Here is a 72,089-nt window from a genome sequence, read left to right on the forward strand (position 1 = left end):
TCCAACAGGTCACTTCTCATCATGGTCAGATCTATCCAGGTCAAAAAAGTGTCTATCCCCGGAAATCATGACACAAATAAACCCAAACGGAGGCCAACTGTCTATCCCCTTGGAGGTGCTGCATCTAGAGCACTAGGACGAGCCACACGTGAAGGTCGTGATGTGAGCAACTGTATGGCACAGCTACCCTCGACGCGTTCGTCTACACCGAGACGGTTCCGCTGCATCTACGCGTCTAGTGGTAATCCCGTGATCTATAACAGTAGTAGTTCCTAGTTTATGGGGTAGAAAAATTTTGTTTTGCGCTAGTGTAGCCACCTCATATCCCTTTAGTGGTAGTAGCATCATAGCTGCTTCATTTTAGATTCAGGATGTGAGCATATGGAGATATGCGGATGTAGATCGAAATTTGTGATCGGTTTCGTATTCTTGTCGTGATGGCCATGTAACGAATTACTCCTACCAGTCGGTTTTTCCGGCATCGGAGTTAAGTGATACATGTAAACCCAGTCATGACGAGGCGGAGATAAATTGCATTAGTCAAATCGAAGCTAGGTCAAGAGCCAAGTGCATGGGATGCGCGGCGGCAGCAGATTGGATCTGCTACTGGCCCCGGGAAAACTAGGAAACATGATGTTCGGGAAAACAGCCGTAACTTTTCGTGGTTAACTCGGATGGAGACGTTTTCTACACGTAAATTGATGTACAGAAAATTTTATACATGCGATCAACCGACATTGTCGGTCTTGGCGAAATTAGATTTCCCAAAATCATCCTGGAAGATGGAGTTTTCGGCGCTTCAAGTTTGGAGGTCGGAATAGCGATAATCTGTTTTGCAGGTTTTGCGAATGGTATGGCCCCAATGTTTATGTGATGCATGTGTGTAACTCATTAGTGACCTGCGTTGTCACGTGTACGGCAATACGGCTGGAGCCATATGTGTTGTCAAAATTAATGTAAAGGTCTGCGTACCAACTAGTGATAATCTAATGTGCGATTATGTTACATACTACATTACTAGCAAGCGTTAGATAGTTCTTGGAGGACTCATCACATGAAGGATGGCGCACACATATCATGGAGATGGAGATCAGCATGATGCATAGGTCGATGGAGATGGACATCACCATGTGATAATGGGCCATACCCTGAGTTGTAAATGTGTGAATGTCGTTCTTACCGTTCTACTTAATTCACATGCGATAATAGTCTTTTTCTTGCGTGTGATGTTACGAGTAGAATGATCCCTTGGAAATTTTAAGTTGCACTGATTGATACCATAAAATATCCCCTATTGAGCTTCCAACAGGTCACTTTTTGTCACGGTCAGATCTATCTAGGTCAAAAAAGTGTCTATCCCCGGAAATCCTGACACAAGTCATCCCAAATGGATGCCAATATGTCCTCTTAAGTCTCTTCAATGGCCCGTCGGGATTCCCGTAAGAGTTGTACTGATTGATACCATAAAATATCCCCTGTTGAGCTTCCAACAGGTCACTTTTCATCACGATTAGATCTATCCAGGTCAAAAAAGTGTCTATCACCGAAAATCGTGACACAAATCAGCCCGGACGGAGGCCAAAATGGCCTCTTTCGTCTCTTCAACGGCCCGTCGCGATACCCGTAAGAGTTGTACTTTTATTGATACCGTAAAATATCCCATGTTGAGCTTCCAACTGGTCACTTTTCATCACAGTCAGATCTATTCAGGTCAAAAAAGAGTCTATCCCCGGAAATCGTGACACAAATAAACCCAAACGGAGGCCAATTGTCTATCCCCTTGGAGGTGCTGCATCTGGAGCACTAGGACGAGCTGCACGTGAAGGACGTGATGTGAGCAACTGTACGTCACTGCTACCCTCGACGCATTCGTCTACACCGAGATGGTTCCGCTGCATCTGCTTGACTAGTGGTAATCCCGAGATCTATAACAATAGTAGTTCCTGGTTTATGGGGTAGAAAATTTTTGTTTTGCGCTAGCGTAGCCACCTCATATCCCTTCAGTGGTATTAGAATCGTAGCAACTTCGTTTTAGATTCAGGATGTGAGCATATGGAGATATGCAGATGTAGATCCAAATTTGTGATCGGTTTCGTATTCTTGTCGTGATGGTCGTGTAACGAATTACTCCTACCGGTTGGTTTTTCCGCCATCGGAGTTAAGTGATACATGTAAACCAAGTCACAATGAGGAGGAGATCAATTGCATTGGTCGAATCGAAGCTAGGTCAGGAGCCAAGTGCATGGGATGCGTGGCGGCAGCAGATTGGATCAGCTACTGGCCCCGGGAAAACTAGGAAACGTGATGTTCGGTAAAACAGCCGTAACTTTTCGTGGTTAACTCGGATGGAGACGTTTTCTACACGAAAATTGATCTATAGAAAATTGTATACATGTGATCAACCGATGTTGTGGGTCTTGGCGAAATTAGATTTCCCAAAATCGTCTTGGAAGACGGAGTTTTCGGCGCTTCAAGTTTGGAGGTCGGAATAGCAATAATCTGTTTTGCATGTTTTGCGATTGGTATGCTCCCAATGTGTATGTGATGCATGTGTGTAACTCATTAGTGACCTGCGTGTCACGTGTACGGCAATACGGCTGGAGCCATATGTGTTGTCAAAATTAATGTAAAGGTCTGCGTACCAACTTGTGATGATCTAATGTGCGATTATGTAACTTACTACATTACTAGCTTGCGTTAGATAGTTCTTTGAGGACTCATCACATTAAGGATGGCGCACACATATCATGGAGATGGAGATCAGCATGATGCATAGGTCGATCGAGATGGAGATCACCATGTGATAATGGGCCATACCCTGAGTTGTAAATGTGTGAATGTCGTTGTTACTCGTTCTACATAATTCACATGCGATAATAGACTTTTTCTTACGTGTGATGTTACGAGTAGAATGATCCCTTGGAAAGTTTAAGCTGTACTGATTGATACCATAAAATATGAGCTTCCAACAGGTCACTTTTCGTCACGGTCAGATCTATCCAGATCAAGAAAGTGTCTATCCCCGGAAATCCTGACACAAATCAGCCCAAACGGAGGCCAATATGGCCTCTTAAGTCTCTTCAACGGCGTGTCGCGATACCCGTAAGAGTTGGATTGATACCGTAAAATATCCCCTGTTGAGCTTCCAGCATGTCACTTTTCGTCACGATTAGATCTATCCAGGTCAAAAAAGTGTATATCCCCAAAAATCGTGACACAAATCAGCCCGGACGGAGGCCAAAATGGCCTCTTTCGTCTCTTCAACGGCCCGTCGCAATACCCGTAAGAGTTGTACTGATTGATACCGTAAAATATCAGCTGTTGAGCTTCCAACAGGTCACTTCTCATCACGGTCAGATCTATCCAGGTCAAAAAAGTGTCAATCCCCGGAAATCATGACACAAATAAACCCAAACGGAGGCCAACTGTCTATCCCCTTGGAGGTGCTGCATCTAGAGCACTAGGACGAGCCACACGTGAAGGTCGTGATGTGAGCAACTGTATGGCACAGCTACCCTCGACGCGTTCGTCTACACCGAGACGGTTCCGCTGCATCTGCGCGTCTAGTGGTAATCCCGTGATCTATAACAGTAGTAGTTCCTAGTTTATGGGGTAGAAAAATTTTGTTTTGCGCTAGTGTAGCCACCTCATATCCCTTCAGTGGTAGTAGCATCATAGCTGCTTCATTTTAGATTCAGGATGTGAGCATATGGAGATATGCGGATGTAGATCGAAATTTGTGATCGGTTTCGTATTCTTGTCGTGATGGTCGTGTAACGAATTACTCCTACCAGTCGGTTTTTCCGGCATCGGAGTTAAGTGATACATGTAAACCCAGTCATGACGAGGAGGAGATAAATTGCATTGGTCAAATCGAAGCTAGGTCAAGAGCCAAGTGCATGGGATGCGCGGCGGCAGCAGATTGGATCTGCTACTGGCCCCGGGAAAACTAGGAAACGTGATGTTCGGGAAAACAGCCGTAACTTTTCGTGGTTAACTCGGATGGAGACGTTTTCTACACGTCAATTGATGTACAGAAAATTTTATACACGCGATCAACCGACATTGTCGGTCTTGGCGAAATTAGATTTCCCAAAATCATCCTGGAAGATGGAGTTTTCGGCGCTTCAAGTTTGGAGGTCGGAATAGCGATAATCTGTTTTGCAGGTTTTGCGAATGGTATGGCCCCAATGTTTATGTGATGCATGTGTGTAACTCATTAGTGACCTGTGTTGTCACGTGTACGGCAATACGGCTGGAGCCATATGTGTTGTCAAAATTAATGTAAAGGTCTGCGTACCAACTAGTGATAATCTAATGTGCGATTATGTTACATACTACATTACTAGCATGCGTTAGATAGTTCTTGGAGGACTCATCACATGAAGGATGGCGCACACATATCATGGAGATGGAGATCAGCATGATGCATAGGTCGATGGAGATGGAGATCACCATGTGATAATGGGCCATACCCTGAGTTGTAAATGTGTGAATGTCGTTCTTACCGTTCTACTTAATTCACATGCGATAATAGTCTTTTTCTTGCGTGTGATGTTACGAGTAGAATGATCCCTTGGGAATTTTAAGTTGCACTGATTGATACCATAAAATATCCCCTATTGAGCTTCCAACAGGTCACTTTTTGTCACGGTCAGATCTATCTAGGTCAAAAAAGTGTCTATCCCCGGAAATCCTGACACAAATCAGCCCAAATGGATGCCAATATGTCCTTTTAAGTCTCTTCAATGGCCCGTCGCGATTCCCATAAGAGTTGTACTGATTGATACCATAAAATATCCCCTGTTGAGCTTCCAACAGGTCACTTTTCATCACGATTAGATCTATCCAGGTCAAAAAAGTGTCTATCCCCGAAAATCATGACACAAATCAGCCCGGACGGAGGCCAAAATGGCCTCTTTCGTCTCTTCAACGGCCTGTCGCGATACCCGTAAGAGTTGTACTTTTATTGATACCGTAAAATATCCCATGTTGAGCTTCCAACTGGTCACTTTTCATCACAGTCAGATCTATTCAGGTCAAAAAAGAGTCTATCCCCGGAAATCGTGACACAAATAAACCCAAACGGAGGCAAATTGTCTATCCCCTTGGAGGTGCTGCATCTAGAGCACTAGGACGAGCTGCACGTGAAGGACGTGATGTGAGCAACTGTACGGCACTGCTACCCTCGACGCATTCGTCTACACCGAGATGGTTCCGCTGCATCTGCTTGACTAGTGGTAATCCCGTGATCTATAACAATAGTTGTTCCTGGTTTATGGGGTAGAAAATTTTTGTTTTGCGCTAGCGTAGCCACCTCATATCCCTTCAGTGGTATTAGAATCGTAGCAACTTCGTTTTAGATTCAGGATGTGAGCATATGGAGATATGCAGATGTAGATCCAAATTTGTGATCGGTTTCGTATTCTTGTCGTGATGGTCGTGTAACGAATTACTCCTACCGGTTGGTTTTTCCGCCATCGGAGTTAAGTGATACATGTAAACCAAGTCACAATGAGGAGGAGATCAATTGCATTGGTCGAATCGAAGCTAGGTCAGGAGCCAAGTGCATGGGATGCGTGGCGGCAGCAGATTGGATCAGCTACTGGCCCCGGGAAAACTAGGAAACGTGATGTTCGGTAAAACAGCCGTAACTTTTCGTGGTTAACTCGGATGGAGACGTTTTCTACATGAAAATTGATCTATAGAAAATTGTATACATGCGATCAACCGATGTTGTGGGTCTTGGAGAAATTAGATTTCCCAAAATCGTCATGGAAGATGCAGTTTTCGGCGCTTCAAATTTGGAGGTCGGAATAGCAATAATCTGTTTTGCATGTTTTGCGATTGGTATGCTCCCAATGTGTATGTGATGCATGTGTGTAACTCATTAGTGACCTGCGTGTCACGTGTACGGCAATACGGCTGGAGCCATATGTGTTGTCAAAATTAATGTAAAGGTCTGCGTACCAACTTGTGATGATCTAATGTGCGATTATGTAACTTACTACATTACTAGCTTGCGTTAGATAGTTCTTGGAGGACTCATCACATTAAGGATGGCGCACACATATCATGGAGACGGAGATCAGCATGATGCATAGGTCGATCGAGATGGAGATCACCATGTGATAATGGGCCATACCCTGAGTTGTAGATGTGTGAATGTCGTTCTTACTCGTTCTACATAATTCGCATGCGATAATAGTCTTTTTCTTACGTGTGATGTTACGAGTAGAATGATCCCTTGGAAATTTTAAGCTGTACTGATTGATACCATAAAATATGAGCTTCCAACAGGTCACTTTTCGTCACAGTCAGATCTATCCAGATCAAGAAAGTGTCTATCCCCGGAAATCCTGACACAAATCAGCCCAAACGGAGGCCAATATGGCCTCTTAAGTCTCTTCAACGGCGTGTCGCGATACCCGTAAGAGTTGGATTGATATCGTAAAATATCCCCTGTTGAGCTTCCAACATGTCACTTTTCGTCACGATTAGATCTATCCAGGTCAAAAAAGTGTATATCCCCAAAAATTGTGACACAAATCAGCCCGGACGGAGGCCAAAATGGCCTCTTTCGTCTCTTCAACGGCCCGTCGCGATACCCGTAAGAGTTGTACTGATTGATACCGTAAAATATCGGCTGTTGAGCTTCCAACAGGTCACTTCTCATCATGGTCAGATCTATCCAGGTCAAAAAAGTGTCTATCCCCGGAAATCATGACACAAATAAACCCAAACGGAGGCCAACTGTCTATCCCCTTGGAGGTGCTGCATCTAGAGCACTAGGACGAGCCACACGTGAAGGTCGTGATGTGAGCAACTGTATGGCATAGCTACCCTCGACGCGTTCGTCTACACCGAGACGGTTCCGCTGCATCTGCGCGTCTAGTGGTAATCCCGTGATCTATAACAGTAGTAGTTCCTAGTTTATGGGGTAGAAAAATTTTGTTTTGCGCTAGTGTAGCCACCTCATATCCCTTCAGTGGTAGTAGCATCATAGCTGCTTCATTTTAGATTCAGGATGTGAGCATATGGAGATATGCGGATGTAGATCGAAATTTGTGATCGGTTTCGTATTCTTGTCGTGATGGTCGTGTAACGAATTACTCCTACCAGTCGGTTTTTCCGGCATCGGAGTTAAGTGATACATGTAAACCCAGTCATGACGAGGAGGAGATAAATTGCATTGGTCAAATCGAAGCTAGGTCAAGAGCCAAGTGCATGGGATGCGCGGCGGCAGCAGATTGGATCTGCTACTGGCCCCGGGAAAACTAGGAAACGTGATGTTCGGGAAAACAGCCGTAACTTTTCGTGGTTAACTCGGATGGAGACGTTTTCTACACGTAAATTGATGTACAGAAAATTTTATACATGCGATCAACCGACATTGTCGGTCTTGGCGAAATTAGGTTTCCCAAAATCATCCTGGAAGATGGAGTTTTCGGCGCTTCAAGTTTGGAGGTCGGAATAGCGATAATCTGTTTTGCAGGTTTTGCGAATGGTATGGCCCCAATGTTTATGTGATGCATGTGTGTAACTCATTAGTGACCTGCGTTGTCACGTGTACGGCAATACGGCTGGAGCCATATGTGTTGTCAAAATTAATGTAAAGGTCTGCGTACCAACTAGTGATAATCTAATGTGCGATTATGTTACATACTACATTACTAGCATGCGTTAGATAGTTCTTGGAGGACTCATCACATGAAGGATGGCGCACACATATCATGGAGATGGAGATCAGCATGATGCATAGGTCGATGGAGATGGAGATCACCATGTGATAATGGGCCATACCCTGAGTTGTAAATGTGTGAATGTCGTTCTTACCGTTCTACTTAATTCACATGCGATAATAGTCGTTTTCTTGCGTGTGATGTTACGAGTAGAATGATCCCTTGGAAATTTTAAGTTGCACTAATTGATACCATAAAATATCCCCTATTGAGCTTCCAACAGGTCACTTTTTGTCACGGTCAGATCTATCTAGGTCAAAAAAGTGTCTATCCCCGGAAATCCTGACACAAATCAGCCCAAATGGATGGCAATATGTCCTCTTAAGTCTCTTCAATGGCCCGTCGCGATTCCCATAAGAGTTGTACTGATTGATACCATAAAATATCCCCTGTTGAGCTTCCAACAGGTCACTTTTCATCACGATTAGATCTATCCAGGTCAAAAAAGTGTCTATCCCCGAAAATCATGACACAAATCAGCCCGGACGGAGGCCAAAATGGCCTCTTTCGTCTCTTCAACGGCCCGTCGCGATACCCGTAAGAGTTGTACTTTTATTGATACCATAAAATATCCCATGTTGAGCTTCCAACTGTTCACTTTTCATCACAGTCAGATCTATTCAGGTCAAAAAAGAGTCTATCCCCGGAAATCGTGACACAAATAAACCCAAACGGAGGCCAATTGTCTATCCCCTTGGAGGTGCTGCATCTAGAGCACTAGGACGAGCTGCACGTGAAGGACGTGATGTGAGCAACTGTACGGCTCTGCTACCCTCGACGCATTCGTCTACACCGAGATGGTTCCGCTGCATCTGCTTGACTAGTGGTAATCCCGTGATCTATAACAATAGTTGTTCCTGGTTTATGGGGTAGAAAATTTTTGTTTTGCGCTAGCGTAGCCACCTCATATGCCTTCAGTGGTATTAGAATCGTAGCAACTTCGTTTTAGATTCAGGATGTGAGCATATGGAGATATGCAGATGTAGATCCAAATTTGTGATCGGTTTCGTATTCTTGTCGTGATGGTCGTGTAACGAATTACTCCTACCGGTTGGTTTTTCCGCCATCGGAGTTAAGTGATACATGTAAACCAAGTCACAATGAGGAGGAGATCAATTGCATTGGTCGAATCGAAGCTAGGTCAGGAGCCAAGTGCATGGGATGCGTGGCGGCAGCAGATTGGATCAGCTACTGGCCCCGGGAAAACTAGGAAACGTGATGTTCGGTAAAACAGCCGTAACTTTTCGTGGTTAACTCGGTTGGAGACGTTTTCTACACGAAAATTGATCTATAGAAAATTGTATACATGCGATCAACCGATGTTGTGGGTCTTGGCGAAATTAGATTTCCCAAAATCGTCTTGGAAGATGCAGTTTTCGGCGCTTCAAATTTGGAGGTCGGAATAGCAATAATCTGTTTTGCATGTTTTGCAATTGGTATGGCCCCAATGTGTATGTGATGCATGTGTGTAACTCATTAGTGACCTGCGTGTCACGTGTACGGCAATACGGCTGGAGCCATATGTGTTGTCAAAATTAATGTAAAGGTCTGCGTACCAACTTGTGATGATCTAATGTGCGATTATGTAACTTACTACATTACTAGCTTGCGTTAGATAGTTCTTGGAGGACTCATCACATTAAGGATGGCGCACACATATCATGGAGACGGAGATCAGCATGATGCATAGGTCGATCGAGATGGAGATCACCATGTGATAATGGGCCATACCCTGAGTTGTAGATGTGTGAATGTCGTTCTTACTCGTTCTACATAATTCGCATGCGATAATAGTCTTTTTCTTACGTGTGATGTTACGAGTAGAATGATCCCTTGGAAATTTTAAGCTGTACTGATTGATACCATAAAATATGAGCTTCCAACAGGTCACTTTTCGTCACAGTCAGATCTATCCAGATCAAGAAAGTGTCTATCCCCGGAAATCCTGACACAAATCAGCCCAAACGGAGGCCAATATGGCCTCTTAAGTCTCTTCAACGGCGTGTCGCGATACCCGTAAGAGTTGGATTGATACCGTAAAATATCCCCTGTTGAGCTTCCAACAGGTCACTTTTCATCACGATTAGATCTATCCAGGTCAAAAAAGTGTATATCCCCAAAAATTGTGACACAAATCAGCCCGGACGGAGGCCAAAATGGCCTCTTTCGTCTCTTCAACGGCCCGTCGCGATACCCGTAAGAGTTGTACTGATTGATACCGTAAAATATCGGCTGTTGAGCTTCCAACAGGTCACTTCTCATCACGGTCAGATCTATCCAGGTAAAAAAAAAGTGTCTATCCCCGGAAATCATGACACAAATAAGCCCAAACGGAGGCCAACAGTCTATCCCCTTGGAGGTGCTGCATCTAGAGCACTAGGATGAGCCAGACGTGAAGGTCGTGATGTGAGCAACTGTATGGCACAGCTACCCTCGACACGTTCGTCTACACCGAGATGGTTCCGCTGCATCTGCGCGTCTAGTGGTAATCCCGTGATCTATAACAGTAGTAGTTCCTAGTTTATGGGGTAGAAAAATTTTGTTTTGCGCTAGTGTAGCCATCTCATATCCCTTCAGTGGTAGTAGCGTCATAGCTGCTTCATTTTAGATTCAGGATGTGAGCATATGGAGATATGCGGATGTAGATCGAAATTTGTGATCGGTTTCGTATTCTTGTCGTGATGGTCGTGTAACGAATTACTCCTACCAGTCGGTTTTTCCGCCATCGGAGTTAAGTGATACATGTAAACCCAGTCATGACGAGGAGGAGATCAATTGCATTGGTCGAATCGAAGCTAGGTCAAGAGCCAAGTGCATGGGATGCGCGGCGGCAGCAGATTGGACCTGCTACTGGCCCCGGGAAAACTAGAAGACGTGATGTTTGGGAAAACAGCCGTAACTTTTCGTGGTTAACTCGGATGGAGACGTTTTCTACACGTAAATTGATGTACAGAAAATTGTATACATGCGATCAACCGACATTGTCCGTCTTGGCAAAATTAGATTTCCCAAAATCATCCTGGAAGATGGAGTTTTCGGCGCTTCAAGTTTGGAGGTCGGAATAGCAATAATCTGTTTTGCTGGTTTTGCGAATGGTATGGCCCCAATGTTTATGTGATGCATGTGTGTAACTCATTAGTGACCTGCGTTGTCACGTGTACGGCAATACGGCTGGACCCATATGTGTTGTCAAAATTAATGTAAAGGTCTGCGTACCAACTTGTGATAATCTAATGTGCGATTATGTTACATACTACATTACTAGCATGCGTTAGATAGTTCTTGGAGGACTCATCACATGAAGGATGGCGCACACATATCATGGAGATGGAGATCAGCATGATGCATAGGTCGATGGAGATGGAGATCACCAGGTGATAATGGGCCATACCCTGAGTTGTAAATGTGTGAATGTCGTTCTTACCGTTCTACTTAATTCACATGCTATAATAGTCTTTTTCTTGCGTGTGATGTTACGAGTAGAATGATCCCTTGGAAATTTTAATTTGTACTGATTGATACCATAAAATATCCCCTATTGAGCTTCCAACAGGTCACAATTTTGTCACGGTCAGATCTATCTAGGTCAAAAAAGTGTCGATCCCCGGAAATCCTGACACAAATCAGCCCAAATGGATGCCAATATGTCCTCTTAAGTCTCTTCAATGGCCCGTCGCGATTCCCGTAAGAGTTGTACTGATTGATACCATAAAATATCCCCTGTTGAGCTTCCAACAGGTCACTTTTCATCACGATTAGATCTATCTAGGTCAAAAAAGTGTCTATCCCCGAAAATCGTGACACAAATCAGCCCGGACGGAGGCCAAAATGGCATCTTTCATCTCTTCAATGGCCCGTCGCGATACCCGTAAGAGTTGTACTTTTATTGATACCGTAAAATATCCCATGTTGAGCTTCCAACTGGTCACTTTTCATCACAGTCAGATCTATTCAGGTCAAAAAAGAGTCTATCCCCAGAAATCGTGACACAAATAAACCCAAACGGAGGCCAATTGTCTATCCCCTTGGAGGTGCTGCATCTGGAGCACTAGGACGAGCCGCACGCGAAGGACGTGATGTGAGCAACTATACGGCACTGCTACCCTCGACACATTCATCTACACCAAGATGGTTCCGATGCATCTGCTTGACTAGTGGTAATCCCGTGATCTATAACAATAGTAGTTCCTGGTTTATGGGGTCGAAAATTTTTGGTTTGCGCTAGCGTAGCCACCTCATATCCCTTCAGTGGTATTAGAATCGTAGCAACTTCGTTTTAGATTCAGGATGTGAGCATATGGAGATATGCGGATGTAGATCCAAATTTGTGATCGGTTTCGTATTCTTGTTGTGATGGTCGTGTAACGAATTACTCCTACCGGTTGGTTTTTCCGCCATCGGAGTTAAGTGATACATGTAAACCAAGTCACAACGAGGAGGAGATCAATTGCATTGGTCGAATCGAAGCTAGGTCAAGAGCCAAATGCATGGGATGCGCGGCGGCGGCAGATTGGATCTGCTACTTGCCCCGGGAAAACTAGGAAATGTGTTGTTCGGTAAAACAACATTAACTTTTCATGGTTAACTCGGATGGAGACGTTTTCTACACGAAAATGATCTATAGAAAATTGTATACATGCGATCAACGGACTGGTGGAATGAAGAAAAGAACCAGAGAAACCTCCATTGACTGAATACGACCGACAAGCACTCAAGACTCACAGCCGGAAGAAGATGGCGAAGAAGAAAGCTGGATCTACTGTTGCACAACTAGGGACCCAGTGAAAATAATCTATCCCTCCCCTCAAGGTGCTTTCAACGGTTGACTAGAAATTGCTTGAATTTGGTAAAGAAACAGGTCTGACTCCTGCTCAACTTCGAGGGGAGGATGAAACCCAACTGCATGAAGGGGCAGGTACCATATTCTACTATAAGCTGAAAATCAATGCTCTAGCCATTGTACCATATCTAAACTTCTATTTTGTATCATACAGCTTCGAGATGCAACTGTGCAGGAAGAGAGGAATCATGGACGTCGGCTACATGGATCCTCTTCAAATAAATCAAATCAGGTCAATGTCAAAGACAGTAAGGAGGAAATATTGGAGAATATATTTTTATTTCTAGACAAACAACATACCAAGAGTACCATACTTCTGCCATACAAGTTCGGGTGAGCAACGTGTATCTCATCTCTTTATCTTTTTCAAATTACATTGCATATTTCAAGAAACTAATACTTTTGCATCTATGGACAGCTTCCACTTGATTCTCTTTTCTTTCTGTATGGGTTTAAACAAGGTCGTCATCTTTGGTTCTTTGAGGAAAACTACAGATAAAACCAAATACCAACCTTTCGTAGAAATGATAAAACAAGCATGGACTCGTCTCTCTCAAAAGCACAGGGGAAAAATTTAAAGAGAACCTTTATTTCCACTATGATTTCCCAGTATGTGTCTTATTCGCAAATCTCATGTCACTTCTTACAATACAATAAAAAATATTTCATAACTTTGTTTTCGCATATGTGCAGTGCTTGACACAGCCTTCCGGTACCAATCTATGCGGATACTATGTATACGAGTTGATGCATCTCTTTTCAAGGCTCGCTAAGGGTAGCAACTTCGAAGGTAAGGTGCGTACACAAAACTGCAACCACATGTAGTTCTTATCGTTCATTTTCTCTTTGTTGTACCAATTGTTATTTTTGTTCATATTCTTTTGTAGATTGACAAGATCAAGGAAGGATTCCTCGAGACAGAAAAAATCCGATTAATTCAAGAACAATTATGCGGATTTCTTCTAGACGAGGTTATTAGACCAAGGGGAGAGCATCATGCAGCTTTAACATCTGTTATTGTAACGGGGGAGTCAGCGGAAGGGACCAGTCATGGAAACAAAGAACAAGCCGAAGGGACAAGTCATGGAAACAAAGAACAAGGAACTGGAAGCGGACAGAGCCAGGAAAAAAAATTAAAGTCTGCTAACATTTGATCCAATGTATATAATTTTCGTATTTCAGTATGCACAATATGCTCATGTATAATATTATCTCCAATGTTCTTCAATTACAGGATTTGAGATAATATTGTACAGACATACGTATATGTATGTATAATATTAGAGATAATATTATACAAATAAATATATATGTATGCATGTATAATATTATCTCAAATATAATATTTTATATGCCACACGACTTTATATTACAGCGTATTAGGATTAGTATACGTAAATCAAGCAAATACGATAGAATAAAGAAATAGAAACAAATACAGAAAAACAAAAAAAACACAACAAATAACTTTTGTACCGGAGGATGTTATCACCTGGTATAAAAGCCTGCCCTGCCACGTCGCAGGGGTGGGGCATTTTAGTACCGGGGCGTAACACCACCCGGTACTAATGGACACATTAGTACCAGGTGAGCCACCCGGTACAAATGCACCCCCCATTAGTACCGGACGAACAATACCGGTTCAATACCCGGTACTAATGGGGGTTTCCCACCCGGTACAGAAAGTCGATTATATAGTAGTGACTTTTGGCCTTCCCATATGGCTGGCAGGCAGCAAGATTCCTGCTTGTAATATAGAACATTGCCGACATGGCATTGACCTTTTGCTCGCAGCTGATCGCAGTCCATTTTATTATATACTCCTACCTTTTACTATATGGATCTGGGGTTCGGATGGGCTATAAATAAAAAAGAAGCAGCGAGCGAGGGAGAGAGCCATCCAAAGCAAGGCAAAGTGGGGATAATTGACTAAAGATCTCGCTGGTGCTCCGAGGGAGGGGCTGAGGGCATATACATAATGGCGACGAGTAGCAAAGTGGCGGTGGTGATCATGGTGGTGCAGTTGGTTGTGCTAGCAGTTGCAGCAGCAGCAACGCCGCCGCTAGATAAGGTGGCGATGTCCCCCGTTGACAGCCGCGACCTGCCATCCAGGCTCGGGGTAAGAAGGCTTCTGCAGGGCTGCGTAGGTGAGTGCGGGTTCTGCGGGGTCGGTGGTAACATCGTATGTAGCTACTGCGATCTAGGTCATTCCTGTCAAATGGATCTAATTGTAATTCCTCCTGGTCTGATGCTATGCTATCCTGATGATGATCTGGTTTGTGCATGCCATCCTTGTTAATTCTCAAATGATTATTTGAGTAATAATCTGGAGCTACCGTCGAATAAGTTGTACCACGCGTACGGTTTTTACTTTTACCACTATCTTCGTCTTCCCTCTGCAGATCGGAATTTGGAATCATCAATGTATACATACCGGTTTGTTTGAATACAAGGCATGGTCTTAAATAGCTCTCTGTAGCGTTTTTAGAGGGCATCCCGCTGCGCTTTTGCTAAATTTTCCGCTATAGCAGCTAATGCTGCTTTAGGTCCCCTAGATACTGAACTTGTTTTATAATTGCAGTAAGATAAGTGTGTTCATGAACGGGACCTGGATACGTGACCTGGAGATCGCACGGGGTTTCCTGGTTCTACACCTTCAAGAGCTCACCGCCTTATGGTGCCAAATTCAGGAGGTGCAACGCCTTCCCGATCAGCAGGACCAAATTATCTGGAAGCTCACTCCGCATGGGGAGTACACTGCGGCTTCTGCGTACAAAGCACATCATATTTCCTGCACTAGGCAAGCACCCCTTGCCAGCTTATGGAAGACCTGGACCCCTCCCAAATGCAAATTCTTCGCGTGGTTAATCCTACAAAATAGAGTCTGGACTTCTGACAGACCGGAGCAACGAGGTTGGCCAAATGGTGGTGTGTGCCCTCTCTGCAGACAAACAGCAGAAACAGCCTTCCATCTTCTGGTGCAGTGCAGATACACCAAGAGAGTTTGGAATTTCATGGCTGATTGGGCTGCAGAAGCAAGCTTATGATCCGAGAACTGGCAGGCCGGCTATAGTACCTTGGGATGGTGGACAACCTTCACTGCGACGCCCGACATCCCACTGAAAGCGCTGCGCTGCTTGGCGTTACTTGTCATCTGGGAAATTTGGTTGGAGCCCAATGCTAGAGTTTTCAACAGGAGAGAATCTTCGTGCCTGTCTCTTGTTTATAAAATTAAAGCTGAGGGGGGATTGTGGATATCTGCTGGGGCTAAAAGCTTAGCTAGTTTAGTTTGTCGGGAGTAATCGCCCTTTGACTTTCGCTGGTTCGCCAGCTTGTAATCCTGCTTCTCTATCAATGAAATAGGCACACTCTCGTGCCCGTTCATTAAAAAAAGTCATGAACCATATATATGGTCCTATAGACCAGGGTTCTCAAGATCTCTACTGGATATATGCAAAGTCAGATACTACTATATCTCTAATGTCAGCAAAACAAAACCGGTAGGGTTAAGAATGCCCCACGTTTTCATTAAGAGAAGGGAACCGAATCCCGACTTAGAAAATCTTCGAACCCCAGCTTCACCGGTGAGGGGATTTTTTTAAATTAGTTCCGTAAATTCGCTCCAATGAGGAATCGAACCCAGGTCTCCTAGTTGCGACCATACCTCAGCCCCCTCTAACCAACTAGGCTAGAGGACCTTTGGTATCTCTAATATTTTGGTGCTGAGTTGCTGGATTCTATCCCATTGCTAGTGATGTTTCAGTATCAAACACAAGTGCTAGCATTGAGATAGCAGTAGAAGTTGATGTATGCACAATTGAATCACCAATGCACTGCTATTCTAAATGCAAACTAGACATCAAGGTATTTTTAATAGGCATGAGCTCATTGCAAAATTAATTATGCAACACATGTGCTCTCTGCAAATTTATAGTCTTGCCCTTGGAAAGATACAGAATCGGATCCGGGTCCTGCAAGCTATACGAAGAAGGCAACCGAATTTGAGATAATTTCGGAGCAAAAGATATTTACTCCGAAATTGGGGGGCATGTGTTGACACAGTTTTTTGGCATGTGTCAAAAGATAAGGTGAAGAGGCACATTAGGATCGGCGGAAGATTCTGCATGCTGAAGATAGGGTGGCCAGCTGATTTTTGGTTCAGCCGATCAGGGCTCGGCCGATTGCATGGTGGAGCGGATCCAGCCGGTTGAAACCCAGCCGATTGCATGATAAGGCGAATTGGCCGATCGAGGAAGAAAGCGGCAGAGATAAAATATGCCAAGGAAGGGATACATGGCTGAGGCGGGTCAACATTTCTAGGTTGACGTCGGGTGCAAGTTTAGGAGTCTGACTCTTGCATGAGTCATGCTTAGTTATGGTAGTTTTTATTGCTTTAGATGCAAGAAAGCATTGTCGTAATCGACTAGGAGTCTAGTGATTCAGGGTATAAATAGCGACCCTGCATGGTCAAAAAAAGGGTGCACACAACAATATCAAACAAACCCTTTACAATTTCCTAGCACTTACTTTCTCACACTTACTTTTCTCGCAATCTACTTTTCAAGTCAGCGCTTTAGCCATCCTCAACGTCGTTCTTCGAGTTTGTCGGGCTGCATCGGTCGACCTCCATCAATCTCGTAAGTACCATTTTATCGAATAAATCCTAGGCTTTAACTACCGGGCGCAATGTTGTGGTTTCGTCTAGTTCTTGTATTCACAATTTATCGATAATTGTTAGATCTACAGGTTTTCATACCAATTCTTGTAGGTTTAGCTTTTATCACCAAACTATCCGATCCGAGACTAGACTTCGCCGGCTTTTACTGTTCTTATCTCTAAATCTATCTGAACAGCCGATCTAGATCAGTTCTCGGATGCTGCCACGTAGCATCGTGTAGTTCGCTCTTTTGTGGATTATGCTCTGCTTACATCATCAAATCGGCTGACATAGTCGATTTACACATACTTGCACTTCGGCTGCCTTGCATTGGCCGATTTGCTCTGCTTCGTATCGGCCGATCCGGTTGGTATTGTTCCCTGTTGAAGATCCATTGATTCTCTAACCGATCTACGAGTATTTAATGTTTTCCTTTTGTTTCCATTGTCAATCAACATGTCAGATTGGCTGGCACGCCCTGCATCCACCGCAGGATTGTTAGTGTGTTAGTGCATGAAGATCGTCTCTCGATTTTTTGCATCAACACACTTTTGGCACGCTCGGTAGGACCCGAAGAAAGAATCAAGATGTGTGGAGACCAATCTGTTTCTCAGGACAACATTCGCCCCATCACAGTAGACTTGCTCAGACCAGAAGATAAGGCCGAGTTTAAGAGAAACATGGAGTACCAGAAGCCGTACTTAGCATCCTTTGGAGTTACTCAAGACGGGGTCGTCAAGCAAGCACCTCTTCCAACTCTCCGGCGATTACAATACATCAGGACCTAGGAAAGTTGCAAGAGATGGTTGATGGAGCTGTGCATCTTGCTTTTGTGAATCAATCTAAAGTCATGGGCAATACCATCTACAACAGCATGATGGAGGCTCTCCAGAGGGATCTAGCTCAAGGATACCGGGGACCAGCTTATTTTCAACCCGGAAACCTCAGATCCATTGTGAACCTTCAAGAGATTCCATCGGCTATTGGGCCGATTCAGAATTCTGGAGTCAATGCTATGTTTTACTGCACCACAAGTTACAAATATCACTACTACTGAAGTGGGGTAGTCAAGCAATCAAGCTTCTGGGCCATACACACAGCAGAAGTCAGGTGGGAGCTATTCTCGGTATGGGATGCCACCAGAATCCTTTGGCTGGTCAGCCGATTGCGCCATCACACATGTCGTATGTCCCAGTGTTTGAGCAACTGAACCTGCAGCCTCAACAAAACTCATCGGCTGATCAACTGATTCTACAAAGTCAGATTGAGCAAGCTAACCTGTAGCCTCAACAGAATGTGTCGGCTAATGTAGAGCCGATAGAGCAATTGGCTGCACAAATTTTTGCTCGTCAGAAGGAGGACTTGTCTGGTCAGATAATACAGATGTTGCAGAACGAGTTTGGGTTGAAGCCAAAGCTACAAAACAGCATGTATCGGACACCATATCCATCTGATTATGATAAGATACCCTTTCCCCCAAGATTCAAGGTGCCCAACTTCACCAAGTTCTCTGGATAGGATGATACCTCTACATTCGAGCATGTGAATTGATTCATCATCTAGTGTGGAGAAGAAGGAGCAACAGACACACTGAGGGTGCGGCTGTTTTCATCATCCTTGTCAGGAGCAGCCTTCTCATGGTTTGCCTCACTTCTGACCAATTCCATTGTCAAGTAGGCCGATTTGGAGAAGCAATTCCATAATTACTTCTTTGCTGGTATTCATGAGATGAAGATCACAGATCTGACCAATTTGAAGCAAAGGACTGACAAATCAGTTGCCAGTTTCATCTAGAGGTTCAGGGAGGTTAGAAACAGGTGTTATAGTTTGACCCTGGGCGATAAATAGCTGGCTGAGTTGGCATTCCAAGGACTCTTGCCAAGTCTCAAAGAGAAGTATGCATCGCAAGAGTTCGAGAGCTTAAGCTAGTTGGTGCAACGGATGAGTCAAGAAGTCACAGACCTTATGACCCAAAGAGAAATTTCCAAAGAAAGGTTAATTACCTAGATTATTCGGACTCAGAAGATGAAGCTGAAATTGGACTAGCAGAGTGGGTGAAGAAAAAAAAAGCCAATATCCTGACCCTTCGGCAAAAAAGAGCCTGAGAAGTTCGGCTTTGATGTTACAAAGGCCGATAAAATATTTAATTTATTGCCTGGTTTAGACCGATCAATTGTTGAACATTGGTTGCCTATAAAACCTGGGTTTTGTCCTTTTCAGCAGCATCCCAGGCAATGTAATCCAAAAATATTTCCTGATATTAAGGCCAAGATAACAAAGTTACTCGAAGCCGGTTTCATTTGGCAATGTCGATATGCCGAGTGGATTTCTAACATAGTCCCTGTATACAAGAAAAATGGCAAGCTTCATGTTTGTATTGATTTTAGGGACTTAAACAAAGCTACACCGATGGACGGGTATCCGATGCCGGTGGCTGACGCATTGGTTAACGCTACTGCAGGACACAAAGTCATCAGCTTCATGGACGGTAACGCTGGTTATAATCAAGTATATATGGTTCTTGAAGATATTGCAAAAACAACTTTCAGGTGTCCTGGTCACATCAGCCTTTATGAGTGGATTGTCATGACCTTTGGGTTGAAAAATGCGGGAGCTACATATCAGAGGGCCTTGAATTATATCTTTCACGAGCTCATTGGCAAGATAGTTGAAATATACATTGACGACATGGTGGCGAAGTCAAAAGGATACAAGGAACATCTGGCCGATTTGCGCAGAACACTAGAGTGCACAAGGAAGCATGGTTTGAAGATGAATCTGAACAAGTGTGCTTTCGGCGTATCAGCTGGACAATTTCTAGGCTTTATGATATATGAAAGAGGGATCGAAATTGGCCAGAAATCAATCAGTGCAATTGACAACATAACACCACCAACCAACAAGAAAGAGCTACAGTCATTGATCGGCAAGATAAATTTCATCCGGAGGTTCATATCCAACCTATCTAGGAGAATTCAGCCGTTCGTTCACACCACTGTTGAAGCTCATGGCCGATCAAGAGTTTGTGTGGGGAGAAGACCAACAGAAAGCGTTGGATAATATCAAGCAGTATTTAAAGTCTCCACCTGTGTTAGTGCCGCCTCAGGACAAAAAGTTGTTTAAGTTGTACCTATCGGCTGATGAGCGTGCCATCGGATCGACCCTCGTTCAAGAGTTTGAAGGCAAAGAGCGAGTAGTTTACTTCGTAAGCAGAAGGCTCTTGGACGCAGAAACAAGATACTCGGCAGTAGAGAGATTATGATTGTGCTTGTACTTCTCGTGTATGAAGCTAAGGCCTTATTTATTGTCAGCTGAGTGCATTGTTGTTTGCAAAGACGACGTGGTCAAGTATATGTTGTCGCTGCCGATTCTGAATGGAAGGATTGGAAAGTGGATCTTGGCCTTATCAGAATTTGACTTGACATACGAATCAGCTAAAGCAGTAAAAGGACAAGTACTAGCCAATTTCGTTACACAGCATTGCGGGCCAGAGGTCTCAATGGCCAAGCCGGTTCCCTGGACTTTGTTCTTCGATGGATCATCGTGTGGAGTAGGAGCTGGCATTGGTGTCATTCTCATATTGCCTCGGGGGGCAGTTTATGAGTTCTCGATTCCAATTGAGAAGACCTCCACTAACAATCAAGCTGAGTATCAGGCTGTGTTAAAGGGAATCAAGCTACTCAGAGAAGTCAAGGCAGATGGAGTTGAGGTATTTGGGGATTCTATGCTTATCATCAATCAGTTGGCTGGGGAATACGAGTGCAAAGACGATATCTTGAGAGTTTATCACGGGGAGTGTCTCCAGTTGCTCAGAGAATTTAAAATTGTAAAACTCGAACATATTCCCAAACACCAAAATGAAGAGGCTATTAAGCTGGCTCGGAGCGCTTCGGGCTATCGGCCGATTCTGGCTTCGGAGTTGTCTGCCGATGATTGGAGAAAGGAAATAGTCGATTATCTGAGAGACCTGTCAAAGAAGGTCGATCGACAACTAAGGTACAAGGCTCTCAAATATGTACACAGGATGATGAGCTGTACTATCGGACTATCGATGGGGTTTTACTCAAATGTCTTGGTGAGGAAGAAGCAAAAACTTTGATGGGAGAAATCCATGAAGGTGTTTGTGGAGCTCACCAGTCGGCTTTCAAGATGAAGTGGATGATTAAAAATAACAATTATTATTGGTCGACGATTCTGGGGATTGCTTCAAGTATTACAAGGGTTGTCAAGGATGCCAAAAGTTAGGAAATGTACAGAGAGTGCCAGCATCGGCGTTGAACCCAATAATCAAGCCATGGCCGTTCAGAGGGTGGGCGATTGATTTGATTGGACAAATATTCCCATCGTCAAGCAAAGACCATAAGTTTGTGTTAGTGGCCACTAATTATTTCACAAAGTGGGTTGAAGCAATTCCAATCAAGAATGTGATGTCAGGCAATATGATTGACTTCGTGAAAGAACATATTGTGTATCAGTTTGGTATTCCTCAAACCATCACGACCGATCAGGGGATTCAATTCACTTCAGGGGAATTTGAAGAATATGCAACTTCCTTAGGAATCAAATTGTTAAATTCTTCTCCTTATTATGCTCAAGCCAATGGACAAGCAGAAGCAGCCAATAAAGGTATTATCAAGTTGATCAAGAGAAAGGTTGAGGAGAACCCTAGACGTTGGCCCACGATACTAAATGAAGCACTATGGGCATATCGAATGGCATGTCACGGTGCAACCAAAATTTCTCCTTACCAACTTGTGTGTGGACACGATGCTGTATTACCTTGGGAATTGAAGGCAGGATCAAGATGCGTGTCCTTGCAAGATGACTTAAAAGCTGATGAATAATCGGGTCTGATGAAGAAGGAATTGGAAGACTTAGCTGGCTATTGAGCTTTGGCCAATATAGAGAAAAATAAAAAGAGAGTTGCACAGTGGTAGGACAAAAAAGTTAAAGTAAAAGAGCTCCACCAAGGAGACCTTGTCTGGAAGCTTACTCTGCCGATCGTCTCTAGAGATCCAAAATACGGGAAGTGGTCCCCGATTTGGGAAGGTCCCTACCATATCAGCCAATGTGTGCCAGGCAATGCGTACATCTTGGAGTCATTAGAAGGAGAAGAGTTTTCAAGGGCCTTGACCGGGAAATACTTGAAGAAATATTACCCAAGCATATGGGTAGGTGCTTAGCCTATCACTGCTTTGAGCTAGTCAACTGATTGTAGTTTCAGGCTGTAGCCGATACTGATGTATCGCTCTTGTGTAAAAAATAAATAGCCGATACTTACAAGTATCGTCTTTAAGACAAAAAATGTAAAAATAGACGATTAGTTCAAAGCCGTTTGATTATTTTCGGTTTGTTCTTTCAGATATGGCAGATGTAAAAGTCGCCCTTAGAACAAAATAAAATATATAACAAAAGATGGGAGTTGTGAAACATGCCTTTCATTCATATCTCACATTGATTACACTCATCATCATTACATCTGAAAAATTACAAGATAGCCGATTATGTTCATCATCACTAGGCAAACAACGATATTGTTCATCATTGCCAAGAGGAGGAACAAAGAATAAAATACAACAAGAGAAAGCGAAAGTTCGAAGGAAGATCTTCACCAGATTCGGTGACCTTCCCCGAAAGCCTGTTGGTGATCGGGCGTCTCAATCTCTTGCTTGGAAAGCAAAAGGAAGGGACGAACAAGACATAGGCTTGTTCTTCTTCCTGATGCAAGGGTGCATTCTGTCTGTCCCTTTCCTCCAAGCTGCTATACCCGAGGTCGTCACAAGGGTTCTTCTAGCAGCTGTACCTCCTGGCTTCACAAAAGACATTGAAGGGAGAAACAGGACACTGCACCTTATCACAAGAATTCTTCAAGCCACTTCAAGGTTGGAAAGGAAGAAGAAAAGCAAAGAGCAAGAGCGTGCGCCCTACTAGATCTATTCTTTGAGCCATGGCCAGAGGAGGTGTGGATGACCGATGGGCATCGGTCCCTTTTATAGCAAAAACGAGGAAGAGATAAAGATGGGAGCAATGCTCAAAGAATGGAGAGAAATCAGGAGAAACGCCAGATCCGGTCAAAATAGAGATAGTCGCCCCGTGAATGACTCGGCCTTCAATGGCTGACAATGAAATTAGTGATACGTTTCCCAAAAAACTGATTGACATGTAAGCCTCCAATATCTGAATGATTTAGAGATGCTACAAGGCCCTCATCCTCCTGTACTTTATGCTTCAAAGAGAGAGGCTCCAGAAAAAATACATCTCCAACATTATTGACAGCGACAGATTACAAAATCAGCTCAAGATGAAGTTCATCGAGGAACAGGGGTGGCTATTCTTTCCTAAAAACACTCTTGAGGCAAAATGCCTCTCATGCCTAGAAGACAGAAGAGGACCGATTTGGAATCTCATCGGGCAATTGTCTATGACTCTAGATGGTGTTGCTGAGTGACCTTTGGGTAAAAGAGAGTGCATTTTATAGAGAAGAGGAGAGAAAGGAGACGAGCAGAGTCACATGGCGATAGTAACAGATGTGTCAAGCAAGCACTAAAGTGAGTCTGCTACATTCAAGGAAGCCATCAAGAGATATTTATGAGCTGACAAAATATTTTATTGCTCCATTAAGATGGTCATGTAGCCGATTTACAATAAATCAAGGCTAACGGAGCCGACTGGCATCGGCTGAAAGGATAAAGTACATCAGGGGTCGACCAAGTCTTTTGCTTTGTCTAATTGCACCCTAACTAAAGTGATTTCCTCGCCTACTTGGTCTAATTCTTGAAGGAGACGCATCTTTTGGCCTCCAAAGCTTAAAGTTTCTTCTCGTCAGTAGATATCACGAGATGGAGACCTTGTTCGTGCCTCGACACTATAAGAAATGTGGTGATCTATGACGAAAATTTTATGACATTTTAAACAAGCGTCACAATGTTACATAATCCATGACGATTTTCAAATTTTCGTCATGGATTTGAAGGTATGGGCTCTTGGCCCAAAACTTAGTGACGTTTTAATGAATTCGTCATAATCAAGCCCACAAAACAATGACATTTGGGCACTAATGTCACTGAAATCGTCATAGTTATTTTTGACTAGTTGTGCCATGGTTTGTTATTTAATTTAATTATATTCAAAACATGTTGGAAATATGCCTATTATTCTATTACTTACCAATGAGGTATGCCCTAGTTTATTACAATTTTACATATGAGAATCGAAACCTAGTCTCAAATCTCAAAGATATAAAAAAAATATGACTTACCAATGAGGTATGCCCTCATTCATGGAATGCTAGGCGTTATTTTTTTAGTTAAATTATCAATATGGCTTATAAAAAGGAAAAAAATAAGTTAGTAAATAATGCAAGGCCAAATCACCACCCCAGCCTGTATTACCCACCGCAACCGCGTTAATAAAAACAAAAACAGCAACTTCGGAGCTGTGCACGTGGAGGGGATCGAACTCAAGATCCTACACTACAAAACTTCTTTACCCACCACTACACTACTAGCTGGTTTGTGAACATGTTTGGCGTCGCAGTTTGTTATACGATGTGCAATAGAGTTAAAATGGTAAAAAGTGAAAAAAAAGGGGCAGATAAGGATTCGAACCAACCACGTTCCGCTTAACAGAGAAGGCCACTGCGCCACCTCCTGTTTTGTGCTTTCCTTTGCCTTAATATGTATTTAGCAATGCTTAATACATGCTTTGAATAAAAAAAGGGGAAGGCAATCTGGGCCTTAGTGAGCCGTGCGATTATTGCCCCTTGCTGCCTGATGCTGTGCAGGTGTGGGATGATTTCGGCCCATGTAATGTATGAAGCGGTTTTGACCATTTTCTTTTATTTACTAAAATACTGTAAATTGTCTATTTTGTCTGAATTTTTGTGTAACTCAAAAAATAGTGATTACAATTTTATTGCACTCCTAATAATGTTTAGTTTCCATAAAAATGCATAAAGTGCAATGTCACGTCAAATTCAATTTTAGTTCAATGTTTAAATGCATAAAGTTCAAATTCAATTTTTAATTCATTACAAAACTTTGAATATAATTCATGTCATGTCCAATGTGTAATTTTTTATTAGTATTTCAACATATCTAGTTCATCCCTCACCAGATTTGGGGTGCATAGAGTTCGAAATCGTTACGAGGTATTAAAATGCTCAAGTTTGACTTGACTTACATGAAACAAGGTGAGAGATCCATCCATTTCGTGAACAAGATATATCCTAATCTTTGCAAAATCCAATGAAACTTTTATTTCAAGTTTAAACATCCATAAAATGAGTCTATAGCAATTTCCAGAATTTTTGGAGAAGTTTTTGATATTAGTATCATTATTTTATAATAAGGTTGCATGTAGATGTTTAAATTATCCCTAACAAACATTTAAAATTTTCTTCCATTTTCAGGATATAAGCTATAATAGAATGGAGACACTTAAAAATATTTTTTATGAAATTTTTATTTATTATTTGAGATATATGTAGATCAAATTGTAATTACTTTTAATAAACTAATAGAAATTCATTTAAAATATTAAAAATAGTAAATTATTTAGAAATTTATTGAAAATTCTACATAACCATTTATATGTATTATTATACATACAAAAAAATTAGTTGGTGCATATAAGATAATTATTTCTTTGTGCTACTTCACAATTGTACAATAAAATAAAAAAGAAAAAGAAAAATATTAAATATACAAGAATGAAACAAAGCCCATTGCAGCCCAAACGGCCCAATTATCTCTCACCATCCATGGTCGATCCGATGGCTCTAGATGCGTTCGCATCCCTACCCCTAAAGCACCGATGCAAATAAAGCTCCGTCCACCCAGCCCCGCACCCCCCGCTGAGAGAGTCAGGAGGTACTGCACCAAACAATGTGTACCCAAATTTGCTACTCCATTAAAATCGATGGCTCAAAATACTCCTGGTAAAACTTCAACCCAATCGGACGGTCCACGTTATAAGGATCATCCGCGCTTCAACGCAACGCCCCCTCCCACGCGCGGCTCCCGCGCGCCTCCCGCACGCCCAGCCGCGGCTCGAAGCCTCGCTCTAGCAGCGATCGTGTGTTTTCCCTTTTTTCCCCTTCCCTTACCTTCTCTCTCTCTCTCTCTCTCTCTCTCTCTCTCTCTCTTGCGCGCGCGTCCCCCTCTCGCGTCCGCCCCCTCGCTCCCTCCCTCACTCTCTCTCTCCCCCCATCTCGATCTCGCTCCTCTCCGCCGCCGCGCCCCTCGCCCTCCTCTGCTCCGGCCGCCTCCTTCCCTCCTCCCCCTGCAGATCCACTGAGGGAAAGGGGTGGGGGCCATCCCGTCCACACTCGCGATGCCTCCCTCGAGCTCCTCCCGACCCTAACCCTAGGCGCCGCCTCTGCACCGGCGCCATGCTTGCCGGCTGCCGCCTCCATCCGCCGCCGAGCGTAGGCTCCGCTTCGGCCTACGGGAGGCCGCGGTGAACCCGGCCGCCTCCGCTTCGACCTGCGGGAGGCCACGGTGAACCCGGCCGCCTCCGCTTCGGCCTGCGGGAGGCCGTGGTGACGCGACTCGCGCCGCCTCCCACCTCCGGCTGCCGCCACGGTGACGCGCGCCGGTTGTAGCCGTGGCAGCACACCGGGTGCAGGAGGGGGTGCGGGACAGGTAGAGGGACGCCGCTTCCTTCTCCTCTGATTTCTGGGATGCTCAGTCAGATCCGGTTCTCATGCTTGCTTTGTTGTGCTACGATTCGCAGAGGAAAGAGGATTTGCTGCCCATTGGGGAGAAGATCTCAGTGAGGATCCATCATTTTATTTGGAGTTATGTTTGCTGATTGATTGTTTTTTAAGCTTTACATTTTACCAGTATTAGGCAAACACTCTTTAATATTCCAATTTTTTTGCGTTGTCCATGCTTGGAGCATTGTGCTAAAAGGAAAGAAAATGCATCTGCCTTAGCAGGATTTTTTTTGTATTGCAAGCAATTCATTTTATATCATTCTGAAAATCGATCCCTTGTTTTGCCTCCAAGGCATATGGTTCTTCAGATTATCTGGGTTCAACTGTCTTCTGGATTGGAGAATGGTTTATAAAGAAAATGCCATTTGTGAGGCACATATACTCTGCGTCAAAGCAAGTTAGCACTGCTGTTTCACCAGGTAATGTAATCTACACACAGCTGCAATTTCACATGCACCAGAATGATGAACATATGTTTATGTAGCTTTTCTGTAAAACGGTCGTTTATGTTCCCATTGCCAGCACATGGACACTATATCTAAAAAGTGATAACTTTTAAATGAGGTAAACATTATGCTCCATAAAGAGCATAAAACAGTTTGACAGTCACATTTTTTTTTCTTGCGTACTTTTTTACTACCATGACTCAGAAGCACCAATTTTGTGCACTAAATGTTGTGTGTATATATAGGTATCAACATTTTGACATTTATTTCCAACTTTCTTATGGTTCCTTTCTTCTTCCAGAAATTTTCTTATAGTGTTTTTTTTCCTTTTGACAGATCAAAATACAACAGCATTTAGAGAAGTAGCGAATATGCATTTGGATTCATAACATCAACAATGGTTCTTCAGGTACTTGTTCATGTATATTTGCATGCTGTACATGGCTTTTGACCAGCAGATGGTGATCTTTCGACACTTCAGTATGGATATTTTCCTAATTAATATGCTGTCAAAAACTTTTCATACACTTCATTATGTGCCTACCAATCATTTATATATCGGTGACATTTTTTTTGGTAAACTCTGCCGAAATTATAAGGCCCAATTTGTCCATTTGAGAAGGCATAGGTTGGTTCCTTGCTCTCTTTTTACGTTTGCCTCAACTGCTACTGTCCAGATAAAAGAAAATAAATGTCTATTACAGTAATTCCTTTGAATGATTTGATTTGAGATAGGAAGCAATTGTTAAGTTGTTCCTTCCTGCTAGAAACTATTAAGATGTTCTGTTATCTTTCAGGTGCTAGAATTTGATTTTCATTTTTTGCATTTGTTTCGCAAGCTGATACAAACTCATCAACTACTTATAATAAAGCTTTTCCTATATTAGTTGTGCCCACAATAAGCCCTAAATGTGCCATGTTGTTGTTTTATGGAGAAACAACTTCTGTTTGGAGCACATTGCATTGGTTTTCAAATCCACTACTTGATTTGAAACACTAATGCGTACTCAATGTTTTTGTTGGTTGGTTTTCTAAGGTCCACAAAATCAAATTCACATACTGCTTCTAGTAGTGTCATCTAAGTGCCTCAACTGATTCATTCAATTTTTCTTGTATTGTGTCAGATTGGAGGACCTTACCTGGCCATATATCTCTGGGGTTTTATGTTTGTATTAGCTCTCCTAATGATGACAATATACCCCATCATGATAGCTTCTCTGTTCAACAAGTTCACACCTGAATCAATGCCTATTCATATTGTGAAGACATTAATTAGTAATATGTTCATTTAGCATAGAGTTGTCTTCTAATTAGACTGATGATTTAATCAGTGTTTTTGTCTATGTTTAGGTTGATAAGCACATTGAGAACAGCATGAATATTTGAGTGGGATTTAGCATACGTTTGACCCTATTGATACTGCAATCAGTTTGTGCAATGATCTACAAGTAGATAGATCTTGTCCATTCTCTTTTTTTTTGAAAAGCTGTACATTCTCTTGTCTAAGATGCCACAAGGAGCATCATTCAATTGTGTTACAATTTTGGAAATGGTTATGTCTGTGCTCTATTTATTTACGTACACGGAAATTGATTTATCTACGTTGAGAGATGGTAAATCAGTCTATCATCTGAAATAGTTGCAGTAATGCTAATCTAAGTTTAATATCTTTCAAAAGTTATATTTGGTGATGTGATTCTTTCTGGTATGTCATTCACCTGTTTACATATGTACATGACTATTTCCTCATGTCTCAAATTTAACAATCAGAAGCATCTTTCTGCAGAATAAATACAAAAAAAATAATGGTAAAATGGTCCAAAGGAGTCATTGGAGATTAAGAACACGAAGCACCATCCACTACTATTGCAGGTACCTTCCTTGGAAGTTTGGACAGTTATTTGGAGTCATTCTCGATCTTTGCTTTTTAATTCAGAGGATCTTTGCTTTTTAATTCAGAGTTTTAGACATACGTGTTCGTAGCTATTCGGGGGTATTAGTTTTGTGTTGATGATAGCGCTTTTGGAACCCGTGTTTTTTTTAATCTACAATTTATCTATGTTATTAGCACGGACACTTTACTAGTGCTATATAATCTGCTGGCTCAGCCCCAAACCCTAGCCAACCCACTGCCACTCTTCTCCCTCCGCCAGTCCGCCTCCCTGCGGCCACGCTTCTCCCTTTCCCTCTCCTCCTCACGCCGCCAGCCTGCCACGCCTTGCCTCCCCAACCGCCGTGGCTGCGACCTGTCCTCCTCCTCCCACCACCCGCCAGCGACCGGCCGTCAGTGCGCCAGATCCGTCGTCACCTCCTCCATCTTCGCCCATCAGATCCTGTCTCCCGCCGCGCCCCCCCAACTGCAGGCCCCGGCGCCTCTTCTACCCCAGCCAAGCTCCTTCCCACCTCCGCCCTTCGTGCTCCACCCAGATCTACTCCGGCTCCTGGCTCCACGACGGCGGCGAGAAGGCCTCCGACGCGAGCTGGGGCCCCCGTCGTCGGCATCCCCTCCTCCGCCACGGCACAGGTCCTCCTCCGCCGCGCCGCCGGGGCCCGAGCCGCAGGCCTGCACGCTCGTCACCCTTCCTCCGTCTCCTCGAAATCCGCCCTCGCGCTTGCATCGGTCGCCCACCGCTTCCTCGCGCGTGGCACAGGCCACACCCGCTGGCCGCCTTCCACCTCCGTGGACGCCGCTCCTTTCCGGATCCGCTCGTCACCGCGGCGCCGGCAGGTGCAGAAGCACATCGACAGTGGCGCCTCCAAGCAGCACTTCTGGGATTTCGTCGCCGCCGAGTTCTGCTCCGGTCCGCTTCCATATCCGCCCGGGCTAGCGGTCCTACGGCATCGTGCACGCCGGCACCGTCCTCCCCATCAAGGTATACCGAGACTTCTGTATCTGTCGGGCTGGTGGCTGCTCGTGTGCTCACCTTGTGTTTGATGAAATGCTCGTAGGGAAATTGTTGCCCGTAAATGCAGTAGATTTGTTAGCTCTGTAGCTGCCTGTAATACTATTATTGCAGTTCTTTCGGTGGAGAGTAGCAGCTAGTTTGTCTTTGTTCCTATTTTGATTGGTCACCGGTAGCATTGCATTGAGGAAGCTCAGCTTAGAATCTGTTAGCTTTGCTAGTACCTATGCTGTTAGCTTTGCTGAATCTGCTTATTTTCTTGCACACGACTTGAGCAAGCTTTGGTTGAACTAGTACCTGTGCTGTTGGCTTTACGGCACATAGACAGGACTCTTGTAGTCTTTGCTAGCGTCTATTCGGTTGCACTTTGCTCTAATAATTTTTTTTTGTGATTTCTACTCTAGATGGCTACATGGCTTCTGTTCAAAAGCAAATGCTTGAGCACATCTCTTCATTGTTCTGTCTTATCAATTTATCATGCACTGTTGAAAAGCAAATGTTCTGTCTTACCAAGACATCTAGCTTTTGCCAGTTCCAAGATAGTGTCCCGTTCTTGTTTTCCTTTTAGGCTACCCTTTTTTAGTGCATGTGCTCAAATATACATGGTAGGTTTATTGATAATTGGTTCTACAAATACAAAGGACATCAGAATACCGTCTCTAGAGTATTAGCTTTTTATTGTATACTCGTTTGTATATTCATGTTTAATCTCTTGTAGTGTGATTTGGACTGATTGTGTCCCCCTGAACTGTTTACTCCCCCTCGTAACTACATTGTGAAAAACTTCTCTTACATTTTTAGCTGCTCTAGCTAGTTGATAACAATGGAACTATTTCGGCTTAGTTTTCCAGGATCAAGGGCTTTATAGGTTGATTAATCACTTAATTGTACATTGATTATTATGGATGTCTTGAGCTCATACCAAGTGTTATTGTGCGAAAACTGAATGCTAACTACAAAATGTTTATAAACCAGTATGGTTGTATGTAATTTGAAATCTACTACCTTAGTATTTAGCGATGCTTATATGCTTCCCATGTACTAATCAGATTTACTTTACCTACCGGATTGCTTGGAGTGGAGAAAAATTGCTGCAGCCTACAAAGTGCCACGAAAGTGCTGTTCTGTCCCTGCCTAATATTTGTGCAATATGTAAATATAATTATTGTTTATTGTTGTAATTAATTATTGTATTAATTAAGCAATTGATGTGTTTTCTTAAAAATGGGTTTTATTTTTGTATGCTGTGATTTTTGGGTTGGAACTGTTATTTTGATATATGGGCAAGGAAAATTGGTGGGCCAATTTTTTATATGGGTTGTGTGTATTGTTGAATTTGGTCCATATTAGTGGCCCAGTTTGAGTTGGGCCGGTCCACAAATGGGCTGCAGTGGTGATGTCATCAGCCATGTTATCACTACTTCCACATCAAAGCCATGTCAGCAGTCGTGTCATTGATCATGTCAATTTACACGTCATCATTGCTATCCATGTCGTCGCCAAGTCAATAGCCATGTCAACCTCTATGTCATTAATGTGTGACATGACAATTGAATTTGTGACGAAAATTATACTGTTCGTGACGTTTATTTTCGTCATAAACAACGGCCTTGGGTTAGGCTTCAAGGGGTGCAGAGACATTCTATGATGCTTTTAAAATGTCATGGATCAAGTAATTCATGACAAAAGTTTAAGAAACGTCACGAGGTGTGATCTGTGACGCTCAATACATGACGCTATTTGAGATTGTCATAGATACTGTTTTATGACGGTTGTTTAGTGATCTGTGACGAAATTTAATCGTCATGGATCAACAGATTTTTTTGTAGAGCGATGATTGCGCCTGCCGATTCGCACCGAAGGCGTTGATGTTAGTCAAGACCCTCTCCACATCTTCACGGTTGGGAGACTGAGGGAAGAACAAGGAAAATGCATCAAAGAAAAGTTCAAATTCGAGAAGATGTCAGAAAGGGAAAACAAACCTGGTCCACAGAGGAGGAGGAGGCCATAGTCTAAAACGTGGAGTAAAGAAGAGGAGGAGCGTCCCATATTTACTTCCAGGCATAAACGCAAGTTCGAGATACAAAATAAGTTCAGCACAGGATAGATCAAACTATTCCTAGGGAGTGGATCGCATTGATGGCATCTCAACGCAGTTGGTCGACCTCATCAATTTCTCTGCGATCGGCATCGGCTGAACATGGGATCGGCCGTTCCTCCCTCCGAAGAGCTTGTGCTTTATGAGGCAAGATAGCTTTCCTTCGCTCCATATCTGCGATTGTGCTTGGAAGATCTTCCAGCCTTTTCTCTTCACGGGCAAGATCCTCACCAACTTGCTGGAGTTCTTTCATCAGATCGGCACGTCTCCTCTTCAGACGGTCAATGCTGCTGACAATATCGGCACGGGAGGTAGACAGTAGCTGAATCCTTCCATCAAGATCGGTTACACGGGAGTCATGGGCTTCCCGATTCTTGAAAATCCGCTCCTGACAGACTCTGTCCTCCAGTCGATTTTGGGCGTCTAACACTTGGAGCTGCCGATTTTCGATGAAAGCTACCTGAATCAACTTCTCCGTGATATCCCTGGACAGATGTCCTCTGATTGTTTTAAAGATATCTCTGATCGGCTCAGCGTCTTGAACCAATTGACCGATATCTTGGTTGAGAAGTGGAAGCATATCACGAAGCTTGGCCCGGGCATCATCAGGAAGTGGGCCTAGAGACAACACTCGTGAAGTATTGCCGGAGGAACTTCCAATCTGAGGATCAATTTGAACCTGCAAAAGGATTATAAGGATTCTATCTGGATAAGAAGAAATAAGAAGAGGAAAGGGAAGGTACTCACAACTGGATCAGGTGGTACAAAATCATTGATGACCGTTTCTTGGTTGTCATCGATGGAGATGAACTGGGGTGCTTCCATTTGTTCCAAAGTACCCTCAGGCTGAGAAGTCAATACTTCAGGTTGAGAAGTGCCGATTTGCCCCGTTGGTGGTGTGGCTGATCTTGCTGGAGAGTGTTCAGGAGTCGGGCTTTCTTCTCTCTCATGTTGCTCAGCCGATACTACTTTCGGGTGTTCTTCAAGAGGATCCTCTGCTGCTGGGTGTTCAACCTCATCATGTTGATCGGCCAATTGCTTCTCTGGCGCCTGGTTCTCTTCTCCTTCGCGACGGTCAGCCGATGATGCTTCTGCCTCTAAATCCTTCCCAAGTTGACCTTCAGGAATCAAGCCACAAGACTGCAAAACAAAAATGAAATCAGGATTATCAAAGGCAAAAGAGATTGACCGATTAAGGATTACCTTTATGGCGTCGATCAAGACTGCTGCAGCTTTGGGCAAATCAACAGGAGTATCAGTCTTTCTCCTAGAGCGAGTTCGCTGAGTCGTCACCTTCACTGGTGGAGCCTTTCGTTTTATGCTCTGGGTACTTGGAGGTGGGCGCAATAAATTTCGTAACTGGGGTCAAGCTTGGCGCAATAAATTTGAGGAGATACACAAAATAAGTGCCGAGTCCATTCAGCCCACCATGACATGAAAATAGGAGAGGGGAAAGACACATTCCTCCATGAATCCAAGTCAAAAGTGGCAGAATCAGGATTCCGGTCCTTCAACTGACTATAGTGAAGAGGATCTGGGATCGTCTCCCTCGGTTTGATTATGTCGGAAAAATAAAGCCTGACCGGAAGCTGACCAAAGCTGAGCTGACGAGCTGCTACTGATGGGTTGTAAAATTCATAGGTCGCTGGTTGACTTTTTCCAAAGAAATTGGCTGGGAGGATTCCTGGTTTGATCATCTCCTCAAAGAGAGCTTTGTTAGTATCATCAGAAATAGCCGTGTCGAATCTGAAGGTTGGCAGTTCAAACACTGAATTTTCATCTTTATATGCAAACCATATGGTGGATTTCTCTCAGAGACCAAGGTAGAAGCTTTTGAAGTATGCGACAACCCTGGAAGCAGTTTGCTTACTACCTGGGAACATAGAGACGGCTTCGTCGAATGACGTACATCGGCGAGTTTCTAGTTTTGCCTCTTCTGGTTGATCTTTCGGAAATACCATTCTGGTAATATCTTGCTCCAGAATATGACGAAGATGGAGATTCAGCCACATATTAACAAACCACCAAGGCCCTCCTAAGCTGCCTACGGGTTTTCTGGCTGATAACCTGATGGCCACATGATGAAGCAGATTGTATACTGCTCCCAGAAGGTGTTTCCCAAGGGGAATTTTTGTTCCACTAACCAAACGTTCGGCTATGGGCTGAAAATTGGAGGTTGGACCAACCGTTTTGCCATAGAACACAAATTTTTCCAGCCACATGGTTAAGAAAGCTACATGTTCCCTGTCAGTAATGGTGCCTATTCTGGAATGATGAGAAACATATCCAGACCAACCACTGGCATCCTTTGTCTCTAGCCGATGTGAAAGTTTGAGATTGCGATATGAGAAGGAAGTGTCAGAAGAAGAAATGTCTAAACCCATGAGGATGAATACATCAGCTAAAGTGGGGGTCATCGGGCCATGACCAAACAAAAAGGCATTCAGAGCGTCTGACCAAAAAATATGATGCAACTATCAATAGAGATTCATTCCTTGCCATATTCGACAGAGAAAGGGTGATACATTGGCTGATGTTGTATTCTTCCCGAAAGGCTCTATGTTTAGAGGCCATTCCCAAGTACCAGTTTTTCCAGCCTGGGGTGTTACCAGTCCAAGTTCTTCAAGAGTCGCTCCAATTGGCTAAGTTCATGGAGGCATACTTAAAAGGGATCCTACCAGTCTCCAGATTAATCAAAGTAGTGGGATCGGAATCGCCCATTGGGCCCAAGAAAGCAAATCCAAGCTTATCACTATGAGGGATGATGATGTTTTTCCTAAGAACCTATGCAAAATTTCGAATCTAAGCATATAGGGGAAATAGCAGATGCAAAAATCGGTGAAGAAAGAATGGGGAAATCTGCAGAGAGTACCTCAAGGACCGAGTCTAGGGTTGCCATTGGGGCATCCGCAGAGGCTGCCAGACGAGATTCATCGGTGGAATTTGAAGAAGCCATGGATTCGGCGGGCAGAGATTGGCTTCAAGTTTGGGCGTTCTGTAGCAAAGCAAAGAAGAAAAGGGCGATAGGTTGAAGAAGTTCAACGGGAGATATTTATAGTCTTGCCCTTGGAAAGATACGGAATCGGGTCCTGCAAGATATACGAAGAATACAACCGAATTCGAGATAATTTCGGAGCAAAAGATATTTACTCTGAAATTGGGGGGCATGTGTTGACACCGTTTTTTGACACGTGTCAAAAGATAAGGTGAAGAGGCCAGTTGATTTTTGGTTCAACCGATCGGGGTTCGGCCGATTGCATGGTGGAGTGGATCCGGCCGGTTGAAACCCAGCCGATTTTATGATAAGGCGAATTGGCCGATCGAGGAAGAAAGCGGCAGAGATAAAATACGCCAAAGAAGGGATGCATGGCTGAGGCGGGTCAACGTTTCCAGGTTGACATCGGGTGCAAGTTTAGGAGTCCGACTCTTGCATGAGTCATGCTTAGTTATGGTGGTTTTTATTGCTTTAGATGCAAGAAAGCATTGTCGTAATCGACTAGGAGTTTAGTGATTCAGGGTATAAAATAGCGACCCTGCGTGGTCGAAAAAAGGGTACACACACCAATATCAAACAAACCCATTACAATTTCCTAGCACTTACTTTTCTCGCAATCTACTTTTCAAGTCGGCGCTTTAGCCATCCTCAACGTCGTTCTTCGAGTTCGTCAAGGCTGCATCGGTCGACCTCCGGCAATCTCGTAAGTACTGTTTTATCAAATAAATTCTAGGCTTCAACTACCGGGCACATCGCTGTGGTTTCGTCTAGTTTTTTTATTCACCATTTATCGATAATTGTTAGATTTACAAGTTTTCGTACCAATTCTTGTAGGTTTAGCTTTTATCACCAAACTATCCAATCCGAGACTAGACTTCGCCGGCTTTTACTGTTCTTATCTTTAAATCTATCTGAACAGCCGATCTAGATCTTTTCTCAGACTCTGCCACGTAGCATCGTGTAGTTCGCTCTTTTGTGGATTATGCTCTGCTTACATCATCAAATCGGCTGACATAGTCGATTTACACATACTTGCACTTCGGCTGCCTTGCGTTGGCCGATTTGCTCTGCTTCGTATCGGCCGATCCGGCTGGTATTGTTCCCTGTTGAAGATCCATCGGTTCTCTAGCCAATCTATGAGTATTTAATGTTTTCCTTTTGTTTCCATTGTCAATCAACATGTCAGATTGGCTGGCACGCCCTGCATCCACCACGGGATTGTCAGTGTGTTATTGCGTCAACAGATGCCCGATTTTTTGCGTCAACAGATGCTGCCATGAACGATAACATAGATGGTTACATAAATTTAGATTATACTGACTTTGTACCACCTGAACCCTGCAACGATTTATACATGTTAACATGTTCCCTTTTTCTCTGTTTCATGTAGCATCAATTGTTTGCTCAGTTCAATTTTCATTTTCATTTCACGATAAGTCTCCTAGACGTATTCCCAGGTCCATTTTTTAAAATGATCTGATAGCTTTTACTTTTAAAGATGAGTACTTGTCAGAATTCATATGCATCCTGTAATCAGAGTTGCAAATGTACAAATGTGCATGCTACTTGCATCGTCCCTTTGCAATTACAGTTTCATGATCTAGAATAAACTCAAAAGTAGTCGGTTGTTCGGATTTTCGGGCCGATCACCAGACAGAGAAAATACTCTTTAAACGAAGGTTAAAACACTAGAACACGAATTGCACAATAGAAATTGCACTATAGCCCGTACAAAATGTTCCAACCCGTACAAAGTTGGGTGGGAGGGGGTATTTATACCCCCAACCTTATTACATCTTTCCAGAAATGACCCTCCAGTCCCCACGAAGGTCAAGAGGTTACAACAGGGGTATTTGGTAATTTCCCTAGGTTGGACAGTCCGACTTGAATACTCCCACCCGGATCACATGTTTTTTGCCCCTCGGGAACCTTCGGTAGCGGTCCTTGACAAGCTTCGTGTGGCGCCGCCTTCATCGTTTGCCACTCTTGAGTCGCCCGCCACACCCGAAGGTTCTTGTCATAACCTTCGGGAGTGTGGCTTCGAACGGTCCTCGGAACCTCCGGGTTCCGTGATGTTCGACGAACCTTAGCGACGACCCTTAGCGACGACCTTCGACAAGCTTCGAGGGACTTCACCTTCGTCATTTTTCACCTCCGCGCTGCCTGAAGCATCCCGGCAATTCAGGGCACCATCTTCTGGCGCCGAACCTCGATGAACTCTTCGATGCTTCATCATCTTCGAAGAACCTTCGGGTTGATGCTTCGTCATCTTCGCTGAAGCTTCGGCATACCCTTGGGGGACCTTCGGGAACCTTCGGTATTCCTTCGTGTCACACCACCTTCGGGAGGAGGCGATCCCCAACAGTAGCCCCTCGCGGGTGAGGTCCGACTCCGGCCGGCCGAACCCTCAAAAAAACAAAGATCGGTCAAGACATTTATGCGAAAGCGTCTCCCCCGAAGGTCGGAGGTGTGCGAGACCCGAAGGTATGTTGTTTACACGTGTCGAGGTCTGATTTGCCGTCGTTCTGACTTCTCCTCGTTTTTACCGTTGTGTGAACAGTGCGAAGTTACCCCCCTATAAAAGGGGGCGGGGAGGACAGGTCGCTTTCACGCTCTTATTCCTTATGAACTTTCGCCTGCTTGTCAAATTTTGACACGCGGCGCTTTCTGATTCGCCCCAGTCTTCGGGTTGTGAAAGTGACCTGTTCCGTCCCATTCTTCGCGGCGGTTGTGGAAAGGGAAGGATTGTTCTGCTAAGTCTTTGTGAGTTTTCACTTCGACTTTTTGCTGGGATCTTCGAGGTTTGTTCATTATGATTCTGAACATTTGGTTTGTTTAGGGATGGCTCGGTTGAAGGTTACTGCAAGGCCAATTGGATCCGAGGACATCGAGCCTTCGAAAGAGGAGAGAAGGCAGTTGTCTGAGGGAGAGGAGGATTTGACCAACGTGGACGCTGATCCTTCGGAGCTGATGGGGTCCCGGGAGAAGCCTCCTGCTACTCTCATTTTTGGTCAGTCGTGGGCAACCCGGGAGTTGGTCAAGAGTTATGTGCAGAAAGGGTATTTTGGCCCTGGAGTTTGCCGTGCCCCTGGTGATGAGGTTACGCCGGACCCTCGCGATGGAGAGTGTGTTGTGTTTCGGGACTTCTTTTCTGCCAGTCTGCGTTTTCCGCTGGACCCCGTTTTTCCGAAGATTCTGGCCCGGTTTGGCCTTCGGATGCACCATCTTACCCCCAACGCCATCGTGCAGCTGTCGAAGTTTTTCTGGGCGGTCAAAACCTACGATGGGCTGATTAGCGTGGATGCTTTCTGTAGACTCTACGAGATGCATCCACAGACGCAGAAGGTTTCTTTTGGCGAAGATCCACAAATATATTCTGCTCAGAGTGGGTGTTGTTCGTTCCACCCAAGGAGGACCAACAAGACCCAAGGGATCGACAGAATAGAGCTATCTTATTGCCAGAAGAACAAGTGGGAAGATGATTGGGAGCAGTACTGGTTTTATGCCAAGATTTGTTTTCCTAGTGTTGATTCTTCGGGAGGAGTCTCCTATCCCCTTGCCTCGAAGGTTGCGGAGTTCAAACATACTACGAAGGCAGACTTTCGGAGGACAGCGGCTGGCTACAAGGAGTGCTGCTCCGCGTTTGCTTCTGCAGCGCGTGTCGTGAGCGGTCGGGATCTGATCGAAGAATATCTGGCCGCGAAGGTCTGGCCGTTGACGAGGGATTGGTTACCAGGGGCCTTTTCGAAGGTTCAAGTTGATGGCTTGAAATATAAGCTTCCTTTCCCAGATTTTGGCTTGCGGAAACCCAAAGGTGTTTCTGACGATATGATCATCGAAGAGATCGAGCAGGAGGCAGTTGCTATTGCCGGTCCTTTTTTGTCGAAGGAGCGTGACTCATTTGAGGCTATTTGCTCCGAGAAGGTTAGGGTGAACCGGAGTTTTCTGAAGATGGGCATTGCGTATGGCCCCCGCGAGGCTCCTCGTGAGAGGAAAAGGGGGGCAAATACTTCTGTGCCCTTCGCGAGGTTATCCGAAGGTCCGACTGCCAAGAAGGCTAAGAAGGCCGAGCCCGTTGTTTCTCAGTCTGCGAGGGCTCCGAAAGTAGTTGTTGAGAGACCTTCGGGCACCTTCAGGATCAGGCCTGCGGCGGGCGCGGCGAAAGATTCAAGGGGGAAAGGTATCTTTCCTTGCGGTTACTCTTTTCATATTGCTAGGGAGGATTTGGGTAGCGATGCTTTTATGCAGGAGCTTCGCGCTACGGAGAGTAGCGTTCCCTGGCGCTCGCGCACTGGTGAAAGGGTTCACCTTTATCTTGATCAATTTGGTTCGTTCCGTGCAGAGCCAGATACTGTAGGTGCTGTCTTGACGGCAATGCAAAGGGGGGGGGTCAAATCTTCCCTTCGGGTTGTGAATCTTCTGGACGAGGAAAGTGACGAGGAGGCACCTTCGGTTCTCCCGAAGGTTCAGCCTAAGAGAGTTGTGGAGCACCCCCCCGGCTCTTGCTTGAAGAGAAGTTATCCCCAGAGAAGGATGATGACAGGAATGGGGGGAAGGATGTTCCCACTGGAGGATCCCAAGATGCTGACGGGAAGGATGATCTCATGGAGGCCCCGAAGGATTCGATTGCTTTTCAGGCCGGCGAAGACGACAAGGCCCAAGGGACCGCGGGGGTTGATGGCCACTTGGTTGAAGCGAAAGATCAATTTTCTGAACTAGGTACCTTCTCGATCTCTAGGCGCCTTGCTTTCCAAGGGCCTGACATTGACCCTTATCTTCGGTTCCCCCTTCAAGGAGATGTTGCAAGCGTGATGAAGGAGCTCGGGGATTTGCTGGAGCTAGAACCTTCGGAGGATGAGGCTGGGGTCGTGTCGAGGGACCAGCCAGCTCTCCCCGGGGATGTCGAGAATTTTGATGCTGAGGGTACAGCGCTCTGGCCTTGTCTTCTTTTAGGTCTTGTATTTTGTGTAGGTTTTATGAAGGGTTTGGGAGTTTACGGGATCGGAAGTCTTGGCCGAATCACAGTGTTATTGTGCGCGAAGGTTTGTGCTGTGTGTTGTTAATTTTTCTTTGAATGGCGCTATTGGTTTTAAGCCTGGTTTTCTTTCCAGGCTTTGCTTGCCAGCCGTGCGGTTGTGGGTAGTGCGAGGAAGGATGAGCATAATTTTCTTGCTCACTCTGCTAAAAAGGCTCGCCTGTTGGAGCGGATTAGCACTTTGGAGAAAGAAAACAAGGCCTTGGAGAACCTTCGCGGTTCTTTGACGTCGGAGAATGAACTCCTGAAGGAGAGGGTGTCCGAACAGGAAGAGACCGTTTCGAAGATGCAGGAGAAAATGAGTCTAGACGAAAGTGTTCTTGAGAATCTTCGAGGTGTGGTAGAGAGAGATGCCGCGAAGGTTGTTAACCTTCAAACGGAGGTTCGCCAGCTCAAAGCCGATGTTGAGAGAAAGAATGTCAAGATCTCAGAGCTTGAGAAGGAGGTTGAGGAGGACCGCGTGATGTGGGAATCCGCCTCGCAGGACATCTTAAACAAGAGTGCGGCCATCCGCGAGGAATACCGCAAGGCTTTGCCGTCTTTCGGTGCTGAGCCCTCGCCTTTCCCGGAGGACTCCGAAGGTGGCGTGTCAGGGCTGCTCGATTGGTTGTTGGGTGAGTTTGAGGACTTGGGTCGGATTTTGGCTAGCGTGTCGGACAACACTGCAGTGATGACTTGTGAGAGTGTCATGGCTGTTTTGGCTCGCAAAGGTTGCCGAGAGCTGGAAACAATTGGCGTGCGGGACTATGCCTTTCCAGATTATGCTGAGCTTGAGGAAGAGATTACGAAGGTTCAGCCTGTTAAAAAGGCTTTCCTTCATAAATTTTGGAAGCTTTCTAGTCGGCAAGTGGTTCAGGAAACTGCGCGACGGAGACTAGAAGAGGTTTGTTTTTCCTTTTACATTCTGCCTTCCCTTTTTGAACAATCTTGATTATGCTATTAACTGTTTTGATCCTTCTTCGCAGGCAAGATGTGCTCGCGAAGCCGCGAAGGATGTTGTGGAGGAAGGTGCGCGTCTTGAGGACATCGCGGGAGGGTCCGTGGCTGGCGGAAGCTCCGGGGCTCTAACCGAGAGTGATGCTTCTCAGGTTTAGAGCTGCGACAACTTTGGTTAGGGGTTTTTGTGTGGTGGGGAGAGATCCAGTCTTGTATAGCTACTCACTCGTTGTTTCTTGATTAGGCAATCGTGCCTGCCAACCATGCTCTTTATGCTCGACCACTGCGTATCCATGGCAGAGGTGTTATTGTGAGCGAGATGGATTGGGAACGCTTTAGTTTTGCTAATCCAGGTGCTAGTGTCGCTGAATTCTTGAGGTGGTTTGATGGTAGCCTCGTTTAGTACTTGGATTGGTGGATACCTGACTTTGTATTGGATCTGATTCATCCTTTGAGATGGCTTTAGCTTATATGTGTTCCATCTTTCGTGGTGGCTCTTATTTTGGAATTGTTCCATCCTTCGAGATGGCTTCAGTTTATATGTGTTCCATCCTTCGTGGTGGCTCTTGTTTTGAAGCTGTTCCATCCTTCGTGATGGCTTTTGTAGATCTCCGGAGGGATAAGAGCTTTTTATTTCAAAAGTGTCTCCCCCCTCCCAAGCTCTTGTTTCTCCGGGGCTTCATTGATTTGGTGTGACGAAGTCTTTGGGAGGAAGGCTGCAATATTTTGCGGAAGCGTCTCCCCCCTCCCTTGCAGTCTTGCTCTAAAGACTTTGGTAGTTTGTACTTCGTTTTAGCCGAAGTCTTCTTGGCTTGTTTATTATACACTTTAATTTTTAGTTGAAGGTTTCTTGGCTTCGACTCTTGTTTTGAGTCGACAGCCACTTGGCTTTCTTGGTGTATAGCATACACTTTAATTTTTTGCCGAAGGTTTGTTGGCTTCGACTCGTGTTTCGAGTCGACAGCACCTTGGCTTTCTTAGTGTATAGAATACACTTTGATTTTTGCAGCCGAAGGTTTCTTGGCTTCGACTTGTGTTTCGAGTCGGCAGCCCCTTGGCTTTCTTAGTGTATAGAATACACTTTAATTTTTGCAGCCGAAGGTTTCTTGGCTTTGACTCGTGTTTCGAGTCAGCAGCCCCTTGGCTTTCTTAGTGTATAGAATACACTTTAATTTTTGCAGCCGAAGGTTTCTTGGCTTCGACTCGTGTTTCGAGTCGGCAGCCCCTTGGCTTTCTTAGTGTATAGAATACACTTTAATTTTTGCAGCCGAAGGTTTCTTGGCTTCGACTCGTGTTTCGAGTCGACAGCCCCTTGGCTTTCTTAGTGTATAGAATACACTTTATTTTTTGCAGCCGAAGGTTTCTTGGCTTCGACTCGTGTTTCGAGTCGGCAGCCCCTTGGCTTTCTTAGTGTCTAGAATACACTTTAAGATAAGTATGTACAGCTTGTTACGGTTACGAGTTGTATTGACTTAATTATTTTCAGCCTTGGTGCAAATGCGAAGGTCGATGTTTGCGACCCTTTGGTTGCTTCGACATGAGACATTTTTCTGAAGGGAATTGTTCATATAATTTGGGGAATTTACATAGGAACCGCCTCATTAAAAACCTCACCTCCGAATTGGAGTTCCCTTCTGTGAGGAAAAGAGTACGGTCCTAGACTCAAAAGAAAGGGAAAATGACGCGAAGGTATGAGCTTGATTTCTTGCCGCTCATCCTTTTACAACTTTTACCCTAGACATGATACTTTTTGAGACTGTCAGCATTCCAGGAATGCTGCAGCTCATTCTCTTCGATGTCCGCCAAGTGGTAAGATCCTGGCCTGTTGGTGTATAACACAATGTATGGTCCATCCCACTTGGATTGAAGCTTGCCGATGGTTTCTGCGTTTGGCTTTCTTCTTAGAACCCAGTCTCCTTCGGCAATTTCTCTGTTGGCTACTTTTTTGTTTCGCCACTTCCTTGTTTCTTCTTGGTATGCTTCTAAATTTTCCAAAGCTTGCAAGATGTCGAGTTCTGTGAGATCTGCTTCTATCGAAGGTTCGATGTTGTTTAGAACTCTAGCACTTTTGTGTTTGAGTTCTTTTGGGCTCATAGCTTCGGCTCCATACATCAATCTGAATTGGGTAAATTTTGTTGCTTTGCATTCAGTTGTGTTGTGGGACCAGATGACCTTCGGCAGTTCGTCTACCCATTTTCCTTTTTTCAGTCCAAAAAAGCATTTTTTGATGGCGTTGAAAATTATGCCATTGGCTCTTTCCACGGCACCATTGGACTGAGGGTGATACACTGATGCAAACATGACCTTTGTTCCTACCGAGTGGTAGAATTCTCTGAACAGTTGAGAATCGAATTACTTCCCGTTATCAACGGTTAGTTCTTTTGGCACTCCAAACCTGCAGATTGTGTTTTGCCAGAAGAATTTTCTGACTGCTTCGGAAGTGATGTTCACTAGTGGTTTTGCCTCTATCCATTTTGTGAAGTATTCCACTGCAACCACAGCATATTTGTAGTTGTCTTGAGCTGTTGGTAGTGGACCGACCAAGTCCATGCCCCATCTTTAGAGTGGCCATGCCGGAGGTATGAGTTGTATTGGTTGCGAAGGTCTGTTTGATTTGGGTGCCATCATTTGGCATCCTTCGCAAGTTTTGTCTATCTTCTCAGCATCTTTCAATGTAGATGGCCAAAAGAATCCTTGCCTGAAGGCTTTGGCGACCAGAGGTCTTATGCCAATGTGTGATCCGCAAAGTCCGGAATGTATTTCCTTCAGTAGTTCCTGGCCTTCGGCCATCGTTACGCATTTTAGCCAGGGGGCGACCACTCTAGACTTGTAGAGTTCACCTTCGTACAGGGTGTAGCTTCTTGCCCTTTGGAACATTCTTTTTCCTTCCTTTTCATCCGAAGGTTCGAAGTGTCCCTGAAGGTATGCCATGATTGGTGATCGCCAATCTTCGCTTGCTATGACGTTGACTTGTTTTGCTTTTTCTTGTTTTGTGGAAGGTTTTGTGATTTTCTCGTAAAAAACGTCCAGAGGTAGTGGTTCTTTGCGAGCAGCAGCTTTTGCTAACTTGTCAGCTTCGTCATTCTGGCTTCTTGGTATGTGAATGGCGGTGAAGCCTTTGAAATATTTCTCCATAGCTCTTACTGCATCTAAGTACATTTTCATTTCTGGCTTCTTCGCTTCTGACTCTTTTTCCACATGGTCGGTGATGACCTTTGAATCTGATTTGATGACAAAGTTTGGATGACTCAAGGCCTTCATTTTCCTGAGGCCTAGCAGCAGTGCTTCGTACTCTGTGGTGTTGTTTGTGCAGGGGTCTGGATCACTGAATTCGAGGCGCGCGGCGTATCTTAGCTTCGTACCCGAAGGTGACTGAATGATTGCCGCGACGTCAACTCCTTCGTTACACCATGCACCATCACAATGTACTGTCCAGGGTTCAATTAATGCTTCTGTATCGAAGGTTGGCGAGGTTCAATCCACCACGAAGTCTGCCAGGACCTGGGATTTAATGGCAGTTCTTTTCTCGAAGTCAATGTAGTGCTCCGAAAGTTCTGAAGCCCACTTGCTTATTCTTGCCGAAGCTTCTCTCTTATGGAAGAGGTCATGCAGTGGTTGGTCAGTAATTGCTACTATTTTATGACCTTCGAAGTAGTGTCTCAATTTTCTTGATGCCATGACAATGGCATAGGCAATTTTCTCTAGCTCAGAATAGAATAACTTTGAACCGGAGAGTACCTCTGAAGCGAAGTATATAGGCAGTTGTTTTTGCCGACCTTCGATTGTTCTTTCCACCACCAGGGCTGCACTAACGGCTGTTTGTGAAGCAGACGTATATAGCAGAAGAGTTTCCTTGGGATTGGGTGAGGTCATCTTGGTCAAGTTTTCTAAGTAGTCCTTTAGTTCTCTGAATGCTTTCTTCTATTCTTCTCCCCACTCAAACTTACTGGAGCTTCGGAGAGTTTTGAAGAATGAAGAGCTTCGATCTGCTGATCGAGGGATGAATCTGTTCAGCGCTGTGATTCTTCCTGTCAGTTTCTGCACATCTCTTACAGATTGTGGCTCTTCCATATTTTGAAGTGCTCTGACTTTGTCTGGGTTTGCCTCTATGCCTTTTGTTGAAACAAGGCATCCGAGGACTTTGCCTTTGTCTATTCCAAAGACGCATTTTTCAGGATTCAAACTTAGGTTTGCCTTCCGAAGGTTCGCGAAGGTTTCGACTAGATCTGCCCCATGTTTTTTTCTTTCTGCACTAGTGACCACTATGTCGTCAACATATGTCAACACATTTTTTCTGAGTTGAGGGCCCAGAACTTTTGAGGACATTCGTGAGAATGATTGTCCAGCGTTTTTCAAACCTTCGGGCATCCTGACGAAACAGTATGTTCCGAAAGGGGTTGTGAAACTAGTTTTTTCTTCGTCTTCTCTTTTCATCCAGATTTGATGGTATCCGGAGAAGCAGTCTAAGAGTGACATCAGTTGACTGTTTGATGCATCATCGACAACTTTGTCGATCCTTGGTAAGGGAAAGTCGTCCTTTGGACAGGCTTTGTTTAGATCAGTGTAATCTATGCACATTCTCCATTTACCATTTTTCTTTTTTTACTGGCACAGTGTTGGCCAGCCAAGTGGGATACTTTACTTCTCTTATGACCTTCGCATCAAGAAGCCTTTGGACTTCTGCTTTAACTGCTGCGACTTTGTCGTCAGACATCTTGCGAAGCTTCTGCTTTTTGGGCTTTATCTTTGGGTCAATGTCCAGTTTGTGTTCTATGATGTCTCGGCTGACGCCGCGAAGGTCATTTGCTGACTAAGCGAAGACATCCTTGTTTTTGTTTAGGAACTCCAAGAGTTCGCGCTCTTCTTCTGGCTCGAGGGCCGCACTGATTGTTACTTGCCGGTCCGGCAAGAGCTTGTCAAGTGGTACTTTTTTTACTTTGCACTCTTGTTTTTAATGTTTCTTCTTTGTCCCTTTTTGGCTCTTTGAGTGGCGGGGGTTTTTTGTCAGCTTCGACCAAATGGACGTTTCTTTGTCTGGGAGCGACACCCCGCTCGATATCTCTGGCCAATTGTTGGTCTCCTCAGACTGTGATTACTCCTTTGTTTGCAGGCATTTTCATGCATAGATACAGCTGATGGACGATTGCCTCAAATTTGTTGATGAGGCCACGGCCGAAGATTGCATTGTATGGGTAATTCATTTCCACAACATTGAAGGTGATAGATTCGGTCTTTGGGTTTGAGAGATCCCCGAAGGATACTGGAAGGGTTATCTTTCCAAGGGCGTTCTCTCATTTGCCCCCGATGCCAATGAGCGGGATGTCCGCTGGTTGCAGAAGGTTGCGGTCGATGTTCATGCAGTCGAAGGTACTTGAAAAGATGTTGTCTGCGGAGCTTCCCGTGTCGACCAGAATTTTACCGATGGTCCAACCTTGTATATTGGCTTCAATAACTAGTGCATCTGTGTGGGGAAAGCTGAGCAGGTTTACATCTTCTTCAAAAAACACTATGGGCATGTGAGACCATTGCGTTTTCTGAATGGGTCCATCCACCATGATGGAATGAACTTGTCGAAAGTAGTTTCTTCTTTGTTTTTTGTTCTCGAATTCTAGAGATGACCCTCCGGATATTGGCATTATCCTGCCGAAGGTTGGTAGTGCTGCAGGCTGGGCATTTTGGTTAGTTTGGTTTTCTTGCTTGAGTGGGGGGCCTGGCGGAGGTGGGGGCAGCTCTTCTTGAGTTGCTTGAGCTGTGGGCGGGGGAGGCAGCCTAGGTTGGTTTTGCTGCGGGGGTTGCCAGTTGATGGGATATGAGTTATAGCCGAAGGTTGGCATTGTTTGGAAAGGAGGGTTAAAAGTTGGTTGCAGAGGTTGGAATTGCAGTGTTTGCTGGGTAGGCCAGCTGGTGTGCGCTACGAGTTTGGCATTCTTTTCAGCTTCCATTCTTTCGAGTGTCCTTTTCTTTTCAGGACACTGATTAGTTCTGTGGCCAGCATCTTCCCCATGAAAGTGACAGAACAATTTCTGCGGGCCCTGCGAAGGTCCGCGGCCTCGGCCTCTTCCTTTCCCTCGGCCCCTGTTGGACCTGCCCCTTTGATGATGTTCTTTGGAGTTGTTGTCTTGCTCCTTCGGGGGTTGTGTGGGTGGTGGGATTATGTAAGGATCGAATTCTTCTGGTTGATCCATATCTTGTGAAGGTTCAACAGGGAGTATGTACTGATTCTGCTGGTTGGTGTTTGTTTGATTGTTTTGTTGCCAGCTCAGCTGTTGCCTCATTAACTTTCTTTGTTCGACCCTTCGCTTGTGGTCTGCTTCGGACTTTGCGCATTTCTCTACCTCCGCATACAATTCTGACAGACTTCTTGGTGGCTCTCTGTCGAGGTGGGATGCCAATTGGCTTGGGAGGAGACCTTCGATGAATTTTGCTATTACGTCTTTCTCAGAGAAGTTTGGAGTTTGTTCTTTTTTCTGCACAAATCTCCGAAGGTATTCGGGTAGTGGCTCTCTGTCCATCTGTATGCAGCTGAATTATTGCAAGGTGTTGATGGATAATTTTTTGAAGACTTGAAAGTCTTGCTTGAGTTTTTCCTTGAGCTACATCCAACTTTGAATTGAGAGGGGTTGAATGTAGGAGTACCAATTTGCGACTGGACCTTCGCATGCCATGACAAAGGATTTTGCCATGATGGGATCATCTCCGCCGGCTGAGGCGATTGTAGCTTCGTAAGTCATTATGAATTGTGCGGGGTCGACTGATCCATCATATTTTGGCAGTTGAACTGGCTTGTAGCCGTATGGCCAGGATGTTCGCTGCAAGGCAATCGACAGCGGTGATGTTGAGTCGAATGGAGGGCTTGGTTGGAAATGTTGATCTTGATATATTTGAGTTGTCTGGTGAAGGTGTTGACCTTCGTGATGTCTGGAATGTTCAGCAACTGCGTGGGTGTTTGGGGGTTCTTGCATTTGCCCAACTTCTTCCTGCATTTTCTGGACTTCTGCTTGCATTTCTGCAACTCTGCGTTTTGCTTCAGCTAGCCTTTGAGCTTGCTCGGCTGCTCTCTTTTTGGTCGCCAGTTGACTGGCCAGGTGAGCTTTCTTCATTTCTAGTGCGCGAAGCTGAAGGTTGAGCTCATGGTGCGCGTTTTGTTCGAGCTAGTCATCTTCAAGCTGGGAGAGGTTGTTTAGTGTTTCAGTTTCGGTTGTTGTTGTTGCTGCTGCTACTGCTGCTTTTTTGCCTGCTGCCGCGGCCTTTTTTTGCCTCAATAGCACGTTCTGCTTGGACACGCTTTTCTTTCTCAGCCAGCTGGGCGGGGGTTGGTTCGATTGGAGGAGATTGTCCGATGGGGACTTCGTGAAGGTTTGAACCTTCGGCGTTAGGAACGCCCTGGTTGGTGGTTTTTTTTTCTTTGTGGAGCCATCGTAAGATGATTTTCGAGCTAAGAACACCGGTGGGCGCGTCTGTTGGGATCTTCGTGCCGATCACCAGATAGAGAAAATACTCTTTAAATGAATGTTAAAACACTAGAACACGAATTGCACAATAGAAATTGCACTATAGCCCGTACGAAATGTTCCAACCCGTACAACGTTGGGTGGGAGGGGGTATTTATACCCCCAACCTTATTACATCTTTCCAGAAATGCCCCTCCGGTCCCCACGAAGGTCTAGAGGTTACAACAGGGGTATTTGGTAATTTCCCTAGGTTGGACAGTCCGACTTGGATACTCCCACCCGGATCACGTGTTTTTTGTCCCTCGGGAACCTTCGGTAGCGGTCCTTGACAAGCTTCGTGTGGTGCCGCCTTCATCGTTCGCCACTCTTGAGTCGCCCGCCGCACCCGAAGGTTCTTGTTATAACCTTCGAGAGTGTGGCTTCGAACGGTCCTCGGAACCTCCGGGTTCCGTGATGTTCGACGACCCTTAGCGACGACCTTCGACAAGCTTCGAGGGACTTCACCTTCATCATCTTTCGCCTCCGCGCTGCCCGAAGCATCCCGGCGATTCAGGGCACCATCTTCTGGCGCCGAAGCTCGACGAACTCTTCGATGCTTCATCATCTTCGAAGAACCTTCGGGTTGATGCTTCGTCATCTTCGCGGAAGCTTCGGCATACCCTTGGGGGACCTTCGGGAACCTTCGGTATTCCTTCGTGTCACGCCACCTTCGGGAGGAGGCGATCCCCAACATCGGTTTTGGGCATTCATCTAGATTCTCGAGTCACTAGAGCAATGCTAAATTACACAAAGTTTTGAAGTATATTTTTCATACTTTATCCGATCTTTTTATGGCTTTACCTTCTCTGATTTGAGCCAATGTATAGAGAGTTCATTTTTTCGGTGCTTCCTGTATTAAAAGAAACGTGTCATACTTGCTTTCTGCAAGCTCAAGATGTATTTTTCCCTTCCTTACGTGCAGGTTCCACAAAGCCAATGTTTGAAGCTGTTCATTTGTGATTTGCCGCACAAGGGGAATAATAGGAAAATGATTGCAAGGAATAGATAGAAATAGTTGTGTATTTCAGATTTTAGTATTATGAAACCGAACTGTTGTACAAGATATATATGCTTCTATATGCATTAAGCAATTATAAATTGAGTGCTTCTTGTAAATCTGAGCAATTGTTGCTCATTGTTTAAATTTTTTTATTGTGTGACATGGGATGCTGCAAATTTCATGAGGAATAATATAAGCAATTGTTTCTCTAATGATTAAAGTTATGAAATATATCAACGGTTTGTGTTACTAAGAGCTAACCTAAGCTAGAAAAAGTTTTACTAGCTTACTACGATTCACGTTACTACAGCCACAAAAGTGTTATTAGGCCGTTAATTAGTAACACATCTTCCAAACACATAGTAACACAATCATAAGTGTTACAAGATGGTTGTAACACATTTTCTTATATACAAGAACACATTAGAATGTGTTACTACAACTTTGTCGTAACACATTTTCTAGTAAAAGAGAACACATGTATTGTCTTACAATAGACCTTACTATCGTAACATTGAAAATAAGAACACTTATCAATTGTGTTACTATCAGTCTCAGTAACACTTTTTTTTTATCTACGGTAATACATAGTGGTGTTCCTGAAAGTCTATTGTGTAGTAGTGTAAGAGAACTTAAAATATACATACGCACACAGCTATACATTCATGTAAAGTACCCTCACTACTAGAGAATCGACTTTTGGTCCTGGACCCCGATTCCCATTAGTACCGGGTATTTTTTGCCCCAGTACTAATGAACATTAGTACCGGGTCGGGAGGGAGGGCCCCGACGCGCCCTCCGTGAGCCACAGTAGTACCGGGCCGTGGCAAGCTCCGGTACTAATGTCACACATTATTATTAATACAATTAATAATAACTTCTTTTGTAGATTGAAAGCATGAAGGAAGGATTCCTCGTGGCCGATAGAATCCGGTTAATTCAAGAACAACTGTGCAGATTCCTTCTAGACGAGGTTATTAGCCAAGGGGGGAGAGTTTCATGCAGGTTTATCATCAATAATTGTAACGGGGGAGTCAGCGGAAGGGACGAGTTAGGGACAAGCATCTGGAAGTGGAAAGGACAAGAAAAACTAGAAACATTAAACTCTGCTAACATTTGATGAAATGTATATAATTTTCGTATTTGTTATGCACAATATGCTTATATATATTTATTTCTTGAATTAACAGGATTTGAGATAATATTATACATACATACATACATACATACATACATACATACATACATACAGGTAGCTGCTATTTAGCTACCAGCGTGTTAGATAATATTCAACAACCCCTAACGGAGCACTGGTCTTCCGTCAAGCATCGTTATGGTAGCTCAACCGTAATTAGTTTCGATATTTACTCCTACACCAATTGTATGCGCGCATCAAATGTATTCATTAAACTAAGAGTAATTGCCACAATCAATAATTCCGCATGCGTCAATGCACAGGCTAGCTATAAAGATGGAGCCTATACACGTCTTTCCTTGATCTGTCTCTTTTCCACTCCCTCTTCTTTTTCTTTCCCATGCCGCACGAGATGCGAGATGCTAGTAGGCACCTTCGCCGGCTTTGTTGGATTTCTTAGATCTCGTCCTGCACCGCCAGTTGGCCACATGCAGACGGTGGTGCCGATTGTGTCCGGCCGGCGATGTCGTCCTCACGCCCTGGCATCGTTTGTTGGCAACTCTTACCCAAGCATAGACATCCCCGGAATGGCGCGACCCTCTTCCAGGCATCGATGTCACGGTGAGCCGCAATGAACCGTCATCGATGGCATCAAGGGCGGCGACGCGGGTGTGCTCCGATTTGACGGGTCAGGGCGGCGCATCCATGCATACCTCTCTGTTGTGCCCGTGAGCGCAGCTCAACCTTTAACTATACGGATCTAGTCCCTCAAATCTCGACACATCCGGCCATGCATAATCCTTTTTTCATCTTGTCTGCAGGTTGTAAGCTCGCAAAGAGGAGAAATTGGTACGTTACTAGCATTTCTTTTCATTCATTAGATTGAGATACAAATATTTCCTTGATGTTCTAATTTGTCCTGTGCGAATCGTGATATGATTATGCTTGATGTTCTAATTTTTACGTTACAGCTTTGGAATTTAACTCCAAGAAAAGAGTTAGCTAATTCCTTTTCATGGATTCCTTTTTCAAATCTTTGACGATTTTTACTCTCTGGGAACAAAACTGAGTATTTATGTGCCCTCCTAAGCTCGCCGGAGCTCTGTCGAGGGGCTCTGGCCTCCACATGGCGAAGGTGACGCCGAGAAGGATGACGGCGTAATAGTGGCTAGAAAAGTACTCCTTGTTCATACAACTAATTAAGTACTTCTACGGAAATAAATAAATACTAGAAAATTACTCCATTGCTAAACCACTCGGTACTCCGATTACTCCTTTCATATGCATATGTAGTCCATGTTTACTACTTGTTTCTATGAAAATTTACCCACATGGGCAAACAAAGAGAATATAAAATTACTTTCCTTTCCTTGCAAATTACTTGTTTCGTGACTAATTACTCTGTTTTCTTCGTTGATTTCTTTCATGAAACGACAATGCATCGTCGCTGCAGCCTGGTCTCTTGTTTCTAACGGACTAACTATTCGGATTGAATGCACATGATTAAAGAATAGTCTTCAATGTGAACAACACCACTCATAAAATTGAATTGCGTGCTTGAGCTAATGACAATAACAACAATTGAATAAGGGCAATGAATCGAATTTCTTATTAGATTTGAAAGCTGCTCCTTAAGATTAAAAAAAAACTCCTTGTATCACCATCAGTTGGGAAGTGCTCCTGTTGTAAATTAGAAAAAAATACTCCTGATGTGGATTAAATACTAATCTTGTCAATAATTCATTTGATCAATTGCAAATTACTCCTTACAAGTGTTCATGGAAAATTTTGCTGAAATGAAAAAAAAATACTCCTAGTTTATTGGAAAATACGCCTGATACTTTTAAAAGATATTCGTAACATTGGAAAATCACTCTCCAAGTTGGAGAAAGGGTCAACCTCCCTGAAATCTCTCCCTCTGTATGCATGCAAGTGTATTAACGCCTGTGAATTCTAGCATACTTAAAATTGGTCAACTTGCATGCAAGAAAGTAAGCAAGTTTTACGTGTTCACTGATATAGAGCTATTATGATTGAATGCACATGATTAAAAAATAGTGTTTAATGTGAACAACACCACTCAAAAAAATCTTCTTACATACTCGCCAGAGGACAAGACCTCCGTTGGGAGGCTAGGACGCCACCGGGCTATAATCAAGGGAGAATTAACACTCAGAAAATGCATGCATGCAAAACGGGTGAAGGAATAGCTGCGCTAATGATTTTTACTACCGTAGAATGAAACGGAGTAATTTAGTGGTTTAGTTGGCTCGCTATCGCTGGAACTCCAGCCAAAGCACCACCGAAACACTGCCGGTTGAATCAGGTGAAAGCTCTGGCATATGAATGCAACAAAATCCGTCTGCATGGTTCTTGCGGATTTCAATACGACTGATATCGTATGAGTCATCATGACACCGGAGATCGGTTTTTATTTCTCGTGACCGAAAAGGTGTAAATCGTCATCAATCAGGGATGAGGTCCATACATTAGAAGTAAATTTAGTTCTGGCGACCAGAAAGGAGTAAATTGACATCATCCAGGGATGAAATCCACGAAGCACATAAGAAGAATATAATGGCTCACACAAATTACTCATCAAGTTCAATCCATAGACATGGACAAGCCTTGCATGTAGCACGGAAGAGACTATTACTTCTTTATAATAAGTAATTTACTACTCCTACATACTCCATGAACTAAACACAGATAAAGCTGGGTTTTCTTGCCTATGCATGCACGCCTTTTTAAGTTTACGTGCATGGATGCGTTTATTTCTCTCCGCAATCTGTTAGGCATGCAAGGCTGCTGTCATCCTAGAAAAACATGGACGAACCTTTCTCTACCAAATCCCGCTCACCCCTGCTGGTGCGCATGCATGCAAGCATTAATTTTGATGCAAATATGCCTCAAATCCCTCTCCGCTGCATGCGCGTAACTGCCCGCTAGTTACCATATACAGGAACGATAAGTTTGACTTCGATCCAAGTTCATGCTGCAGGTTGCGTTGCCGCTTCATCTCGGTCATGGCCGCCAGAGAAGGAAGCGGGCAAACCACCACCATGTGCCATTGGAAAAAATGACATTGACCGCGGCAGCTCGCTCGTGATCGCGGTACCCCGGCATCCTCCACGCCACCACCGTTCCACAACCTCACCAGACGTTGGATCTCTTTCCATGTTGCACTCCATGCTCGCCTCAATTCCACGGGACGAAATCCAATCAACCCAGATGAATAAGGTTGCATCAAAATTGATTGCAATATCTCCTGCAGCCGATTTTTACTGTTGGTTTGCTAGATTGATTAAAAAAATATGGCTATAGGGCCTCACCGGATCTGGACACTGGACCTCCCCGCACCGCCATACTCACAGTGGCCCTATTGGCTATAGGTGCAGACCGTGCCGGTTGAATACGGTGGTAGTATGACAGCAGAAGCTGTGCCTTCTAACTGACTCCTCGGTGCAGTGGCGGTCGTGTTCGGATGGAGGCTGAAGCAGTCAAGCAGTGGTAGTTTGGTGATCACTGTGGAAGAACTGGCAGATCTCGGTCAGTGGCAGTCGATTTCACCCATGGATGAAGGGGCAATGCACATAGAAAAAACTCAAAAGCCGCCGTGGATGAAGGAGTGGGGCACGAGTCGCTCATCGAGAATCCTGTGCCCGGAAACACATGGGAAGACCATCCAGCCCGCAGAGACACAGAGAGCATATTTCAAGGTTTGTCTCGTGCTAAGTCACATATTTGAGGAAGCGACCATTTGGAGGCGGTGTGCCACCTATTAAGGAAAGAAAAAAGTCTAAATTACTACCCTTATGTATGGTAGAAGTTTGGATAACCCTATGAACTATAAACAGGGCCGGCTTTGGGCGGGTGCCATAAGTGCGCCAGCCAAGGGCCCAGCCTAGCAAGGGCTCAAACATTGTGTATGTTATATGTTTATGTCCTCCAGCAAAGCAGGCCAGCACTTCCGAGACTACGAGACTATAAACAAGAAGGCCCCTGCGACTAAGCCCACCCAGCAAAGTAGCAAATTATTTGGCTAACAGGCCTAGCACTTACGAGACTACGAGAGGCTTAGTTACTTAATTTATTTTTTCCTTGACTCGATTAGCAAGAATCGTTGGTTACTTGACATTGTCCAGCGTCCGTCGAACTTCTTTCTACAACCGCCAAGTCGCCAACCCCGTGCAGCCAAGCAGGCTCACAACTTCAACAAGACGATGATCATTCGGCGGCGGCGGTGTGCCCTCGATTGCTTGGATTCGCTGTTCTGCACTTCTGCACCTCCTCCCTACAGCAACGGAGGGCAGAACCCTTCCCCAAAATTGATGCTAAGATCAATTTCAAGGCTTCAATTTTTATCATTTTCTCACTGATTACAATCGATTTACTATGCACTTGCCGTCTATCTTCAACTGAATTATCCCTCGTTTAGTTTATGATTATATTCAGTTTTCTTTCCCCTTTCTATTTTCATATGTTCATTTGTTTCTAGGATTCATGATATTTTGCTGAAGTAATGTTGCCTAAGAAGTACTTATCTAGTGCTCGGAAAAGGAAGAAAAAGAAACAAGAAGATCAATTTATTGAATCAGGGTTTTTTGATTGATTGTTCTTCTTGATGCATATACCCAACCGCAGCATATATGCTTTGGTTAATACTCGCAACCAGAGAGTATATTGGGCTGAATTGCGGATGTAAGAGCTAAAAAATCAAGGGACCCCCCTACTCTGATCCATTGTACAGATCCAACTTCTCTAATTTAACACCAAATTTTATTCAATTGAAAAACCACTAAAGAAAGGCAAAATAAAAATATTTTAGGTAGAAAAGCCTTAGCACAACCCAACAAGACAAGGATGCACATCCTAGGAGGGCTAACCCATTACGAGATGCTGCATATTTTTGTGGCATTTTTTATGATTTGTTTGCTGTTTGCTATGATTTTATTTGTGTTTGTAGTATTATAATATGAGGGACCGAAACTGGCGACCAGAGGGGGGGTGAATGGGAGCCGATCAAAATTTCTTTCGAAATCGATCCGTCGGTCTATATCCCAAAAATCAATGCCAGCCCTCAACCTAAGGTATGAGAGAATAGCTATGGACTAGCTATCTCACAGCAGCACACCCTAGGAAACTTCGCGGAAGCAAAACAGGAAAAATTCCCCAAACAGCAGCACTGCTGAGTCAGACCGGTCTGACCGCTAGCACAGACCGGTCAGACCGGTTGGGCTGGAAATTGAATTTCCAGACCGGTCAGACCGGTTACCCAGACCGGTCGCTCGCAGACAGCCCGCAACCAAAGCTTCAAATGGCAAATCTCGAGCAAACAAAGTCTAAATCCAACGAAACTTGGAGGATACCTTCACATCTGTCCCGTGAACATATCCCCAAGAGATCTCAACCAAAAGATTAAAGAATCGCGAGAATTCGGGGGAAGATCAAAGTGGATTGGGGTTTTTTCAAGAACACAAAAATTTCAATTCGTGAGAACTCGCGATTCCAGGGGGTTTGGCACTAGGCTAGATGCATAGGAATCGTCACAAAGAGTTCGGCAAAACACGAATCCACGGGCTTGATTCCTCTAAACACGAAGCATCCCAAAAGAGGAGAAATCAAACCCAAAACGCAAGAGAGGAAGGGGAGGACGAATACTCAGCTCACATAGATGATCTCAACAAGATTTCATTCATAAATTTCAGATGAATTCACCTATACAAAGCTAGAGCCATCCGCCCATCATCCTACCCACTAAATTGAGAGATTAGCTAAACCTAACCCTCTTTTGCGTTGGAGTTCTTGGCCCTAACCTGGAGCAGGGGCAGGGAAAAGGAAAAACGTAGAGAATACAAAAAGACTCAAGACACTCACCCAGCCACGGGCTGGTGGGGGTATTTATACCCAGCTGCTGCGGCCAGACCGGTCAGACCGGTCCATGGGACCAGTCAGACCGGTCGGGTCTGCAGCAGCCCGCTGTACAGACTCAATCGATGGTGGAGTTTCTTTCTTCGACTAGAAGTCTTTGCTGTGATGCTGCTACGTCGATGAAGTTCCGGTCTGCGAAACCCGGGTAGGTGGCCGGTTTTGAGAAAACCGCCAACACTTCACGCGCGGGAAGATTCCCGCCTCCACGCCGTGGCCCTAGACACCATTCCCGCCTTGGACTTCTGACGGCCCTAGACGCCACCCGTCACCTCCTCACCCGCAGCGAGGCCCTAGACGCCGTCGACGCCCGTCGCCTCCGTCAGTCCCGAGACTGACGCTCGTGCCTCCACGACTTAGCGTCTTCAACCGCCGTCCGCCTACTTGGTTTTGTGGCGCAAACCAAGAAACCCGCCTTCCGTCGCCGCTTGCGCCTTCGATCCAGGAGTGGACGCCACAGCTGCCGCCCGGTTTGAGCTCATCCACGGCAACTCTCCGTCGACACTCGACGCCCGTGTACCTGCAATCCAAAGACCAAGCGCACGAACACACCGAGTTGACAATTCACTCATCACAATCATGATAGAGTACTCAACATTCCTCAATCTCCCCCTTGATGAGTGCATTGTCAACACACCACCTGAAAACAGAGAAGTGATAAAATAGAAGCAAGAAGGTGAAGAACTCAAGCAAGTGATAAAAAGCTCAGAAAGGCAAGACCAGTCACTTACTTAAGCACAGATCGATTCCCTAAGACAAGGACAACGGCTCGACGCAATCGATCAAAAGCCAAAACATGACTCCTCAAAGACAGAGGTAACGCTCGACGCAGTCATGCTGGAAGAGAAGGGAAAACGAGGAAAACTCAAGAGCCAGAAACAAAGCAGACACTCCCCAAGCAAAGCTTTTCCCTCTCACAAGTGCAACTCTCTCAAAATGATGCACTCTCAAAGCCCTGTGCACAACAAGTTTTTCAAAAATCAAACAAGTCTCCCCCTTGTTCGATCACTTCTCCCAAAAATTCTCCCCCTTGTTGGCACATGCACACATCAAGCCTGAACAAACCTAAAGCTCCCCCTGAAGCTGAAACTCCCCCTGAACAGATGCTATGCAAAGAATGCAATGCAGGAGGTGTAAGTGAAAGCATTCAGGGATACAAGAATATGAGCAACATCTAGTCACAAGCACGTGTGCATCCATAAACAAGACCTGCATCTAGCTCAACAGGGTATATCAAATCAGTCTAGAGCTAGTCAATTTCAGTTTAGGAGAAATAAAAGCATCACCCATGATCTAGCACTAACAAGTAGGGAAAGGAAAGCAGTGCTAATCATACTCATACATGTGAGCCAAACCAGCCAAAGCATGTTGCAAACATTCATTTTTCAATCAAATTATATCAAGCAATTCTTAATGCCAGGGGTTGAAAGCTTGTCATGCTTTTCTTAGCAACAAGGCCAAGCCTATGCCAAAGACAATCAGAAGCTTAAGACACTCGTTTCAGTCATGCATAGCTTGCCCGGGTTCTCACAAGTCCAAAGTGAGCCGTCCCAAAAACTCGATCAGTGCGACAAGCAATCCCACCTGGATCTTTTCAATCCATTTCAAGAACAGTTTAAGTAATTTTATCAAATTTAGATCATTTCAAGTATGAATTGCTAAACGAAAAGCTACACTAGCATGAATAAGATAGCAAAGCATATCAACACGCCCTAACATGCTAGTAGCCAAGACAGTGTGATCATGTTTTCAGATTTTCAAATCAAAATAGCTTAACTCAGATGATGTCATATACACAGTGGAGCAAGCTATACATGATCAAATTTATCAACTCACACTAGCAGACACTAGAAGATCATAGCAATGTATACAAGAATGCTAGTGCAAGTGAGACAATGCAAAATGCAAACATGTACAATGCATATGCACAATGCAACTACCAAACCTAGAAAACAAAGAGAAGAGCAAACAAAACCTACAAAGCTAAACAAAGAAAAGTCAGCGATCAAAAGGGGTAACAAACCCCAAGCTCCCATCGCAAGCGAGCAAAAGTGTTCTGCTCTAGCGGTTTGGTGAGGATATCTGCGGTTTGCCTCTCTGAAGGGACATGGATCAAGTCTATGTGTCCTCTCTCATGGTTATCTCGCAGGAAATGGAATCTGATATCTATGTGTTTGGTTCTGGAGTGTAGGACAGGGTTCTTTGCAATGCTAATGGCGGACATGTTGTCTACAAAGATGGGAACCCTACCAAAACTCAAACCATAGTCCTGCAAGATTTGTTTCATCCAAAGGATCTGGGAGCAACAGCTAGCAGTGGCAACATACTCAGCTTCTGTGGAAGAAAGCGCTACACTAGCCTGCTTGCGAGAGGACCAAGACACCAAAGATGTACCGAGAAATTGACAAGTGCCGGAAGTTGACTAGCGATCCAACCGACACCCACCGAAATCGGCATCAGAAAAGCCCACCAAGACCAGAGAAGAATTCGCAGAATACCAAAGACCAAATTCAGGGGTGAATTGCAGATACCCGAAGATGCGTTTTACCACCTGCCTGTGGGAGGTGGGCGGCGAAGTCTGGTACCGCGCACAAAGGCCGACGCCGAACTGAATGTCCGGCCGCGTCGCCGTCAGGTACAGGAGAGAGCCGATCATGCTCCTGTACTCCTTCTGGTCCACCGCCTCGCCATCCAAGTCCTCATCAAGCGCCGTCGATGTGCTGATTGGAGTCAGCTGAGGAGACAAGTCACTCATGTCGAACTTCCGCAGCAAGTCTCTGGTGTACTTGGCTTGATGGACGAACGTGCCCTGGGGAGTTTGCTTGATCTGCAGCCCGAGAAAGAATTGCAGCTCACCCATCAAGCTCATCTCGAACTCCCTGGACATCTGCTCAGAAAACTTGGAGACAAGAGCATGAGAAGAGCCACCAAAGATAATATCATCCACGTATATCTGAACTAATAGAAAATCAGTGCCAGACCGCATGAGGAACAAAGTTTTATCCACACATCCCATTTTAAAACACTGAGCCAGCAAAAAGGTTTTTAGTCTATCATACCAAGCTCTAGGCGCCTGTTTCAAAACGTAAAGAGCTTTCTGAAGTTTATAAACACGGTTTGGAAACTTTTGATTTTCGAAACCAGGGGGTTGTTTCACATAAACTACTTCTTTGATAAAACCATTTAAGAAGGCAGATTTCACATCCATTTGGAAAACTTTAAAACCCTTGGAAGCAGCAAATACAAGAAAGATTCGAATAGCATCTAAACGAGCAACAGGGGCAAAAGTCTCCTCAAAATCAATACCCTATTTTTGGCAAAACCCCTGGGCAACATGACGAGCCTTGTTTCGAACAACCAACCCATCCTCACCCTGCTTGTTTTTGAAAACCCACTTCGTTCCGATTGGATTACAAGCAGGTGGGGGCTCGACTAAAACCCAAACTTGGTTTCTTTCAAAATTTTCAAGTTCCTCATGCATGACATTGACCCAATTAGAATCAGAAAGAGCGTGTCCAATATCCTTGGGCTCAAAAGAAGCAAAAAACGCTGAATGAGCAGAGCCAGCGATACTTGTTACCTTGGACCTGGTGACTCGCTCGTTGAGATCACCTAGCATCTGTTGAGGTGTATGACGATGCTGAATATGTCGAGGTGCTTCCCGCGTCGAAGTCACCTCCTCCTCAACCAAGTCTGGTATTTCCTCAGGTGCAGCTGGTGAAGCCTGAGTCACCTCCTCCATCGGCCCCCGGGAAGTAGACGTAGTCGGATCGGGGCCGTCATCATCGTCCGAGCTCGTGGCAGAGGCAACTGGGTCCACAGCACGCGTGGTAGCCTCAGCCTCACCCTCCACACCTTCTTCCTCCTCATCTTCAAAGATGGAGGTGCTGAGCTCATCATCTCCTGCAACTTCAAAGATAGAAGAATTGCACGGTGCAGTCTCGTCGAAAGTGACTTCACAAGTCTCTCTGACGATGTTAGTATCAATAATCAGCACACGGTAAGCTCTGGAGTAAGAAGCATAACCGAGAAAAATGTCGTCAGATGAGCGAGATTCAAACTTATCAAGATTTCCATCTTTCAGCACAAAGCACCGGCAACCGAAAACTGTGAGATGGTCAACACGGGGCTAGCGTCCAAATCGCAACTCATAAGAAGTCCTGTGCATGAAAGCACGCAAGAAAATACGGTTGGACACGTAACAAGCGGTGTTAACCACCTCAGCCCAGTATTTGCGAGGAGTCCTATGGTCATCAAGCATCGTCCTCGCCATCTCAACCAGCGTTCGATTCTTCTGCTCTACAATTCCATTCTGGTGTGGAGTGTAGGGAGAAGAATACTGGTGTTCAAGCCCTTGATCACTGCAAAAGGCGTCAAAACGAGCATTTTTGAATTCTGTGCCATTATCATTGCGAATCGTTCGCAAGGCCTAGGGTAGCTCGTTTTTTAACCTCAAGATCAAGTCTCGAATAAACTCGAAAGCCTCATCCTTGGTTCTCATGAAAAAGACACAAGAATAGCGAGAAAAGTCGTCCACGATCACAAGAACGTACCACTTCCCACCAACAGACATCACCCTAGAAGGACCAACTGTGTCCATGTGTAGCAACTCTCCAGGGTGAGTGGTCATCACCTGATTAACAGGCGGATGTGAAGTAGCAATCATCTTCCCGTGGCGACACGGATGGCAAACAAGGTCCTTTTCAAACTTCAATTTGGGCAATCCTCGGATCAGGCCAAGTGAGCTCAGTCTCGACAACAGATCAAAGCTCAAATGTCCAAGTCTCCTATGCCACTTCCATAGATCAGAAGAAGGACCAGCCAACAAGCAATGAGAAGGGCCAAGAGGAGTTCCAGAGAAGTCAACCAAGAAAACCTGATCGCGAGGTGTAATCTGGCAAACCAAATCTCCTCTGGAATCAAAAACACGCGAACAACCCTCCTTGAAGCGAACCTCAAACCCCTCATCAAGAAGTTGCGAAACAGAGAGCAAATTGAACCCAAGGTTCGAAACCAAAGCAACCTCTCTTAGGGTAAAGCGATCAGAAACTCGAACAGCGCCAAGTCCACGTACCTTTCCTCTTCCATTATCCCCGAACACAATGTACTCCTTTGAGCGCATCGGGGTGAGGCTGGAGAACCATTTGTCATTTCCGGTCATGTGGCGCGAACAACCGGAGTCCATGATCCACCTGTTCTCCAAGCCTCCAACCTTCACATCAGTAGTGAGACAAAGGGTGAGCAAATGTCTCAACACTGGGGTTAGCAAAGTGAGAAGCAAACCAGTGTCGAGCCATTTGCTCTACAGAAGGGTTAGCAAAACCAGGCAAAGCGTATCCCCCGTCCCGTCTACCGCGTGACTGACGAACACCACCGTGAGGAAAGCGTGGTGCATCGTAACCTCCTCCAAAGCCTTGGTCCCGTGGTCCATAGCCGTACTGAAAATGACCAGGAGCACGACCGGCAAAGCGACCACCTGCTGGAGCATGGTAAGCACCACCGTCTCCCTGTCCTCCACCTACATGGCGCGCCCTAGCATCTTGCCTACCACCACGCCGGGGAGGACCATGCACCCGAGCAGAGTACATGTGTGCGTTCCGTCTCTCCTGATCACGCCTCACAGCCCGCTTCCTTCTGAAGCAAAACTCCTCCAGGTGACCTTCCCTGTCACAGTACTCGCAGTGGTACCTCACCTCACGCTTGGGAGGTGGAGGCCTAGCCTGCGGACGGGGAGGAGCAGCCCCCTTCTTTTGGGTAACTTGGGCTGCGGCAGCAGGGAGCGTATCGAGGGGATTCTTCAGCTCATTGGGTTTTGGAACCCAAACCTGCTTCTGCGGAGGTGCTTTCGGTGGTTCTTTAAGCACACCATCCGCGGGGTCAACAAGCGAAGGCTGCGTGCTCATACTCGCAGTGTTTCCAGCAGCCTTGCCGATCTTACCATACAACCTGTCAAAGTCTGACTTCATGTAGGTGTAACCGACCCCAAAACCATCACCACACTTGAACTGCTTAATCATCATGCCCAACTGCGGCTCACTAGCAGAAACACAACTAAGAATCGCCCTAAGATAGGTATTCTCATTCTCTAAGTTGGCTTTCTCTACCGCAAGATTATCCAAATCAGAGATCAAACCAGGGCAAACAGAGCAGTCAATGGGTGGGCTAGACTCCACGACCTTAGTCTTCCCCAAAGACTTAATCAAGGCGTTCTTCTCATCTAACTCCGACCTTAGTGTGGGACAAAGCTTACAAGCACCAAGCAGAACTGGTCTAGACTTCATCTCCTCTAGCTCGCACACAACAGTAGCAAACTTGGACTGCAACGAAGCTAGATCGGACTTAAAGATAGGACACTGATCACATTCAAGCACATCACTAACAATAGAAGTGTCCTTAACCAGTTCTAGTTCATGCTTGGTCTTAGCGAGATCATGAGACACGTCAGCAAGCGAAGTCTTAGCAACATCTAAGTTCGCGACGTTCTCATCATGCTTGGCACGGAGAGCAACAAGATCATTCATGTGAGATATGCAGCCAGCGCACTCATTCTCACTAGATTTCTCCCTAGCACAAGCCAGCTCAGTCCTAATCTTTCTACGCTCTCTAGCTGCTTCCTTAAGCAGCCTCTTCTGGTTGTTGAGAGCGGCGTACAACTCCCTAACCTCCGTATCAAGCAGGTCGATTGTGGAGTTTACCTCTGAATCGCTCTCAGATCCAGGAGAAGAGTTGATGTGCGTCGGTGTAGCATGTCCACCTGACGACGCACGAGCACCATCGGCTTCACCCGCCATGGAGCAGAAGCCCTTGCGCCAACCGGCCACCAAGCACAGGCCGATGAAGCCAGTGGCTTCCTTGTCCCGCTTCTTCTTCTTCTTGTCGTCGTCGTCGGAGGTCGGTGAAGAAGAGCGGTCGGTGTCAGAGCTCTTGTTGAGATCGCTGAGCTGCGCCAGGAAGGCCTTCTCCCGCTTCTTGGCCTTGTACTGGAAGCGCTTCTTGAGCGACTCCTTGTCGAAGCATCCTCCCCGGTCACGACTGCGGTGCTTGTGGCGCCGACGCTCCTTGTTGGAGCCTCCATCATCGCGGTCGCGGTGGCGGTAGTAGTCGAAGTGGTTGTTCTGGCCACCGCCAGACTTCTTGGGGCAATCGGCGATGAAGTGGTTCAAATCGCCGCAGTTGTAGCACCCGGGGTTCTTCTTCCTCTGCCTGTTGTGGTAGACGTGCTGGAACTTGCTGATGAGGAGACACAAGTCGTCGTCGCCCAGCGTCTCCAGCTGCTCATCTGTAACAGAAGGCAAAGAGGCAAGAGAAAAGCCAAGAGCAGAGTTAGCGTTAGAGCTCGATCGACCTGGGCCAGTCACAAGAGCGATGCTCTTGGAAGGAGGGGCACCATTGAGCTTGGCTCATGTCTGGTTATCCACCTCCGTGGCCTTGAGCTTGCTGAAAAGCTCGTTCACGGTCAGAGTTTCATAGACAGCAGACTCAATGATCGTGTTCACCTTGAGATCCCACACAGAGCGGTCAAGTACGTAGAGCAGCTTGAGGGCCTTCTCATGCTCTGTGTACTCAAGGGCATCAGCAGATTTGTTCACATTGACTTTGTTCACAATCGATTGAAACCGACTGAACTTGTCGCCAATGCTCTTACCCGGCCCCTGTGTGAAGTTCTCGTATTCACGCTGGTGAGTCTCGAACAGTCTGGCCTTCACTTGAAGTGTGCCCTCGTGGTAGTTCTCAAGGCACGTCCAAACTTTGTGGGCTTCCTAAAAACCCTGGACGCGTGAGAACTCCGCACGAGAATCGCCAGCGAACAAGGCATTGACAGCCTTGGCGTTGGCCTCGTGCTCGGACACCTGAAGAGGTGTGGTCCGAACGACAAGCACCTAGTAAGCCTGGTTCCTGGTAATATCCCAAACCTCGGCTCCCATGCTTTGCAAGAAGGCTCGCATACGCACCTTCCAATAAGCATAGTCCTCACCGGCAAACACAGGGATCTTACCAAGACTCGCCATGGTCGCCAAAAGGTTTTCGAACCGGTTAAGGTACTGAAAATCTCAACCAAGCTCTGATACCAATTGAGGGACCGAAACTGGCGACCAGAGGGGGGTGAATGGGAGCCGATCAAAATTTCTTTCGAAATCGATCCGTCGGCCTATATCCCAAAAATCACCGCCAGCCCTCAACCTAAGGTATGAGAGAATAGCTATGGACTAGCTATCTCACAGCAGCACACCCTAGGAAACTTCGTGGAAGCAAAACAGGAAAAATTACGCAAACAGCAGCACTGCTAAGTCAGACCGGTCTGACCGCTAGCACAGACCGGTCAGACCAGTTGGGCTGAAAATTGAATTTCCAGACCGGTCAGACCGGTTACCCAGACCGGTCAGACCGGTCGCTCCCAGACAGCCCGCAACCAAAGCTTCAAATGGCAAATCTCGAGCAAACAAAGTCTAAATCCAACGAAACTTGGAGGATACCTTCACATCTGTCCCGTGAACATATCCCCAAGAGATCTCTCCCAAAAGATTAAAGAATCGTGAGAATTCGGGGGAAGATCAAAGTGGATTGGGGTTTTGTCAAGAACACAAAAATTTCAATTCGTGAGAACTCGCGATTCCAGGGGGTTTGGCACTAGGCTAGATGCATAGGAATTGTCACGAAGAGTTCGGCAAAACACGAATCCACGGGCTTGATTCCTCTAAACATGAAGCATCCCAAAAGAGGAGAAATCAAACCCAAAACGCAAGAGAGGAAGGGGAGGACGAATACTCAGTGCACATAGATGATCTCAACAAGATTTCATTCATAAATTTCAGATGAATTCACCTATACAAAGCTAGAGCCATCCGCCCATCATCCTACCCACTAAATTGAGAGATTAGCTAAACCTAACCCTCTTTTGCGTTGGAGTTCTTGGCCCTAACCTGGAGCAGGGGCAGGGAAAAGGAAAAACGAAGAGAATACAAAAAGACTCAAGAGACTCACCCAGCCACGGGCTGGTGGGGATATTTATACCCAGCTACTGCGGCCAGACCGGTCAGACCGGTCCATGGGACCGGTCAGACCGGTCGGGTCTGCAGCAGCCCGCTGTACAGACTCAATCGACGGCGAAGTTTGTCCTTCAGTGCCGGCTCCAACTGGAGTGAATAATTTTTCGACCGTTTGAACCGGGGAGCTGGCACTGTTGACCCTTCAGCGACGGCCCCAGCTGAACCGGTACTGATGGGCCGGCGCTGAAGGCAGTTTCCATGGTAGTGATCAAACCCCCTTGATAGTTGTGCATCCCAATGTATACAAGCGTAGAAATACGATAAGTGCCCTCCTTATTTCGCAAAAATTCAAAAGGGCCGGCTTTTCTCACCCCCGGGGCACTATAGCCACTGTGACTGACTTGTGGGCCCAGGTAGGCTGCATGAGTTGACTGCGTCAACACGCGCCCGATGCGCACGTGGCGGCTCTGGTCAACCTCACCGGTGGCGAACGGTGGCGCGTCGTCGGATAGGAGCTGGCCCAACACAGAGAGCTTCCGAAGAGGAGCACTCCAGTGGGGCCGATCACCGGTGACCATGACGGAAACCGGATGGCGATGGACGCGGATTGACGGCGGCACGGTTGCCACCGTGGACCGGCTGGACGACGGCGAGGGTGGCTTCGGGAGTGGTGTCGGAGGACTCATAGCGTCACGGAGAGGCCCTCGAGAAGCATGGTGGTTTGCACCTCAGCGAGCGAGGTGGAATCACTCGTCAGAGCTTGGGGATGGAAATGCCGATCGCGGGGAAGGTGGCGATGATTCCCGAGCTATACGGGGGAAGCACAAGGTGGGTAGCCGGATGGCAATGAGGACTCGATAGCGGATCGGTGTAAGGAGGTGGCTTCGTCGGGGAACGCTCGACGATGGCAAGGTCTGCGGCTGGAGGTGGCAGAAACAAAGGGAAAAGTGGAGTTCGCCTTCGTGCGTGACCAAGAGCGAGAGAGGGGGAGAGGATGGAGGGAAGTGTGCCAGGGGAGGGGGTAGGTTGGAATGCTTGGGAGCCCTCCCGTGGTTGGCCGCGTGCCCCTGCCCTGAATATAAATTAGACTAGAGGAGTACTGAACTACGTCGACATGAATTGTACTCAGCAGTTTATACACCAGAATTAAGATTTTCAATTAACCTCACTGTAGCTCAAGGAGTCATATTCTCTGGATACCAGACAACATTCAAATACCCATAAAAAGAATAAGGCCTTGTTCGGCACAGCTCCAGCTCCAAGATCTACGCTGCATCCCGAGTTTATAAGATTAAATAAAATACTTTTGATTTTTATTTTGGATTTAAAATAAGACCAAAATAGCATAACTAAATGCTATTAATCCATCCATATATCCAAATCCATGGATTTCTAGAGATGGGTATGATTAGCTCCAAGAAATCCATAAATTTCCCGGAGTGATTCCCAGATAGCCCTACTATTCGCTGAAACAGTTGTATAACTTTGTAATAGAATCCACATAAGACAAGCCCCTTTGAATGGGAAAAAAAAAGAGAGTAAAGAAAAGGAAGCTATATCAGGCCCCTTCTTGATTCCCAAGCATGAGCGACCTGGAATCAATCATGGAAAGCAACGATTCCCTGAGACACATTCTCCATTTCGCTGAAACAGGATGTCCAATGCAAAGAGGTATCACTTCACATGGCTAACTTCTGATGCATATATGCTTTGGAGCAAGAGCATCTAAGTTTATAACTTGCATCGATAACAAAGTCTTCCGCGTTAGCGATGGATCATTAATCAAGATTCCATGGACTTCATACAATTTTTATATCCCCGAGTAGACACTATACTTTCTATGATTTTTTTTACTACGAATGAACAGAGACTTTGCTTATTTTCCGTGAGAAGAAGAGTTGACCCATTTTATGAGGGAAACCAGGGCAAAACCCTTACAACCGCCCAGGTTAACCTTTGGATAACCGGTGGGACTAGCAAGAAGAGAGAAAAGGAAAAAAAACAAAAAGACACAAACGCCATACGATGCTGTACAGATTTGACGGGGTCTGACAAGGGTCATCGTTGCCAAGCTCACCACAGACTAGCAGCTCCGACTTCCCATGGCAAACAACAACCACTACAACAATGTCAACACGCCTGCAGCCAAACCTACTGCCGACCATCCTAAAGGAAACAAGCCTCACATCATCGTTGCCGAGCATCGGCAGTGGCATCCTCAATGTTGCAGCTTCGACTTTGCCTCGACGAGCCCCGGTCCCTAGCAAGGATCAGACGTCTCGCTGGGCACAAACATATCTTCACAGAAGCAGGAATCCCGTCGCACCCTTGCCCTTCAGCCAAGGCCAAATGAGATCACCTCCGCCATCTGACAACCGATGCAGTTGTGCAAGCACCAACTTCAAGGCACAGGGGCAACCACCAGAGAAACACCTCCAAGGAGGACACGACATTGAGACACAGCTGTTGCTCGTCCAACATTGGACAAGGTTTTCACCCGGATGATCGTAGGGTAGGAATCTCTACGATGACACCCCCAATAAGGGAACCGGCGCCCTAGGGCGTCGCCATCATCGGCACCAGCCAATTACTAAAACTGCATAGTGTAACCCTTTGCAATAGTTAGCCATATTTTCTTGTATTGAAATATATATACACTTCATTACCAAAACTTGTCAGAAGTCAGAAGCCCAACCAAACAGTTGCGTGCTTGAGTGGCTTTTGCTGGCTTATGTGAGATGTTATTATGAGGCATATAATATGCATGAGACATTTTATTTGTTTGTAAGCCAATCAATAATAACAACTTTTCAGAAAAGCTAAAAGCCAAATTAAAAGCTTCAACCCAATGTACCAAACAAAGCCCTAATTATAAAACGGGGATAATTCCCCGGAAACTCGAAAGAAGAGAGAAAAAATACCAAAAGTTTGATGTCTAGCTCCTTTGTGAATTCCATAGGAAGGGAGTCTTTACGTGGCGAACTATGGTTAGAGACAGCCCACTTCATCGCGTGGCATCGTGCATGTTTGTATATCAGTAGGAATATATGCCCATGCCCTACTGCGATGCCATCTCCACTACCAACATATGGTGGATCCATCCATCGGTCTCTTGGTGTGTAGTTATCCAGGGCATCTATAAATACTCTCCTGGCCAGGCAGCTGGTCATGTGCAAGCGCTTGCTCCCATCAAGTGGATCAGGTTTATCTAGAATTTTTGAAAAATACTAACTCAAGTTGTTTCACATAGTATACAAGTTGTTTGTATGAAGATAAATCTGTATAACATATTTTTAAAATTATTTGAATTTTGGCAGGAAATTTTATAGATTCGGAAATTTTGCGGGAAACATTATTGAGGCAGCTCCTACCCCTAACAAAACATGATCTTTTAGAAGTGGCTCCTGCCCCTCACCTCTTGAAAATTTTTCCAGAGGTGGCTTGGGGTAACAGCTATCTCTATAAATTGATTCCAGAGGCTCCTGGGCAGGTTATTTTCAGATACCTCTACATAGAGGCGGCTAGCCCAGCCGCCTCTACAGAGGCTCCACAGCCGCATGTAAAGAGCGGCTCCGTAGCAGTGTTATACAGTTTCTATTATACAAACAACATAAGTTGATAGACTATATCTTTATATGTTATTTTTTGCTGGTAACTGTTTCTTTATATGTAGATACATATGTATTGTCTATATAAGTTGACGAATGTAAGTTGACACATTATATCTAAATAACTTGATAGTATTAATGCGCATAAGTTGAAAGCTGCGTCATTTCAAATAAGTGGAACAAGCAATACAATAGTTTGCCAGTTTAGCCATATATATTGCACGTGCGGATAGATAAGCATCGAGTCGCGCCGGCATGCGGACCAATGTACTTACTACCTCCATTTTTAATATCTGACGCTTAGGACAATGGACTTAGTTCAAAACTAAGTCCATTGTCCTAAGCGTCAGATATTAAAAAACAGAGGGAAGTATATTTTTTATGCCAAAATGGCATGTCGCCTCACCCTCGCATGGATCCTGCTGCCGGAGCTCGGGAAGAAAGCCGTGGATCTGCCCGACCGGTGAGGGGAAGGGCTTGGTGGAGGGCTAGCCGAGGAAGAGGGCCGGGGCACAGATAGAGCTTTCAGTGATGGGGCCCTTGTGGAGTGGCTCAGGTGGAGTGGAGCAGAGTGCAGAGATTGAGAATGGCGAGGCAGGGGAGCTTGGAGAGAGAGCGAGGAAATGTGCGGGAGTGAAGGGGTGAAGCTGAGGCTGAGAGGGGAATATCCTTGTTGGGTGGCCGCATGGCGGCAGAAGTCTGCCATTGTCCAGATGAAGGGGATGACAGGTAGGGCCATGTGGGTGTTTTGCATTTTTCAGGATTAACAAAACATGATCATTAATTGCTTAACTGAATATATTGTAGAACATTAAGTGTAAAACACAATGGTATAACATGCATAAGTGGATTCCAAATACAATTAAAATTATGGAGTTATGAATATGGTAAGAATTCAAATTTCACTGAATTTTTAAGGCATTATGATGAAATCCTAAATTCAGGAAATAATTATCTAAGTTTACTGATTAACTTTGGGTTTCCGCAGTTTGAATGCAAGGTTTCAAAGTCCTTTAAATAGGTCAAATTTGGGCCAAATTCAAATAATTTTGGAGCAAAAAATTTCCAAAGGCAACATATATAATTTGGTTCCTTGTAAGAACTAGGGTTCTGATTCTAGAATTTAATAAAAATACTAACACAAGTTGTTTCACATAGTATACATGTTGTTTGGTTGTAAATAATTTCCAAAGGCAACATATTTTTAAAATTATTTGAAGTTTGGAAGGAAAATGTTTAAATTTCTGAAATTTTTGCCGGAAACTTTATTGAGGCGACTCCTATATATCCATAGCCACCTATGGAAATCAGTTACAGAGGCGGCTGCTGCTGGGCAAATCATTTGCGACTTTGTAGATTGATTTCCATAGGCTGCTGGGCAGCTCATTTTCAGAGACCTCTATGTAGAGGCGTTCTGTAGAAAGGATCCTCGGCTGCCTCGAAAGAGTGACTCTGTAGTAGTGTTATACAATTTCTGTTATACATACAACATAAGTTGATACACTATTTCTTTATATATTTTTTTGCTGGTAACTTTTCTTTATATGTAGATACGTCTATATAAGTTGATGAATGTAAGTTGACGCATTATATCTAAGTAAATAAATTGATAGTACTAATGCACATAAGTTGAAAGTACACGTAAAATGATATCAAAACATATGCAATGTGGGTCTTGTTTTGTGCATCTCGCCCTACTTAGTGGAAGAACTAAAAACGGATGTTGTATGTGAAAGCAGCGTCATTTTAAATAAGTGGAAGAAACAATACAATAGTGCGCCAGTTTAACGATATATGTATTGCACGTGCAGATAGATAAGCAATGAGTTGCGGTGGCGTGCGAGCAAAACGAATGTACTTATTTTTTATGGCAAAATGGCAAGTCGCCGCACGCTCGCATGTCTGGAGATGGAAAACGGGGGGTTGCGCGTTCAGCGCATAACGCGACGGGTCGCGCTGTAACCTGGTCTTGGATAAAAGACACAGAACAGTACGGCACGATTTGCATATATCATAACACCGCATCGCTGATAAGCACTTTATTGATCACAAACACTTATAAGTACAGACGTATCGTATTGCACAAGAAAGGAACTCTCGTATGTCACGCCGTTTCCCCACGCTTGCATCTGTGGCCTCCATGTATATACGTGCATAAGGAGGATCAAAGCGCAAGTTTATTGGCCGAGTTATTTATTCTATATATACATATGTATTTATGTGCTTCGATAGAGCGATGCAGTGCGCTCTTTACGTCATGATGGGCTCCACAGTTACTTGTTCACGATGGTCCATTTCTGGCTTGTTGCGTCATTACTTTCTTTGGCAACAATCACCACGGTGTCGTCGCCGCGTTTGGTACTATCGAAGACCAGAGTAGTGTCGTCGTGCTCACGGATGGGGCTTGATTTAGAATTATTCTGCTTCCACATCACCGAATCATCCCGATTTGCTGAATCGTATTTCACCAGAAGAAGCTGCAGCCAGAGAGATGCAATATCAATCAACAGGGCAATGATCCGTATGTCTGTAACGCCACCCCTACTTGGATCAAATTGTTTAACTTTATCC

The 72,089-nt window shown here is 45.0% G+C and overlaps 3 protein-coding genes across 3 annotated transcripts in view; 1 reads left to right on the top strand and 2 right to left on the bottom strand.

Moving 5' to 3' along the window:
- Positions 1-14,560: 14,560 nt before the first annotated feature.
- Positions 14,561-31,620, top strand: LOC120681034 (gametogenetin-like). Its single transcript, XM_039962593.1, has 3 exons — positions 14,561-14,729; positions 29,512-30,276; positions 30,711-31,620. Exons 1-3 carry the CDS (start codon positions 14,561-14,563, stop codon positions 30,872-30,874), a joined length of 1,098 nt encoding a protein of 365 aa, XP_039818527.1. The 3' UTR covers positions 30,875-31,620.
- Positions 31,621-32,360: 740 nt separating this feature from the next.
- On the bottom strand, positions 32,361-33,759 carry LOC120682532. Its single transcript, XM_039964487.1, has 3 exons — positions 33,608-33,759; positions 33,152-33,544; positions 32,361-33,083 (listed from the first exon to the last, which is right to left on the bottom strand). Exons 2-3 carry the CDS (start codon positions 33,227-33,229, stop codon positions 32,454-32,456), a joined length of 708 nt encoding a protein of 235 aa, XP_039820421.1. The 5' UTR covers positions 33,230-33,544; positions 33,608-33,759; the 3' UTR covers positions 32,361-32,453.
- A 37,768-nt stretch (positions 33,760-71,527) lies between these two features.
- The window catches only part of LOC120682566 (ricin B-like lectin R40G3), a 1,515-nt gene continuing 953 nt past the window's right edge, over positions 71,528-72,089 (bottom strand). The window contains exon 3 of the mRNA XM_039964525.1: positions 71,528-71,995. Coding sequence (XP_039820459.1) covers positions 71,792-71,995 — 204 coding nt within the window. The 3' untranslated portion in view covers positions 71,528-71,791. The remainder of the gene's footprint in view (positions 71,996-72,089) is intronic.

Source organism: Panicum virgatum, chromosome 7N, assembly GCF_016808335.1.
Source record: "Panicum virgatum strain AP13 chromosome 7N, P.virgatum_v5, whole genome shotgun sequence".
NCBI lineage: Eukaryota > Viridiplantae > Streptophyta > Magnoliopsida > Poales > Poaceae > Panicum > Panicum virgatum.

What these genes read in the sequence shown, in the direction of transcription:
- LOC120681034 (XM_039962593.1), top strand. Translation starts at nt 14,561, where the DNA reads ATGGCGACGAGTAGCAAAGTGGCGGTGGTGATCATGGTGGTGCAGTTG. An exon ending in GCTTCTGCAGGGCTGCGTAG is followed by an intron (nt 14,730 to 29,511) that starts GTGAGTGCGGGT and finishes CTGCTGGCTCAG; the next exon opens with CCCCAAACCCTAGCCAACCC. An exon ending in GCACCGTCCTCCCCATCAAG is followed by an intron (nt 30,277 to 30,710) that starts GTATACCGAGAC and finishes TTTCTACTCTAG; the next exon opens with ATGGCTACATGGCTTCTGTT.
- LOC120682532 (XM_039964487.1), bottom strand. Translation starts at nt 33,229, where the DNA reads ATGGAAGCACCCCAGTTCATCTCCATCGATGACAACCAAGAAACGGTC. An exon ending in TTGTACCACCTGATCCAGTT is followed by an intron (nt 33,084 to 33,151) that starts GTGAGTACCTTC and finishes ATCCTTTTGCAG; the next exon opens with GTTCAAATTGATCCTCAGAT.